This window comes from Trachypithecus francoisi, unplaced genomic scaffold (genome assembly GCF_009764315.1).
Source record: "Trachypithecus francoisi isolate TF-2019V2 unplaced genomic scaffold, Tfra_2.0 Lachesis_group7, whole genome shotgun sequence".
NCBI lineage: Eukaryota > Metazoa > Chordata > Mammalia > Primates > Cercopithecidae > Trachypithecus > Trachypithecus francoisi.
The window spans coordinates 97,784,729-97,836,563 of record NW_022681472.1 but is presented as its reverse complement, the minus strand read 5'-3'; the positions used below and the strand labels follow the sequence as shown (position 1 = coordinate 97,836,563).

Genomic DNA, 51,835 nt, shown 5'->3' with positions numbered 1-51,835 from the left:
GATGTGCTGGCCTGTGTGGACAGTGTTGAAGCCCCACTAAGCTTCCCAAACCTTATCTATATAAATGACCCCTAAACCTCTCCACTTGGGAATCTGTGTACCCAGGTGGCCTTTCTCAAGCATTGTGTGCAAATAAACTACATGTAACCGTATTCCATATTTCCTGATCTTTTTAAGGTTGACAGGAGCCATGAGCACCCTCACGTAGCCTCACTGTCACCCTAGACAAGCTGACTGCAGGCTTGGCTCAGAGGTCAGCTCTGCTGGACACAGGGAGGGACTCAGGACACCCATGGGCAGGCAGAGGCTGGGTCTGATGTGCAGCTGCAGGGCCAGTGGAAAAGGGCTGCCTCATGAGGAACTGTTTTCTCCCCACTTCCCTTCTGAGGTCCTGGGATGAGCCTTGAGCAGATGCCCCCATTCCACCAGCCTTCCCTCCTGGCCTCCCCTTCTCACACCCAGTTCTCTTCCTCCTGCCCAGGTCCCAGACGCCGAAGCTCTGCTGCCTGCAGAGGGCAGGAGAGGTGTCTGGGGCTTTGGGGGCCATAAGGATGGCCCAGATGCTGGCCCTTCCCTGGGTGGGAGAGCCACCTGCCCACCTTTCCCCAAGGCTACTGCCCAGGCTCTCCCTTGACTGGCAGCCTCCTCCCAGACACAAGTGGGCCAGGTGGTCCTCTCTCTTAAGGGGGTGGCCGAAACCCGGATCTTGCACATGTGGTGCTGTAGTTCCCCTGGGGTCCCTGAGGGAAGCCGGGGACTCTGTGGTCTCCATGGCAGGGAGCCCTGGGCTTGGACGCCATGCCATCCTTACAGCCATCTGAAGGGCAGGAAGGCCTGGCCAGGCTGGAGATGGTGAGAAATCTGGACTTGAGGGTAGTGGCGGCAGCTGCTGTCACCTCTTCATTGTAGATGGGGGCTGAGCTCAGCGGGCAGGGGCCGCTGAAGTCACACAGCTAGGGAGAGGGGAAGCTAGAACTGAGTCCAAATCTGTGGGACCAGGAGCTGGGTTCATCCTCCTGTGACCCTGACTCTTGGTGAGGAGACACCCTGAACTGGGCAGGGTGGCAACCATGACAGGCATGGGGAGGTGGCAGGTCCCCAGGCTCACTTGCTCCTTTGCACAGAGGGCCCTCTGGCCTGTGGACAGGGGCACCCTCCCAAGGCTCAGCCCTGCCACCTGCAACACACTTTGCCCAGGATAAGTAAGTCACACTGCCCATTTTTCAGGGCAATAAATTTTAATAAAGAGTTGTATTTTCCCCTGCGAGACCCAGAGTGAAGGCTGTCTCTTCAGCGATAGGGTTCACGGCAGCTCAGGCTCACTTCCATCATGAGCTGTCTCATGAGGACTCTCATAAACCTCTCTCTCTCTCTCTCTCTCTCTCTCTGCCCCCGCCGGTTCCAAAAATGAAGCCGCCAGCTCTCACCGTACCTTGCTGTTGAACTGAATGACAGACATTATTCAAACCCCCCACCCTAGGGCTCAAGATTAGGGGAGCAGGACAGAGTTCGGGGCAGCTTCTAAGAGGGAGGAGCCCCGGCTGGGAGGCCTTAGAGGATTCTAGTGTGACGGGGGGACTACTGGGTGTCTCTGAGGCCCCTGGTGGGTGCTGAATGCTCTGGCCTCCCCAGGGCTCAGCCCAGCCCTCGCTCTGCAGGACCCTGGGGCCAGGGTCTCCCTCTGGCAAGTGGTCCCAGGCCTTCTGACCACCACCTTTGCCAGTGGCCTCATCACAGTTTGTTCCTAAAACCAGAGTCTGCTCCTCACTGGCCCTAAAGCCTCAACCTCCAGCGCCCCTCCCGTGCCCCGTGACCCCTTCAGCCTACACACGAGCTTTCTGTTTGTGGTGGGGTCCCTGCCCCTCACAGAGGGGCACCAATGAGGGTCGTTTATGTAAGAGCAGGGCTGCATCCACAGCTTGCAAAGGACAGAAGTTGAAAAAAACTGCTTTATTGCAGCTCAACAATTAAGTAAATAAACAGCCTTTCTGTTTATGGAACTCAATCACGGTGTTTAATTAATTGAATTGTCCTCTCCAACACATCTGCAGGGGTCATCAGCATGCTATGGGCTCCTCTTTCATTCGTGTTCATATTCTGCTTCTTGGGTGATACCCTGAGTCACAACTAAGAGATGGGGGCAGCCCAGAGAAGGCTGAGGCGGGGTCTCTGCACTGCTGTTTTGGGACAGGCATGTGTCCCCTTACTCTCAAGGCTTCCTTGGAAGCTGACCGCACGCAGTGAGGCTGTGCCTTTCCTCAACTGTGCTTGGGGACCCTCCATGGGGCACCAGGGCCAGTGCTGCAGGTGCCTTGGAGCTGGCAGGTGCCCAGAATGGGGAAGGAGGCAGTAGTGGATGGGAGAGGCCTGACGGAGGGGATGCTCCTGGCCTGATCCTCGCGCTACCATTGGTGCAGAGCGAGAAACCAGGAAAGGCCTGGGTGCTCCCCTGTGCTCACTGGGTGGTGGGCAGAGACCCCCTTACTTGTGACTTGAGAGGGAGCCTCTGGCTTTCTGAGCATGTGGGTGTGTGCCCATTTCCACGAGGGGCTCCGTCTGCAGTCCGTGTGTGTGCTGCTCATGTGCTCGTGTGTGGGAGCATACATGCATACATGCACTGTGGCAATGCATACGTGCACATGCATGTGCCAGAAGCTGGAGGGACAGAGCTTCCCCTGCCCAGCCAGCCCTGCTGGCCAGGAGCCTGCAGCCACCTGCCTCAGTCTTCTCCAGGAATGACCCAGAACCATTTTCCTCCAGACCCTTGAGGCGACACAGACTACTCCCGCTCTGTGGAAAGGAAGCTTGAACCCTGGCAGCTCCTTTCTTTGTGCTGGTTGAGTCAACCCATCTGCCTGTCCATCCATCCACACATCCCCCTGTCCATCCATCCACCCATCCCCCTGTCCATCCATCCACCCATCCCCCTGTCCATCCATCCACCCATCCCCCTGTCCAATCATCCACCCATCCCCCTGTCCATCCATCCACCCATCCCCCTGTCCATCCATCCACCCATCCCCCTGTCCATCCATCCACCCATCCCCCTGTCCATCCATCCACCCATCCCCCGTCAGTCCATCCATCCACCCATCCCCCTGTCCATCCATCCACACATCCCCCTGTCCATCCATCCACCCATCCCCCTGTCCATCCATCCACCCATCCCCCTGTCCATCCATCCACACATCTCCCTGTCCATCCATCCACCCATCCCCCTGTCCATCCATCCACACATCCCCCTGTCCATCCATCCACCCATCCCCCTGTCCAACCATCCACACATCCCCCTGTCCACCATCCACACATCCCCCGTCAGTCCATCCACCCATCTGCCTGTGCGTTCAGCACCCATACGCCTGTCCATCCGGCACCCTGGCCCTTACTGGCTGGCCTGCTGTGACTCTCATCCACACCTGCAGCCCCACCAATCTGCTCCCCCTCTCAAGGACCCTGTCCTCCACCTCTAAAGTGGGGATGCTGGGCAAGGCGGGTATGAAGTCAGGGGGAGACTGGTTGAAAGCAAACCCCAGAAGCCCAGAGATTCCCCCTAGACGAGGCCCAGCCTGGGAGACCCTCACCTTTTATCTCTACTTGGCTCGGGCCCTTCCACAGTGGGTGCTCCATAGATACTCCCGGATGCGATCCCAACAGACCCACCCTGGCTGCTCGCCACCTGCCTTGGCTGGTTCCTGGGCTGGGTCCCCCACTGTTATGTGGCTGCCACGCTGCCCAGCCCCGGTTCGCAGCCCTTAAGTGCCTCCTCCCACGATGGGCAATGCCGAGCCCCTTCCGCCTTGTGCCATGATAAAGGGCTTACGGGGGTTTCTTATTGACTGAATTTTATTTGCTGACATTAAATGGGGCAGTGGGCTGGTGGGCCTGGCTTCCCGGTTCATAAATGGGATCAAAATGTCACTGTAATTCTGTTAAAACCTTTTAAAAGGATGGTTGTGCCAGTCAGATCTAGTTTGTAAATCTGCTCCAGCTGCTGTGGGTCTCCTGGGGCCAAGAGGCCCGCCCTGTCCTCCCTTTTCTCCGCTGGTGCTGGTCCTCCCTCCCCACATCTCCTGCTCCACCATGAGCGTCCGGCTGAGCCCGTGTTGAAGCTGCAGACATACATCCACAGGCCGTTTGAGTATTGAAAACCAAGCAGTGCTGAGTGGAAGAAGTCTGTCTGTCCATCCACCCATCCCCCTGTCCCTCCGTCCACCCATCCCCCATCTGTCCACCCATCTGCCTGTCCATCCATCCACCCATCCGCCTGTCCATCCAGCACCCATACGCCTGTCTGTCCATCCACCTATCCCCCTGGCAGTCCATAAACCCATCTGCCTGTCCGTCCATCCATCCATCTGCCTGTCTGTCTACCCATCCATCCCCCTGTCCAACCATCCACCTATCCCCCTGTCAGTCCATGCACCCATCTGCCTGTCCGTTCAGCACCCATATGCCTGTACATCTGGCACCCTGGCCCTTACTAGCTGGCCTGCTGTGACTGCTCCCTCCTGGACCTACTGGGCCAGGTCTCCCCACTTCACAGGAAGTGGGGCCGGGCCTCTCCCTGGTGACCTCAGTACCAGAATTCACACTGTGCTCCTTGTCAGTCTGCCCCTGACTTCATGCCCGCCTTGCCCGCATCCCCACTTTAGAGGTGGAGGACAGGGTCCCTGAGAGGGGCAGCAGATTGTTGGGGCTGCAGGTGTGAATGACCCTTGGAGCAGGCCAACTGAGATCCTGGCTCCTCCTGTAGTGTGTGGAGCCCTCCTCTCCTGCTGTCTGGATTTGGACTCTGCTGCCTGGGGTCCAGGCTTCGCGGGGCTCCTGCACCCTTCTTCAGGGCAGCCTGTGACAGAGGGTCTTCTCACCTCATTCCAGAGGGGGTCTGACGCCTGGAGGAGCGGGTCCTGTGTTCGCTCTCCTGGGCACCCATTGCGGAGGTGGGCAGTTCTGCTTCCTAACTCACACTCATGGTCCACCCACTGCCTCCTGAACGCCACGAGGGCCGCCGCAAGACTGATCCCCGGAAAGTCTCTGAGGTGGAGAAAAAGCTGTGGGGCTTCAGGGTGGGTTCGGGGTCTTTCAGTCACGAAGCCACTGCCCAGGGCCTTAGCCACATGGCCACTGGGGTCATGGCCATCACAGGACCCTTCCTGTGAAGGAACTCACCTCCCCAGACAGCCTGGACGTTTCCAGGGTCAGCGTTCTCTCCCGGCACCTCCTTGGTCCGCACGGATGTTTCCGGGGTCAGCGTTCTCTCCCTGTACCCCTTGATCCACAGGGATGTTTCCAGGGTCAGTGTTCTCTCCCAGCACCCCCTTGGTCCGCACGGACGTTTCCAGGGTCAGCGTTCTCTCCCGGCACCCCCTTGGTCCCCATGGACGTTTCCGGCATCAGCGTTCTCTCCTGGCACTCTCCTGGTCCCCACGGCCTCCAGGCTTCTCACTGTCTCCCTCCAGCTCACAGCAACCACCCACAAGGGCGCATGGGGGAAGGGTAGCAGGGGAGGCTCTGCCCCACGCACTGTTGCCCCCCACACCTGGAAAGGGCTCCCCAAAGGTGCCCATCCCAGGACATCCTCCCACTGTTGTTGGCACGTCAGGGGCTCTATGCTGCTCTGTGCTGACGCACAGCCCCAAGCACAAAGCCCTCCTTCCACTGAGGAGGGTCTGGGTACCTGGGAGGTGAGTCAGCCTGGGGTGGTGAGTAAGTGGCCTGCGTCATGCCTCGCTAGCTGCTGGCACCTGCAGAGGAGCTGCCGTAGGAGGGCAGGGAGGGAACAAGCCCAGCCCCTCTGAGCTGAGCTGGGACTTCTCTGCTGCACAGCCAGCTGGAGGAGTTGTGCTTGGCTGGGGCCCTGGTGAGCAGGGGATTTGATGTGTGTGTGTGTGTGTGTGTATGTGCGCCCCACAGGCCTCAGACAGAGGGAGCTGGGGCCCAGAGCCAGGAAGATGATGAGAAGCGTTTCAGGCTCTGCTGGGTGCTGGGCCACAGGTCTCCAGTTCTCCTGCAGCCTCCTTCCCCTCCACACTGTCCCTGCCTAATTGCCCCCCCATCCTCTGGAGCACCGGCAGCCCCAGCACCTCCTCCCAGTCAGTGCTGTCCATGACCCTGCAGCGGGGACAGGTAGTTATACCCCAGGAACAGAGAGGAGCAGGGCCTTGCCCAAGGTCACACAGCACGCACCTCTAGGATGCTGGGTCTCTGCTGCGGACAAAGTCAGACTCCCGGTGGGGCACAGTGGCTCACACCTGTAATCCCAGCACTTTGGGAGACCAAGGCAGGCAGATCACTTGCAGTCAGGAGTTCGAGACCAGCCTGGCCGACATGATGAAACCCTATCTCTACTAAAAATACAAAAATTAGCCAGGCATGGTGGTGGGTGCCTGTAATCCCAGCTACTTGGGAGGCTGAGGCAGGAGAATTGCTTGAATCCAGGAGGCAGAGGTTGCAGCGAGCCAAGATCACACCACGGCACCCCAGCCTGGGCAACAGAGTGAAACTCTATCTCAAAAAAAAAAAAAATCAGACTCTTCTGCCCAAAGTGGAGGAGCAGAGTCCTGTCCTGTCCCCCACTGCCTAGGTGGGGAGACGAAGGCTGATGCTTGCAGTCAGTCCTGGCCTCCCAACACATGGTTCCTGTGCCCGCTGGAGCCTAGAGCAGAGCTGCCTCCCTGCCCGCTATCCTCTGGCCTGTGGGGTACCAGGGATGTTGGGAGGGTGTCTTGGTCCATTTGTGCCCTAACGACAAATTTCTGGGGCTGGGTAATTTCTAAAGAGCAGAGATTTATTTCTCAAAGCTCTGGAGGCAGGAAGTCCAAGGTCTAGGCACCGAGTCTGATCGGGGGAGGGACTTCCTGCTGCGCCCTCCCATGGCAGAAGGCAGAGGGCAGGGCAGGGGCGCTGTGTGGAGCCTCGTTCAGGGCCTTGGGCCCACAGGAGAGCAGCCTCACGGACTCATCACCTCTCAGTCCTGGGTTTTGGAGGGGTCACATTTGTACCATAGCAGACGTGGAGAGGGCAAGGCCAGGTGGTGGGCTGTGGGGTGTCCCCACAACAGCCCCTTTCACAGGGAACTCGGGACACTCCAGCGACCCTTGGCTTCACTCTGGGTGATGTTGTGCCGGTGTGTCCCGCTCTCTGGCCCCTTGGCGGAGGGGTTGCTGGGCAGTGCCCTGGCCCTTGAATCTGGCTGGTGCCTACCCTACCTGAGAAATTTCATGCCTCCAAAGTCCACACCTGGCACAGTAGGTTGGAGCTCAGGGACCACCACAGGCCTCCAACTCCAGACGCCCTTGTGGAGTGGCCTCTACCTGGACTGCTCTTCCCGGTCAAAGAGTAGTCTGGAGCCCCGGACCCTGGGAGGAGCCGGCCTGGGGCTGCCACAGTTATCCGACAGCATCAGTGGATACAAATGCCCATCATGTCAGTGTCTCCTGGGACTGCCAGGGGCTGCCAGGAACTGGGCCCCGGGATGCCAGCCTCTGCACACACTCCCTCTCTGGCAGTCTGGCTGTGCCCTTCTGGCCCCACTGCCCTAGGCTTACTGCTCAGCACCTCGAGCCCCTGCGTCAGCAGCAGGGCCAGGGATTAACCCTGGGGGAGCAGCTGTGGCCCAGACTGCCCAGGGCTGGGCGGGAGCCCGGTAGGGGATGTGCCTGTGGGAAGGAGTTGACCTTCTAGCTGTGGGCCAGCCCCGGACAGCCAGTGGGCCAGTGGGAGGCAGAGGCCAGAGGGTGGGAGGCCATGGCGGCTCCCGGTGTCTGAGATCACTGGCTGCCCCTTAGGCAGAGGCCGGAGAGCCAGTTGGGGCTGTCGCCTCCTTGGTCACAGCCCCTCCCGGACAGCCTCTCAGCTGAAGGCAGGGCTGTGCTGCCGGGTGTGGACCCTGCGGATGGGTGACTGGCACAGACCCCCTTCCACACAGACCCCGGCTTGCTGTGTTTTCTCTCGGGGAGGAAACAGTGCCCTCTGCCGGACTCTTCAGGGATTGCAGGTGCCCCTGACCCAGAAAGTAGCTTCTTCCCGGATCAGCCCAGAAGCAGGGCAGCCAGAGGCCCGCCAGGCGTGGATCTGGGCAGTGACGGCGTGTGTGAGCCACAGGCACTGTGTGACCTATGGGATGGCAGCGGGGCCAGGATCAGAGGATCCCAGAGGGCCTCTGGAAGGCGGGGTGCAGTGGCCCTGCAGGAAGGTGAGATGCAAATTTCAGAGGAACGGAGGGACGTGGAGGAAGCAAGGGACCCCTGGCAGGGGCTGGGGTGGGGCCCGGGGCAGCAAGGGGCCAGCAGGGCTGGGGGAGCCGCATTTCCTTGGGGCTCCCGAAGGCCCCAGTTTCACTGGGACAGGGGCCTGGGTCCAACTCCTGGGGAGGTGGATTCTTGGGGAGAGCCCAGGAAATGCAGGGAAGGGCAGGCGTTAGAGGTCGCGCCACAGGACGGGCTAGGTGGACAGGGCCCCGGCGCTGGGCAGGGGCTCCCTGAGGCCTCATGGGGGACAGGGAGGAGGGCCTGTGCAGCCTGTTTTCTTCCTCCTCACCTTTCTGTCCTTGTTCCCAGGGACAGCTCAGAAAAGCTCGCCTCTCCTTCCATACCTCCAATGGCCCCCCTCGCATACCTTCTGCTGTCCCCTCCCATGGCCACCCCAGGTCCCTGTCATTGCCCAGAACGCCCCACCCTCAAATCTTCCCACCTTCCTCTGGCTCCCCACTTCCCCCAGGGAGACCACAGTGCCCAAGCACGGACCCCTCAGTGTCAACGGGAAGGTTGTTCTTTCCTGGGCTCGCACCAGGCTAATTCCTCTGGGGGGCTGGAGTGCCAGGCACAGGGCAGGCACTGTGTTTCCTACATGACGTGCAGGATGAATGGAGGCCATGGCTGCAGGGACAGATGCTGGGAGGGCACACCTGAGGGCCTGCAGCAAGTGTGGAACATGGACGTGTATGGCCAACAGAGGCCTGAAGCCCAGAGCTGGAGCCTAATAACTGATGCTTCTTTCTGGCAGCTTGGACAGGAGGACCAGACCCGGCCCTGGCTCCTACTCTACTCCAACCCCAGGCACGCACTGAGCCCTGGCCCCGTCCCCTGTGGACCGTGTGGAGGGTGAGACCACGGGATGGGTGTCCGCAGGTGTGTGCTTTGCTCTTAACCCAGAGAAGCCAAGAGCTGTCTTCCTGCCTCCTCCCCCTTGGTGACTCAGTGCCGTCCCTGGCCACACTCCTCTCCTCTCGCCCCCACCACAGCTCCACACTGACTGAGGGTGCAGGTCCTCTGGGTGACAGGCAGCGGTCCTGGGGGTGGACGGGGGAGCTGACTCATCGTAGTGGGAGGAGAAGTGTCACAGCTGAAGTCCCCCAAGTTTGGACCCCCCGCCTGCTCTGGGAGAGCACCCAGGGCTACACCTTCTCAGCCGTGGGGAGGTCCCCTGGGCACCAGAACAAAGACCCCTTTACTCCAGGCTCCACCCTCAGAGGCCATGGGTTCCTGGGCTTTGGTCTCTCTCAGTCACCAGCTAGTGCTAGTGGCCTCTTTACTACAGGGGTCAGGAGGCTGTCCTGAGACATGGCAACAGGGACTGGCAGGGTATTGGGAGGTCCCAGGGTGGGATGGCCCCAGAATGCCCTGCTGGCAGTGGCCCTCAGGGGATGCAAACTTCTGCCTTGCCCTGTATCCATTCAGACAGCCCCTGCCTCAAGGGGCCCAGTGGGGACACTGGCTGAACCTAGGACTGGGACCTTGCAGAGAAGAGGCACAGATCTTCCCTCTCCCACGAGTTACTGGAGCTGGCCCATGGTCCCGGATGGGGCAGGTTCCTGGTGTTGAAGGGGGAGGGGCCAAGATGCTGGATGGGGCGGGGCCATGGTGCTGGATGAGGTGGCCCCTCTCCCGGCAGCCTCAGCAGCAGCCTCCTCCTTCCAGTGCCCTCTAGGATGCTGTCCGACACTACACCATGGTGCTACCTCCTCCGGCATCACGATTCTGCCTCACCAGCACCACAGCCTTGCCTACAGGGCCATGGCCCCAGACAGTGGCCACTGCCTCACTGGCTGTGAGTGTGCGCGGGGCCTCCTTCATCACACTCGGAGAAGAGGGACCCTGGGCTTCACTGGATGAAACTGGCAAGGGGTGGGGGTGGGCAGACCACCAGAGAGCGGTGACCCTCACTGTACCTCATCCCTGTGGTGCCCCCCGACAAGCCTCTGAAGGGAGGCCCCATCCTTCCCATTTTCCGTGAGAAGCCTGAGTGAGCAAGGAGCGGAGGCGACCCTGACCCCAGAGCGAGATGGCTGTGTCTCCCCGCCCTCCCTGCATTCCCCTTTCGCTCACAGTTTCCTGGGGCATTTGCCCTGGGGCCACCAGAGGAGAGGGGTCCGGCCCTCAGACTGTCCAGAAACACCTGGAGGGGTGGGCCCCTGCCACCTGCCCCTTGCCCACACAGCGCAGGGCTGTTGCCTGACAGCTCCAGCAGTCCCGCGGCCCTGGACGAGCTCTGTCCAAGGTGCTGAAGGAGAAGCGAGGCCCCCTGGGCGGTTTTGCTGCTCACTGATGTCCCCGCAAGGGCCAGGAAGGGTCAGGAATGACTTGGGTCTGAGAGTGCCCCTGGGCCCTCCGGGGAGCTGTCGTGTGTGTGTGTGTGTGTGTCCCAGTCGACAACCAGTGAGGAACTGAGGCCTCTGCCAGGCTCTGTGTGAATAAGCTTAGAAGCAGACGCCTCCTCAGTGGAACCCTCAGATGACCCAGCCCAGCTGGCACCTCCACTGTAGCTCAGAGCCACCCTGAGCTGAGCCCCTTATGAGTTCCTGATTACAGAAACCAAGAGAGAGTACAAACCGTTCCTGCTGTCTGGCACTCCTCGGTTCTGGGAAATTTGTTGCACTGACTGGCATGGGATTGGGTAAGCTGCCCTCCACCTCCAGGGGCATTCACTCAGTGGTTTCATGCCCCAGAGCCCCCAGTGAGACCAACTGAAACTGGCTTCTAGCTACGAACAAAGCCTTGCCCAGCTCTTTCCCCTCACAGTCCTGCTTCTCTTGAGAGACTCCCTTAGCAAAGCTCTTGAACAAAAGGCCTCATTGTATGCTCTCCTTCCAGGGAGTCTGACCTGAGACAGTGGCTGTTCTCAGCAGGGCTGACCATCACTCTGCAGGATCCTGGGTGATGAGAGTGGCCTCCCTCTGGAGACTGCCTCTGAAATGGTTCTGAAAGATGATTCCTCGTGGGTCTCTCATGTTTCTGCACATGGCCAAGTTTGTTCTTCTCAGGGCTGGACCCAGCACTCCCCTCGCAGGAATGGAAGTGGGGTGGGGGTGGGGGTGGGGGATGAGTAGAATCAAGCCATCGAGCCGGATCCTGAGCAGAATAAACATGGTCAACAAGGTTGAAGACCCAGGCCCTCCACCCTTGTTCTGCCAGAGCAAGAGGTGGGCTTTTCTTGAGAGGAGGCTGGGAGAGCAAGTGTGGGGAGAGGTGGAGAAGGGGACTTGCCTACCAACTGGGATCACAGCTGGAATCAGGGGCCCTGGGTCCCTGCCCTCACCAGGCTGGGAGCACCGACGCCAGCAGTGGGTGGGAGTCCTGGGTGCTAGAGGCACTGGAAGGAGGCTACAGTTGGTGAAGCCCCTTTGGGGCACCCACCTAGACTCCTGTCTTCTTCTCTGTGAGGTGGCTGGCAGGCCCCTGCCCAGCTCTCCCTTCCCTGGTGTCCCAGTTCTCAGGGTGTTTGTGCCTCCCTGAGGGTGAGCCATCCCTGGACCCCTGCAGCTCTCAGCACTTCTTATCTCTAGCAAAGGCCACCTGCAAACAAACCAGAAACTCCTCAATGTCAGGGTGTGACGAATCACCTATGGACTTCCCCAATGCCCCCATCACCAAAGGAAGTCTCCAATAAAGCACTGTTGAACAAAAAAAGAAATCAACATGAGGGCTCCTTGCTAAGCAAACTAGGAGTGAGCAAGGAATCCGACTCACTAGCTGAGGGTGTGTCAGGGGAGCTTGACTCCCTGGGACCTCACACCTTAGAGTCATCCCATCTCTAATCCCAGGGATGTATTCCTTCCAGAGCCTTTTGACCCTTGCCTGGACAGAGAGGAAAGGGACAAAGTCTTCCAGGCTTGCACAGCTGCCCACTGGCCCATCACCTCCCCATCCACTCCTCAGGAGCCACTCAGGTTTTGTCCTGAGACAATGGTGTTATAAAGAAGGTCATGAGAATGACAGTGGTAATAATGGTGATAATCATGATAGTGGTGGTGAACTCATGAGGATGATGGTGATGATTGTGATGGTGATGCTGCTGCTGCTAATAATAATGGTGTTGATATCACTATCAGTGATAGTGATAGTAATGATGGTGATGATGACGGTGATAGTGATGATGATGGTGATAATGGTGATGATGATGATAGTGGTGGTAGTGTTGGTGGTGATGGTGATGATAGTAATGGTGATGGTTATGATGGTGAAGACAATGATATTATCCATCATAGTGTTAATGATGAGGTGGTGATGGTGATGATGATAATGATGATGATGATGGTTGTGATGGTGAAGACAACGATTATATTATTATCCATCATGGTGTTGATGATGATGATGGTGATGGTGATGGTGGTGATGATGATGGTGATAGCGATGATGAAGATTATGATGGTGATGGTGATGATGATGATGGTGATAGTGATAATGGTGAAGATAATGATGGTCATAGTGGTGATAATGATGGTGATGGTGGTGATGGTGATATCACTATCAATAATAATGATAGCAATGATTATGATAATGGTGATGCTGATGCTCATATGACGGTAATAGTTATGATGGTGAAGACAATGATGATATCATTATCTGAGATAGTGATGACGATGGTGAGAGTAATGACAGTAATAACCATCATGGTGATGTCAAAGGTGGTAGGTTGGGGGTGGTAATGAGGGCATTTGTGTCAGTGTTGGAATTGGTGGTGGTGGTGACATTTGGTTTTGGTGGAGGCAATGAGGGTGTTGGCCAGGTGGGTGTTATGGGTGATAATGATGGTAGTGACGATTGACTGTCAGGCTCTGAGGCCACAAGTGGACTGACAGCTCTTCCTAAAACTGGCTTAGCTGACTGTCCACAGATTTAGACCATGCCTTCTTCAAGCCCCTATCCCTGTTGTAGGCTGGCAGGGGACATTCCCTTTAGTCTCTGAAAGGCTGCCTTCCATGGAGGCTGTGGAATGGACTCAGGCCCCTCCCTATCAGCCCAGAAAGAGAGACCAGGGCTGGGGGCCGATATGACCCCTTGCCAAAGCAGTTTTCATCTCTTTGGCCTCTTGTAGGCATTTGTGGGAGAGAGAGTGTTGTTTTCTCCTGAGCCAGGATGGATTGAAGATGACAACCCCACTCCTGAATGTTCCACTTGTCCTCAGATTGTACCCTGGGCAGGTGACATGGCTTAATGTTCCCAGTGTTCATTGAAGAGACCTGAGGCCAGAGAGGGAAAGTGACCAGGTTGAGCTCAAAGCTGAGTCCCTGCTCCTGAGACCTCCCTTCCCCAGGGACCTCTCTGTCTGGGGCAAACCCACCTTGTGTGGTAGGCTCTTCCCTAATTGAGGAGTCACACTCCTGGATTCTGTGCCCAATTCTGTCCCCTCATCTCTGGGAGCCCCTCCCTGCCTCAGCAGGCTCACCTGTAAGGGGGAGGGGGTCCGATGCCTGTACAGTGCTTCTGCACGATGCCTTTTCTTGGTGGGTCTAGCCAAACCTGAAGAAAGGAGGGTGGGAGAGAAGGAGAGAGGGGGAGAAGGAGTCAGAAAAAAGTCTAATGAGTCATTGGTTCAGCTGGGAGGTGGCTTGAGCTTCCAAGCAGTTAGTCGCAGAGAACGAGATTCTGTGCCAGTCTCCAGAAGGACGGCATCTGCCCCTCCCATTGATGAATAAAGCCATGCAGTAATGTCCCTTGGCACTGTCCATAAGCATGCCACTCTGCTGACTAATTCTTTTTAATTAGAAACAAGAAGGGCAAAAAGCGTTGTCCTTGGGAAGCTTGACAAGTGTGGGTTTCAGAGGCTGAGCTGCTGCTGGCCACCACTGCTCCTGGACTCGGGTTCCCTTACCACCCTGGAAGTAGAGCTCAGCCAGGGCTAAGTCTCAGATTCAGGCTGGGTGGTTCTGGGTCCCCCTAACTTGGCAAGAGGCTCAGCAAAGCAGCCTGGGAATGGAGCAGCTGCTGTTCTCACCCCTGGTGAGGTAGATGGGTATGACACCTGCACCTGCCCTCCAGCATGCTCACTGAGTATCCCCCATGGGGGCTGGGCCAGGTGCTGGTCATTCGGGCATGAGCAGGGCATGGTCTATGCCTTCAAGGTGCTCCAGGGCTGGTGGCACAATTAGCATTCAGGGGTGCCCCAGGTCTGTTGGAGTCCAGGGCAGGAAATGTGTCTCAGAGTCAGAGGGCATCCTCCATGCAGGAACTTGGAGCTGGCCCTTGGTGGACACACGAGGAGCCTCAGGAACAGGCATGGTCTACAGCACCCTTGAAGTGTTCCTCATGGCTCCCATAACCTCCTGCCACTCTGCCTGTGCCATGTGCCTGTCCTGGGCTAGGGGAGGCTTGAGGGCTGTGGCGTTTTCTCAACAGGAGACCCAGCCCAGGGCCAGTGCAAACCCACACCCAGTGATAATCATTGTAATAACAGTCGAACAGTGACATGGAGCAAGTGCTTTGTGTGTCAGGTTCTGCTCGACCTAATCCTTGCTGTCCGCCTGCCAGGTGGGCGCTGTCACCACTGCGATGATTACTGCAGCACAGGCGGGTTCTTGATTGTTGCTCAGCAACTTCGCACTGAGAGGATTGAGAGTCAGATGTCAGAACAGAAAATGGGTATTTCAGCAAACACTTTGAAATTCATCAGACCTCTCAGCACTGGTAACCACAGAAAGAGAAACTTCTGTTTTTAGTGACAGCTTGTTTGAAGAAACAGAAACAGGGGCTAGAAGCAAGTTTCCTCCAAGGCCAAGCTTGAAAAGCCTTCACTGTGGCGGGGTCTTCCACACCCAGCTCTGGGTGCAGGAGCTACTCACCAGCTGGGGTTTCATCTGATCTTTGAAACGAAGTGGAATCTCCCAGAGGCTTGGTGACAGCACACCATCATTCTGATCGCTGGCTCAGCCAAGCCATCCCATGAGTCATGCTCTCCTGGGAGACCCTCCACATGGCTGGGTGAGGAGATGGGGCTGCAGGGACTCGCAGCCTAACCCACTGCCTCTGGAAGGCTAGGCAGCCAATACGTGGTTTTCAGGAGTTCCCTATTACAGGAAACAAGGTCTGAATTGCGATATCCTGTCCTTTCTGTGCCTTAGGAAAGTGGATTGAAAAACTTGCCCACAGACACATAGCCAGTAATGACCATGACCGGAATCTGAACCCAATACTGTCTCCCTCAAAACCTTACCCTCATTAGTAAAATCTATTGTCAGCCAGAAAGCAACCTGGAGTTGGGGTGCTCATATAATGAAGGTGGTGGCAGTGAGGGGGAAGTGGCAAGCACTGTGGTGTGGTGATGGTGACTGAGATGTAGATGATGGGAATAACAGTGAGTAGTGGTGACAGTGCGGGGTCATGGTTATGAGGTGGTGACAGTGGGGGGTCACGGTTATGAGGTGGTGACAGTGGGGGGTCATGGTTATGAGGTGTGAGAGTGGGGGGTCATGGTTATGAGATGGTGACAGTGGGGGGTCACGGTTATGAAGTGTGAGAGTGGGAGGTCATGGTTATCAGGTGTGAGAGTGGGAGGTCATGGTTATGAGGTGGTGACAGTGGGAGGTCATGGTTATGAGGTGGTGACAGTGGGAGGTCATGGTTATCAGGTGTGAGAGTGTGAGGTCATGGTTATGAGGTGGTGACAGTGGGAGGTCATGGTTATGAGGTGGTGACAGTGGGGGGTCATGGTTATCAGGTGTGAGAGTGGGAGATCATGGTTATGGGATGGTGACAGTGGGAGGTCATGGTTATGAGGTGGTGACAGTGGGAGGTCGTGGTTATGAGGTGGTGACAGTGAGAGGTCATGGTTATGAGGTAGTGAGAGTGGGGGGTCATGGTTATGAGGAGGTGACAGTGGGGGGTCATGGTTATCAGGTGTGAGAATGGGAGTTCATGGCTATGGGGTGGTGACAGTGGGAGGTCAGGGTTATGGGTTGATGGCGGTGGACACAGTGGTGATGGAAATCATTGGTGGTGCTGGCTGTGACAGTTGCATTGATGGAGAGTTGAAGTGGTGGTTTTGCTGGTGGTGGTAGGACTACCTGGGGTAGTGGTGGAGAAAATGAGGTTGGTAGAGGTGGAGATGATGACACAAAGTTTACAGGTAAGATGGTGGGTGTGGTGGGGATGTAACGGAGTTCCTGGGTGGAAATGTTGGTGACAAGAATGAAGGTGGGGTGGTGCTCACGGTTTGGGGTAGTATGGAGAGTGTGGTTATGATGGCTGCGGTGGAAGGGGCTGTGGTGGGGTGGTGGTGATGGGAGGCCATGGTGATGATGGTAGTTGGGATGGTGGTGATGGTGCTGATGGCAATTAAGATGATAATGGTGGTGATAGTGCCAGGAGGCCACATTGTTGATGGCAGTTGAGGGGATGATGGTGGTGGTAGTGGTGATAGTTGTGGTGGTGGGAGAGTTGGTGGTTTTGATGGTGGTGATGCAGGTGATGACTGGCAGTGGGGTGGGATGAAGTGGTTGTGATAATAATTATGGCAACTCGTAAATGGGACATTCAGGTCCGAGCCTGAGCCACTCGTGGGAGAGCGGTGGGCCTTGGTGAGCACGCCTCGGGGTGAGAAAGGCATGTAGGGGTCTGGCCCGTCCCTCCCGTGGCCAGTCGCAGCTCCTGGGAGATTCAGGGCTCCTGGAGCAGCTCCTGCTTATGAAAATCGGGCGACAGTGCACTCTCCAGTGGCTACGCACACACCTTAGCCTTCCGCCTCTGGCAAGGGCTCCTGAGACTGGACTGGGGGCCCTGGGCTCTCCGTGTCCCCATCCTGTGCTCTGGGGGACAGGCAATGCCTGGGCGCTGAGAAGCCGCTTGTCTGCCCCAATTGCCCATCTCACTTCCTTCTCTCTGTCAGTCTCTGGGTCTCTGTCCCGCACATGGAAAACCTGACTTCCCAAGGCCGAGCTTAGTGTCTGGGGGAGCCTGACCTCCACCGCGAGGGTTTCCAGATCTCCCAGGCCTGCACAGACCCTGGAATGGGGCATCTCAGATCTGAGGGAGACTGTGGGTGGCAGGCAGGCTCTGAGGAAAGCCTCAGTGCTCTAGGAAGGAGGAGCTCCCTGGGATGAGGGGCGGGGCTGTCAGGGTAGGGGAGGCCTGGGTGGAAACCATGACGCTCAGGTGCTTGTTCTCAGCTCCCCCAGGCAGGGAGGACAGGAGGAGGGCTGAGGCTTTAGTCCTGGAGGTTTTGGAAAGGAAAGGGGTGCATTCAGGTGGGGTTCAGTCTCCAGGAGTGGGTCTGGGGCCTGCAGAGGCTTCTGGGGGGTGTGGAGAGGCCCACATTTCTGGAGCTCAGTGGGGCATGCTTGTGGGGTGGGGTGCAGATCCAAGGGTGGAGCTGGAGGGGTGTGCACCCCTCTGACCCCGTGACTTCTCCCTGACCACCAGCTCTGGGGACAGGGTGTCTGTGGCAGTGAGACAACTGCCCCCATATTGGCCCTCACCTGCTCCCCCTGTCCTCTTGGGGTCCATAGTCTGTGGACACAGCCTCCATCTGGACGCCCTGAAAGGGCCTGGCCGCCCCTCTCCACTCCTCTTTCTGGCGTGAGGAGCACGGCCACTGTCCTTAGGGAGGGCCAAGGGCTGGAGCCAGAGAGGGACAGAAAGGGTTAGAGACTGACAGAGGGGGACAGAGCGGGACAGAGAGGCATGACAAAGACGAGGCAGGGGCAGGGAGATACAGGGGTGGGTGGGGGCGGTAGGTAGAGCGATGGAGAGAGGGACCACTGAAAGGGAGTCAGGGATGGCGGGAGACCGTGTGAGGCGGGGCACGGCCAGCAGGTGGCGTGCAGGCCTCAAAGGAGTCCGCTCAGCCCCGGACCCAGGACGGAGGGAAGGCTGGCAGGACCTGGCCCAGGAGAACAGCCTGAGCTGCCAGAGTCCGGGGAGCCTGAGGACAGCCTGGGGTCCCAGAGCCCTTCCTGCAGACACCTGCACATGGGTCCAGGCTTGCCAGCTGTGAGCAGAGCAGCCCCTGCCTGGCTCAGTGCCCTGACCCAGCCTGAACTCACAGCCCACCTTCCTCTGCTGCCCCTGAGGCACCCTGCTCTTCTCTTGGGCAGGCCACACCCTCAGGCGCTGCCCCTCCACTGGGATCTGATCCCCAGTCTGACTTGGCCCAGGAAGGAATAAATGCATTTTTAGAGGACTCTGTGACATTGGAGTTTCATAGCCCCTGGAGTGGGGAGCAGAGGGCAGGCTTGGTGCACCCCCTCCTCTGTGATCTCAGCAATTCCTGACCCTCCGGGGCCTCAGAGTTCACTGACTTGGGAGAGGGAAAAAAGGAGAGGAGAAGGCCCCTCCCCGTCCCCTTTCCGGGGACAGTGAGAGAAGCCCGGTGGCCATGGCAGGTGCTGACCCCAGCCTGACCTTCCCTGACCCACCCACCACCAGGCTGCTCAGAGGCTCAGCGCCAGCGTGCAGTGATCAGGCGGTGTCAGAGAGATGGATGTGCTTCTGCCAGCCACCTCTCCACCTCTGGGCTCCCCCAGCCCACCCAGGGCTCTGCAGCCCCCTCATCCTGCCATGCCCTCCCAGGACCCAGGTCTGCCACTGGATGCACCTTAGGACCAAGATGCAACAGAGGGACATGGGCTCACGTGGGAGCAAGACGCACCGGCCCTGGTCCTGCCCACGCAGACCGCCCAGGCTTCTCACCAGTTGAGCCTCCCCAGCTGGCTGCCCCATGGTCAGCTCAGAGGGGCTCCTGAGGACCCCGACCTGGCTCTTGGGAGCAGCAGATGGCAGCAGGCTGAGGACTGGTGGCCTCAGGGCCAGGAGCGCCTGGGTACAAATCACAGCTCAGTCATTCACTATGGCCCGGCTTGCCAGGCACACCCCTTGCCATCTCTGTGCCTCAATTTCCTCATCTGTAAAGTGAGGTGACACCGATCGCCCTCCCAGCTATTCTGAGACTCAGCAAGATGGCCGGTGTACAGCAGGGCCCTCCTTTTCTCACCACAGGACCTCTGCTGCCACCTGCTTTTCCAGAAACACACAGCACAGTGGGCTCCCCACCCCCACCCTGGGATCAGGAAGGAGACTCTGGTAGGAGGGACCAGTGGCATAATGGCTGGGGTCCAGCACAAAGTGAAAACAGAGGCCCTTTGTCCAAAAATGAATCAAAATTGCACAGTGCTAAACCCAGCACAGTCCTTCTGAGCTCAGGGACCAGCGTGACCACCCAAGCCGCCAGCCCTGTGTCCCAACACACTCCCCACTGCTGAGCCTCACGAGTGAGCTGGGGGTGCCCCAGGCAGATGTGGGCACCCATGGTGTCTGGGGACGTGGTGCTGGGACCTCCCGAAAAGGAGGCTCTGCCCTCTGGGTCTCAGCATCTCCCTCATCTCCCAGGGTAGGCAAGACCATGCAGAGAAGCTGACTCAGCTCCCAGAACCTGCTGGTGCTCAGTAGGCAATGACTGTCCCCTCTGTGCGCCCCAAGCCATGTCCACCACAGAGCCGGCTCGCTCCGCCTCGGGAAGGGTCCCTGGGAATTTGTGGGAGCCTGAAGGGCCACTGGGCAGGGCCAGGACCTCTTGGGAGAGGGGTGTCTCCCCCCGCCCTCTGCTGCCTGCACCCCTCCTGTGCAGCCATGCCCTCGCGGGGCCCAGTGCCCGGGAGCAGGGATGGTGATGTTAAATCCCGGGAGCCTAGCAGCTTGCAGTGTCATACCGGAGCCAAGGCAGGGCTGCGTGACTCTTGGCCCCTGACCTCCCAGCCGGGGGCTCAGGTCATCCACTCCTAGTAGGGCTGGGGCTGGGCAGGGGTCCCTTCAGGCCAGCACCTCAGAGAGCGGGCGGGCGGGCGGGTGGTGCAGAGTCTGCATGCGTGAGGAGCTCCTGGCGGCGTCACAGCTGCGCTATTCTCAGTCTCTCTCCTTTTATGGCTCCGGAAGTGAGCTGGGGATGCTGGCAGCCTGGCTGGCACTGGGGAGAGATTTAAATGGAGATGCAGAGAACAGCAGGAAAGCGCAGCCATCAGGGTGGGGGCAGCGTGCCGTCTTGGACGCCACCCCCTCCCTGGCACGGGCATCCTGAACCCCCAGCTCTGGGGGTGTCTGGCTTGGCCAGCTGGCAGTGAATCCTTCGTCCTGATTTTGGGGCAGCCACCCTCGGGGTTCCTGCAGCACAATCTGGGCCAGGTGGGCGTCCAGGGAGGTGTGGGTGGGCACACAGCCTGGCTGGGGACCCAGTGTAGGGGAGCGCCAGGCTCCAATCCCCCCAGGCCGGACTCCAGTGGCTCCTGGCAAGTCCTCCTCATGTCCCTCCCCGGCTCCATGCTGGCAAAACCCAACACAAGGGACCCCCAGCTCCTCCTTGGCTCCCCACACCACCCTCTTCACAAAGGCCCTTCCTCACCTACCCACTGGTGGCCTCACACACCTCGGGGGTCAGAGCATCTCCAATGGAGCCAGAACCATGTTCCATGTGCCCAGGGCAAGCTCAGGGCACATGCCAGTAGGTGTACAAGAGAAGGGTACCCTGGCCCACCCACTCACACACACACTCTCATACACTTACACACATGCACACACACACTCATACACTTACACACATGCACACACACACTCATACACTTACACACATGCACACACACTCTCATACACTTACACACATGCACACACACACACACAGACACGCAGGAAGACTCCATTTGTACTCAGGGGCTCCCATGGTAGCACACACACGGGAGGCCAAGGCACGCAGAAGACTCAATCGACGTGGCATGAGGAGGTCAGGAAGGCTTCCTGGAGGTGGCGGTGTTGGGCTCAGGTTCAGACAACACTTACAGCAAAGCTACTCTTCATGCTTAGGTGTTAACACTCAGACATTTGTCAGTTGAACAGGGGGTGGCGGGCAGTGGCGTGGACGGGGCATTCTGGGTGGAGGGAGGCTGGTGATCCAGGGCCCATGGGCTCCTCCTCACCCTCTGCCACACCACCCAAGCTGAGAAGGACCTCAGCCTCCACTCAGTCCAGTCTGTCCCCTGTGGACAAGGATGTGGGGCCAAAGAGGCTGAGTGACTTACATGAGGTCACACAGTGCCTCATGGAGATGCACAATGAGCGGTGCCTTGTTCTTCGTCCTGTGCTCAGACCAGGCTGGAGGAACCTGCTGTGAAGCACCTCCTGGACCCAGCCCCGCCTGCTGTTCCCGCCAGCACACCTGTCTCCCGTGTGCACCCAGGATCTGCTCCCGCAGTGCCCAGATGGCCCTCCTCCCATGTGCCAGTGTGGGCAGTGCCAGTCAGAGGGGCCAGTCTGACCCCCCAGCAAGAGCGCCCGGAAGGAAAGAGCTGTGGGTGTTCTTTGCAGAGCTCTGAGCGGGGCGACTTGCTGGTGCTGATGGATGGCAAAGCCTGGGGGGGGCAAGGTGATGCCCACCCCTTATTTTATGGGGTGCTCTGCACCTCCTTGTACTCCACCCCCTCCCAGAGTCATGCCTCTGCCTGGCTTAGTACCTGCCAAGCCTGTCTCGGGAACTTTTGTTGACGGAATCACCCACCGACTGGGCAGGGCAGAGCTGGAGCTTCCTCGGAGCACTTCCTCGGCGAGGAAACCGAGGCCAGAGAGGGCATGGGGGCTTAGGGGACCCACCTACAGTCACACAGGAAGTGAACGTGCTCATGGGACACGTCTGGGAGGCTGGAGTCTCTCCAAGACCCCAGAGACCCCAGACACACTTCCTGTCCTGGCTCTGGCCTTCCTTGCTGTGTGGCTCAGGCTAATCCCCGGCCCTCTCTGGACCTCGATTTCCCCTTCCGTGCATGGCTGGGGTGGCGGTGGTGAGGAGCGCACGTCCCTTCTCTGCCAATGGTCAGTGGAGGCCTGGGCTCTCGTGACCCCACCGGCCCCAAGGGGACGCCTGTGCAGCTGGGCCAGGCTGACTGGAAAAATACAGAACTTTCCTTGGAGGCTGGACCGGGAGGCGCTGAGGCAGGAGGCAGGAAGGAGGAAGGAGGAGGGAGGAGGGTCTGGTGTGTGGGGGCCCGGAACGAACAGGCTGCCTGTTCCAGGGACAAGGACGCAGCAGCACAGCGCCTGCCAACAGGAGAAGAGGAAGGAAGGAGCGGGGTGGGGGAGTGGGGTTGGGGGGGATCAGAAAGAAAATGTTCCCGTAGCCCCAGGGGGCTGGGGAGGTTGCAGAAGGAGAGGGGCTAGGAGGCCCCTGGGCCCACCCATCCTGCACCCATCTCCAACTGGCCCCCAGGCCATCAGCTTCCATCTTCTGCGCCAGTGCCAGAGCCAGCCCACTCCTCGGGTCCCCTCCCATCCCTCAGGGTCTTTCCCGGCCCTTGGTGCCACCTTGGGAACACCAAGCGCGGTTCCCATCCCTGATAGGGGTCTCCCAAGACCCCTGCCCATTCCACCCTGGTCCCCTCCAGGGCTCTTGCAGAGGCTGTCTGGCTGCAGCAGCTGGGAGTTAGGCAGGTGGGTTGATGGATGAGGACCTCACCTCTGTCACTTGCCCACTCAGCAGCCTGGGGTAGGTCCTCCCACCCCTAAGGACCCCTGTGGAAGCTGAGGCGAGAGCATCTACCTGGGTGGCCAAGCAGGAGCAGCTGCGCCCCGGCCTCTCCTCTGCCCCTCTACTTTCCACCTCAGTCCTTTCTGCCTCCTTGGTCTTTTCCCCAGCTCTGCCCTAACCTGCTGTGTACCACCCCCCGCCCATGCTTTGGAGGTGGACTGGGACCCTTACCCCCAGCTCTGCTGTCTGCCTACCCTGGCCCGTCCCCACTGCAGGTGGCCCTCAGGATGAAGACAGCAGGGCACAGGTGTCCTCCCAGCTGCCTGGACCCAGATCTCCCAGCTGGACCCAGATCTCCCGCAATTAGTCACCAGGTCTGTGCTGCCACCTCAGGAGTGACACCAGGGGCGGGCGCTGGCCAGATCTCGGAGGACAGAGGAGGTGGGCAGGGCGAGGAAGTCCCCAGAACCTTTCCTGAGGAGCTGAGGGCGGGACCCCCCTGACCACTTCTCAGGCTCCAGAGTGGCACTGATGAGAGGCTCCAGCAGGAACAGCTAGGAGAAACCTCACCAGACGGGGTGACAAGAGGCCAGGGACGAGGCTCCTGGAGCCCCGGAGCTCCAGCCAGCCCTCAAGGCCTTGGTATTGCCACCCACTTTATGGATGGAAAACTGAGGCTCCAGTGTTTCCTGACTAGAAAGGAATGGAACAGGAACCATTCTAGCCCCAGACCCTTGCCAGTGCCTGCTCTGGGCCAGGCCCTGCTTACGCTCAGGTGTTCACCTGTGGGCACCACCTGTAGAGTGGTGCAGGGACTCAGCCAGGCCAGGCAGCTGGGACAGACTTGCCCTGTGCCTGTGAGGAGGAGGCAACATGAGAAGAGGACACGTGGACCCGGGAGCCCAGCGAGGTTGGAGGTCAGCAGCTCCTGTAGCCTGTGGAGCCCTGGGCTGGACAGCAAGGGACACCCGGTGTGAGCAGGTGGCTGAGAGACTGGCCCCCAGGTCTGGCCATGCAGCCTGGCCCAGCAGTGGGCACCCAGAGGGCATAGGACAGCCTGTTTCTTCTCCTCCAGTCCCACCGGGCAGTGGGTGGTGACAGATAAGGCCACAAGGCTGGTGAGTGGTCACATGTGGGGGGCGGGTGCCCGAACCAACCCCTAGGACTGCCGCATTCCTTCCCTGCTGCCAGCTCCTCACTCCACACAGCCCACACGGAAGGACAGCAGGAGCCCTGCAATGTGTGCAAAGGGTGGGGTGGGCAGGTGTGTGCGGCCAGCAGTGGGTAGGTGAGGAAGGGCCTTTATGAAGACGGTGGTGTTGGGGGCTAAGGCAGAGTTGGGGGCAATCTGGGTTCTTTCCAAAGAGGACAGAGCCTGGAGGCAGGGGAGATGGGGGAGCTGTGTGCCTCTGCGTGTGCTCATGTGTGTGCGCATGTGTGTGAGTGGGGGTGGGCGTGAGCTCTGGCCTGAAGGGGCCTGTGTTTGCCTCTCCCTGCTGAGCTGCACTAACTCCCGGCACCCGAGCTCAGCAGGGCCAACCTGGGGGAGCAGCAGGATGCCCAAGGTCAGCATCTGCCCTGTGAACGCTCCTGGTAATCCAGAAATGCCCTGCCGGAGTGGGTCAGCCGGGGCTGAGACAGTCTGAGGCCGCAGGGAGAGAGCCGACTCCCTTAGCTCTGATCAGGCAGGAGCAGAGGCGGCTGGGCACCCCAGAAGGAGAAGGGAGGCCAGGGCACAGGGTGGCCCCTGCCTTTCAGAGCAGGTACCCCCACACCTCTGGGGACCTAGGTGGCAGGGGCTCAGGAACCAGCACTAAGAGGTCCTTTGAGGCTGTTGTGAGCCTGGTGGAGATCTCAACCGTGAAGAGAACCTGGGGATCACGGGCTACCTCACACTGCCCTGCAGGACCCTTTCTCTCAGGCAGGTGGGGCCTCAGAGCTGTCAGACCCGCCCAGCAGCAGACCAGGCTGGCTTTGAGAGTGTGGGTCCCCCAGGGGCTCCTGACCTCCTTGTGCAGGTTTAGCCTCCATCCCCTTCCCCTGTTGCTTCCCCCACCTGCACCTCTGAGCCATGCGGCTCCAGTGGCTGTCAGGGACTGGCAGGGAGTGCGGGTGGGCGGGAGAGAGGGGCAGGGCAGGCCCCTGTTGGGAGAGGCCCCCGCTCCAGGTGGATGGGAGCCAGCCCGGCCTCCTTTCCTCAGGCTGCAGTGCGGGGGTTTGGTGAGGGCTTCTGGGGCGATAATTGGGCAGCGATTAAGTGTTCCCGGCAGCTGCAGCTGTTGCCTGTCACCTGTCAGCTCAGGCCAGCATTCACAGCCTCTGCAGACCCTGCTGGAGAGGGTTGGGGAGGGGGGGATGGGGCTCTGCGTGGCATCCCCGACGCTGCCTGCCCTCGTGCCATCCAGGGCAGGCTCTGTGCTCTCCCACCGGTCTCAGCTTGGCCACTTCTGGCTTGTTGTTCAGCAGGTGACAGGGGTGGTGACGGGCCATGGGGCATTGAGGGGAGGACACCAGGATTCCTCACCAAGGGCCTGGCTCCTGCCCAGCCCTGCCTTGCTCACCGGGCCACCTTGGGCACTCACCCCTCTCCAGGCCTGGCTCCCTCCACACGGGTGAGGGAACTGAGGCAGTGGCACCACCTGCAACCTTGGCTCAGTCCTGCCTCCTTGTCAGCTTGCTGATGCCTCAGGTGGGGGTGTCAGCTGGAGGCCACTGCTGGCCAGAGGCCTAAGAGCTGTGCCCTGGCGGGGACGTCAGGGGCCTCACGGGCTTGTAAACCCTGGCGGGGCTGGCCTCCGATCAATGAAGTGCTGGTTCTCACAGGGACACACATACACGGTCAGTGCCCAGCACCCAGACAACACCTACAGGCTCAGACTGGCCCCAACCCAGACATGTGGACCTCGGTGACCGCCAGCTGCACTCACCCGAGGCTGCTGGCATCTGCCCGTCCCGCATGTGCCCACCCAGCTCCTCTCCCAGGGATTCCACAGTGGAGCAGTGGGAAGGTCCCTGTGCTGGAGGCTTCTCTGCCTGGCTCCCCGCTCCCAGCTCCGTGGTGCCCCTCCGCCCTCCCTTCTCTGTCCGCCCACTTACCTTTAATTAGAAATGCCAGGAGAGCCATTTTTGGGGAGTTTTTGACAGAAAGACATTCCCCCCAGGGGCGGAAGGAAGGAGGAGACAGACTGGCTCTGAGGCAGGGAGAGGTCTCCCTGGGAGAGCCAGTGGGGGGGCCTCAGAGGGTGGGCAGGGAGTGGGGATTCCAGCAAGTGGGTACCTGTGTGCCCTTGAGTGCCTGAATAAGACAGGGAGTATTAATAAGACAGGGGGAACTGAGGGCTGTGAGTGGGGGGTATGAGTGTGTGTGTGGGGGCTGTGAGTGAGGGCATGAGTGTGTGGGAGCTGTGAGTGAGGGCATGAGTGTGTGGGGTGGGGTTAGAGTGGGGGTATGAGTGTGTATGTGGGGGTGTGAGTGGGGATATGAGTGTGCAGCATATATGTGGCTGAGAGAGGGACAGGGCAGCTGGCAGCGGGGACAAGGTGTCCTGATTGTCAGCTATGATGTGCTCATGGCCCTCTGGCTGTGGGGAACGGTGTGTGTCACCCATGCCTGGGTAACATCAGAGGACCTGAGACCCATGCCTATCCAGCCAGCACTGGAGTAACTCAGGAAGGGCGTCCCTACCCCTGCCAGGTTGCCAGGGAGGCAGAAGGGGCCTCCCTCCCGAGGGAGTCTCGGCTTCCGGAGCCCCGCTCCTTATATGGAGCTTGGCTTCCCTCTGCCTCTCCTGATACACTGTGCTGCCAGCACCGCCCTCCTCCCTCCTCCCTGCTCTTGTCTCCCCCTCCCCCTCTCCTTTTCCTCCGTCCTCCTCCCTCCCTGTCTCCCTCTCTCCTCCCCTCTTCCATCTTCTTAGAAGTCTTGGAGCCTCTGGCCAGGTTCTTGATATAGCCAGGGGCTTCAGGGCCCAGTTCTCTTCACTGGAGGCTAATATTCCCTCCATGTCCTCCAAATCCCAGCCCCCCCAGGTAGCAGCTTCCAGATTTCCCTGGGAACACCGAAAAGTATTGGGCCTCACCAGAGACCTGGGTGTGGGGGCACAGGGCAACCCTGTCCAGTCACAGCCACACGGGTACGTGTCACCATGCACACCAACGCCAGGGTCAGGCAGAGAGAGCCTCGGCCTGGCTGTGTGTCCCTCACACAGAGCCCAAGACGTGGACTCGGGACCACCTGGGCAGGGGTGGTAGGAGTTCAAAGCCGCATCTAGGAGCTCACATGTGTGCGTGTAGAGTTGCTGAGTCCCTGGGCACAGGAGGCTGATCGGGAGGGTCCTTCCCGGGCTGAGCTGCACATCCTGCACAGCTGGGTGGACAGGGTCAGGGGTAGTGAGGACCCAGGAGAGCAGTGGCCAGCGCCAGCCCCCTCCAGCCCCGCAAAGAGGGAGGCGAGTGGAGAGGAGGAAGCCCACCTTGGGACCCTGGGAGGCAGGAGATGACAGCCCGCCCAGCACCCAGGAGGGGGCGTGGGAGGGGCTCCCAGTGCCAGGCTTCAGCCCCTCCGGTCCCCGCAGGCTGAATGAGCTCCGCCGCCCGGGGTGGGAGGTGCGGAGCGGAGGGATTAGTCATCCCAGCCCCTCCATGTGTGCAAGGGGTGGGACCTCCAGTACCTTCGCCGCCCAGGAGCCGAGTGGGCGCGGGGCGGGGCCTGCAGGGGCGCGGGCGGGGCGCTGGCGGGGAGCCTGCGGCTGGGCCAATGAGAAACGGGGCTCGGCGAGCCGGCCGCCCACGGGCCGCGCTGGCGGCATAAAGAGCCGGCGGCCGGGACTCAGCGCAGAGCTGGGGCGCCGCGTCCTCCCTCCGCAGCAGCAGAGCTGGACCTGCCTCTCCGGGCGCACTCCGCCAGCCCCGCCGCCGGCCCGCAGCGACAGACAGGCGCTCCCCGCAGCTCCGCACGGGACCCAGGCCGCCGGGCACCGCCGCCGGACCCCAGCGCCCTCCCTTCGTCCGCCCCGAGGAGTTTGTCGCCTGCCCGAGCACCTGCGCACAGATGGAGCTGGACCACCGGACCAGCGGCGGGCTCCACGCCTATCCCGGGCCGCGGGGCGGGCCCGCGGCCAAGCCCAACGTGATCCTGCAGATCGGGAAGTGCCGGGCGGAGATGCTAGAGCACGTGCGGCGGACGCACCGGCACCTGCTGACCGAGGTGTCCAAGCAGGTGGAGCGCGAGCTGAAGGGACTGCACCGGTCGGTGGGGAAGCTGGAGAGCAACCTGGACGGCTACGTGCCCACGAGCGACTCGCAGCGCTGGAAGAAGTCCATCAAGGCCTGCCTGTGCCGCTGCCAGGAGACCATCGCCAACCTGGAGCGCTGGGTCAAGCGTGAGATGCACGTGTGGCGCGAGGTGTTCTACCGCCTGGAGCGCTGGGCCGACCGCCTGGAGTCTACGGGTGGCAAGTACCCGGTGGGCAGCGAGCCGGCCCGCCACACCGTCTCCGTGGGCGTGGGGGGTCCTGAGAGCTACTGCCACGAGGCGGACGGCTACGACTACACCGTCAGCCCCTACGCCATCACCCCGCCCCCGGCCGCTGGCGAGCTGCCCGGACAGGAGCCCGCCGAGGCCCAGCAGTACCAGCCATGGGTCCCTGGTGAGGACGGGCAGCCCAGCCCTGGCGTGGACACACAGATCTTCGAGGACCCTCGAGAATTCCTGAGCCACCTGGAGGAGTACTTGCGGCAGGTGGGCGGCTCTGAGGAGTACTGGCTGTCCCAGATCCAGAACCACATGAATGGGCCGGCCAAGAAGTGGTGGGAGTTCAAGCAGGGCTCCGTAAAGAACTGGGTGGAGTTCAAGAAAGAGTTCCTGCAGTACAGCGAGGGCACGCTGTCCCGAGAGGCCATCCAGCGTGAGCTGGACCTGCCGCAGAAGCAGGGCGAGCCGCTGGACCAGTTCCTGTGGCGCAAGCGGGACCTGTACCAGACGCTCTACGTGGACGCGGATGAGGAGGAGATCATCCAGTACGTGGTGGGCACCCTGCAGCCCAAGCTCAAGCGTTTCCTGCGCCACCCGCTGCCCAAGACCCTGGAGCAGCTCATCCAGAGGGGCATGGAGGTGCAGGATGACCTGGAGCAGGCGGCGGAGCCTGCCGTCCCCCACGTCCCTGCGGAGGATGAGGCCGAGGCCCTCACGCCTGCCCCCAACAGCGAGTCCGTGGCCAGTGACCGGACCCAGCCCGAGTAGAGGGCATCCCAGAGCCCCCAGCCTGCCCACCACATCCAGCCTGTGGCTTTGCCCACCAATACTTTTGAGCTGGGGCTGACTCCTGCAGGGGAAGCCCTGGTCCAGCTGGGTGCCCCCTCGGGCTCTGGGAGGACTCTCACACACTCGTGTCATCCAGATGTGGGCACCACAGCCCAGCAGCAAAGAGCCCTCCCCCCTGCAGGGCTCCGCCCATCGCCCTCCCTCTGTCTGTCTTCCCCGGCCTGGACCCCACCCTCCACACTCTCAGGCCATCACAGAACACCCCAGCTTCCTCATTCTGCTACAATGCCCAGGCCCTCTGGACATCCAGAAAACCAAGTGTCCGGATAGCAGGGGCCAGCGGCCACCAAGCTCATGGGACACCCCAGAGCAGAAGCTAGGGCAGAGCCAATGCTAAGGGAGCCTCGACTTCCGGCGCTGCCGCCCTCTCCCAGCATCTGCAGAGCCAGCTGACGCCCTCCCTGCCTCCCAGGGCAGCTGGCCAGCCTCGGGCAGCACGGCCCCCTCCCCCTCCTCCCAGGGGAGAGCAGAAGTCGCAGACGCAGCAGCAGCAGACCTGATGTCCCAGTGCTTCCTGGCCCCTCAGGTGAGCCCCTGCCCCAAGGCAACACCCACTGTGGGGCATCTGAGAGCTAGTGGGACCCGGAGGCTGTTTTTGAGGAGAGCCCACTGAGGCTCGGGCCCCCAGCAAGTTAGCCGAAGGGATGGGGTGGGGGTGGCATCATGGAAGGGGGCATCAGGGAGAGTGGGCCAGGTGGGAGGCAGGGGCAGTTTGCTGAGCCAGCTCTCACATGGACCCGTGCTTTCTCTCCCCAGCTCCAGTGATTCACGCCCGCCTGGAGAAGAATCAGAGCTCAGCTCGTGACTCACCCATGGCAGGCGGAGGGTCCCAGAGGGGCTGAGTCCTCAAATCCGGCTGAGGCAGCAGCTGGTACCATCGGAGCCAGGAGAGTGACAACAGGTGACAGGGCGCCACCCTCCCACCCAGACCCCACCATCAGCTGTCCCAGCCAAATGAGCTCCTCCCCAGACCCCAGACACCCTGGGGCCCAGGCCACTCCCCAGTGCTCAGGCAAGCTGGGAGGCTCTGACAGGGTCGGGGGTCCTCTGCCCTGGAAGACCAGCACCATCCACCAGCCCCAGACCCTCCCTGTGGAGCCCTGGCTACTGTCCTGCACGGTCCCTCATTGCACACTCTCCTCCTCTTTCAGGTCTCAAGGTTCCCACAAAGTCTTTGCTGCTGTGCTGGGCACCACCCACCCCTCACCTTGCAGGCTGCCTGCATGGGAGGCGAAGTCCCGGGACAGCCCAGAGGGGTGCTACAGAGAGGAGTCAGCTGCAGCAGAGGGCAGGAGCCCCAGCTTAGCCCTAAGCGCCAGCGTGAGGGCCAGGGCCTGTCACGAAGCCCGCCCCGCTGGCCACCAGCTGCCTGCCCCCAGAGCCACTGCAGCAGGAGTCGGGTCCTGCCTCCCTCCCAGCAGGGAAACCCCGCCCGCTGCCAGGCCATCCTCTCTGCCAGAGGCTTTCAGGAGCCCCAAGGCTGGGGCCACAGCTCCTACTCCTGCCCAGCAGCCCTGAGCCCAGCTGCAGGAAGGAGATCCCAGAAGCCTTTGCTCCTGGGGCTCCTCCAGGCATTCTGCTCTGCCCTGACACCAGAACCCTGGTGCTGGTGGGCCACTAGTGTCTGCAGCCTGAGCAGGCGCTGGCTCAGGGTTCATCTTTCTGCCTTGTCCACTGGGGGACCAGCCCTACAGACCACTCTGACAAATCTTCAGCCCATACCCTGCCAGCCCCACAGATTTTATTTTTGCACATAAGCCATAACCGATCCTCACAGGCTGGCACAGGCTTTGGGGAAGCCCTGGAGCCTGTGAAGACCCTGGAAACCTCATGAGGCTGTGGCCGACCCCTGCCCCTTACCCCCACACAGACCAGGCCTTAAATGTCCGTCCAGGCCCTGTGTACCTTACCCCAAAGACAGACTCTTTTTGTAAGATTTTGTTAATAAAACACTGAAACTTCTTGGAGTGTTCATGTTGCTTCTTCTGTGTGCTTGGGCTGGGCAGGAGTGGAGCTACAGACACAGGTCCTCCGGCCCAGAGGGTGACCCTGGAGACCCCATGGGTGTAGTGCGAGGTCTCCAGGGGCTCGGGGAGTACCAACAGGGCAGCCTCCATTAGGGTCCTGGATCCTCAGGGGAAAACACCCTCAGGGCCCCACACTGCAGCCACGCCGCAGCCCACTAGGCCTAGCTCAGCCCTGCCTCCAGGCCTGGGGTGGCCACCAGTGAGGGTGACTGCTGACTGGGGGAGCCCTATTCATGCTGAGCTGAGGCCTGCCCCTCTGTAAGTCCTACTGGCATGTGGGGTGTACAGCTGAGTGCATGGGGGGACTACAGCTAGGGCTTGGCCCACACAGCTATCTCAGGCTCTGGGGCCCTGGGGACCTAGTCAGTGCAGACCCCAGCTGGGAGGGGACCCTGGCCATTCCTGGTTCCCAGATCATGAACTTGGTCTCTCTGAGCCTCAGTTTCCTCATCTGCAAAACAGGGCATGCTATCCTCACAGCATCTGTGCTGAAGAACTTGGAAACAAGGGTAACTTGATGCCCTGCAGGACGTCAGCCTCTGCTGCCTTTGGGGGGACACTGGATTCCGAGGGGCTGTGGGAGGTCAGCCTCCCCTGCCTTTGTAGGGACACTGGATTCCGCGAGGGGCTGCAGGAAGTCAATCTCTGCTGCCTTTGTGGGGACACTGGATTCCGAGGGGCTGTGGAAGGTCAGCCTCTGCTGCCTTTGTAGGGGACACTGGATTCCAAGGGGAAGGAAGAGATGGCCTGGAGTAGGGATCAGCCCCTACCCATCAGTGTTCAATGAGAAGCAGGACTAACAGGAGACAGCGAATTCATTGCAAGGAATTGTTGTACTCAACGTAGGGGCTGCTGGGCCAGTCCAAAATCTACAGGGCAGGCCAGAACCTTGGGGAACAGGCGGAGGCAGGCACCTGTGGGTGGAATGTCTTCTCCATCAGGGAAGCCTCAGCTCTGCTCTTACGGCCTTTCAAGGGACTGAACCAGGCCACCCAGGTTCCCAAGGATGCTCTTCCTGAAAGCACCTATGACAGACCTTCAGGGCAACACCTCTGTGAAGATTTGATTGAGTGACTGAGAACAGTACCCCGGCCAGGATGACCCTCACAACCTTCACGGTCATCTGCTGCTGGAAGCTTCCCTCCCCTCTGGTGGGGTTGCCCTGCTCCTGGGGATCCTGGGCCAAGCTGTGGGGGCAGCTGGTGGGTGGTGCCCGCTCAGCCCCACTGGGGGGCGGGGTGCATTGCCCCCGCGGGGTCCTGCCGCTGAGCTCACGGCTGGCTCCTGCAGCAGTGAGGGGCCTGGGGAGAGCAGGAAACAAGAGGAGACTAAGCAGAGAGAGCCACCTGCTGCCAGGAAATGTCGTCACCCGTGGCGCAGGGCGCTGAGCAGGGCTCTCCACGGTGAAAGGGCCGCCTCCGCCCCGTTCTTCCCTTGCATTTCTTTTAAATAACAAAGCTGCTGGAAGAGCGGGAGAGGAAATTGGCAGGAACAGGAAGCTGGGCACCACGGTGCTGCCTGAAAGCAGTCATTTGTCTTGGAAGTACTACTTCTCACATGAAAAGCTGGAAGCTGTTGATACTTTTCCCTTTTAGTAAAAAGTTACTCCCTGTAATTGTGGAACAGGCTATCAGAACCCTTCAGTTAATTGGAGGTTCAGCTGTGTCACTCTGTTCCCAAGAAAAGAGGCCGGAGGCTGGAGCAGGTGGGTGATTGGGAGCGGAGGGGCCCAGACCCTGTGCAGATGACTCTCAGCCTGAAGACCAGGTCCTGGAACAGGGTGTTCCCTGCCATCAGCCCCTCTCTACCCTCACTGCTCCTGCCCATCCAGGTATCATAGACCACTCAGTCTCACCCCTTCACTGTAGCGTGGGGAAACTGAGGCACAGAGAAGGTCTGTGCTTGCCTCAGTTTGGGGAGAAGAATTGAGTCTGGGGGTAGGAGCACCCAGGAAGCCCCTAGATGTTCTTCCCGCAGACCCAGTTTGGTGGGAGGCCTCTGAGCCAGGGAGCCCATGTCAGGTCTCCATAGGGCAGATGCCCTTCCATAAAATCCCGCCGGCCTCAAGGAGCTGGTGCAAGGGGGAGAGCGCAGACACCTGGGCCCCTCTGCTGCCCTTCAAGGCTCAACCGAGATTAAGTCTCCCAGTACCAGCAGGGTCACTGCTGAGGGCTGGTGGTGCCACTGGGGGTTGCAGGGAAAGCGACGGGCTTGGGAGAGTGTGTGAGTCAGTGTAAGGCAAGGGTGCTGTAACAGAGGCCCTGCAAATGTGGAAGGCAGTCTCCGCTTGGGGAAGCATGCAGCTGGCGGCTGGGCGGCACCTGTTCATTCCAGACCTTCTTTGTTTCTTGACACTCCAGGCTGCTACCCAGAAGGGACAAGAAGCAGTGAGAGGCACGCCACGATTGTCAAGCTGAACCCAGGAACACCATGGCCACCCATGGTACCTTTGCCCCTGACCAGTGCCAAAAGCCTGGATGCGTATAGGAAGGAGGGAGGAAGGATCTAGGTGGGCAACCAGTGGAGAGAAGCCACACTGTTTCTTCTCTTGAAAATTGTTTAGGGTGGTGTGTGTGAAGAGTTTGACCTCGACCAAAAATGGCGTGGCCTCTGCCCTGGGCTCCTGGGAGGTCATCACTAGGCCCCGAACGTCCGACCTGGTAAGAATGTCCTTGTCCACCTGGGGCCTTGGGCCACACCTATGGTCTCATGTGACTTCAGTAGAGGCTTTGGGCTGTGTGGCATCAGCTCTGGCTCCAGAAGGGATGGAGACGGCTCAGCCATGTGGGCGCCAACCAGGGCCATGTGACAGACCCCAAGGCAGGAGCTACCCTGAATGTCGATGCTCCGTGTGCCTTGACCCACATCACTAAGGGAGGGGCAGGGCCTAACCTTGTCCACGACCCCAGTGGAGGACAACCGAGAGCTCTGTGTCTGGACCCTCCTGGGCTCTGTCCCAGGCACCTCTTTCCATTCTGGTTTTATTTTTTATAGTTTTTGAGACAGGGTCTCTCTCTGTCACTCAGGCTGCAGTACAGGGCCACAGTCACAGCTCACTGCAGCCTCAACCTCCCAGTTCATGCCATCCACCCACATCAGCCTTGCAAGTAGCTGGGACCACAGGTGTGCACCACCACAACTGGCTAACTTCTCCCCTCCCCTCCCCTCCCCTCCCCTCCCCTCCTCTTCTCTTCTCTTTCTGAGATGGTGTCTCGCTATGTTTCCCAATGTAGTCTTGAACTCCTGGGCTCAAGTGATCCTCCTGCCAGGCTGATTTTAATTTACATCTTTTCCCTGTAGGAATCCATAGTCACGGGTATAATGGCTTTCAGGGGCACTGGGACCCTCCTAGAGAATCACCACATCTGAGACGGCTGTCAGGAGCCTGGGTTTCTATAGTTGGTGTCAGAAGTGAGGGTGGCACAGTCGTGTGGACTGTTCCCGACCTCGCAGGTGGCAGGACTCTTTTCTAGTTGGCAAGGGTCTTTTAACTCCAGGAAGAATTCAAGTTAGTATAGAAACTTAAAAAAGAATCAGACCTGAAATACTATTATTTTTGTCAAGAAATAACATGTTTTATATTTTACAGCATTTTAACACTGAAGAGAATTTGGCCAATTAGAAGCCATGGAGCACTCCTCAAGATGCCAACGGCAAGTGTCCAGCTGATCTCATGCTCTTTGGCCCTCTGTCTCCATCTCTCTCGGTGGAGCTGGGGGAGGAACAGGCAGGGGCAGGTGAGACAGGTCAGAGCTGCATGACTCCTGTGGCTGTTGGGTGAGGAAGGAGTGAAGAGCATGGACAAGGGGTGAAAGGCCCTTCATAAGGAGGAAGAGGAAGTTCAATGGAGAGAAGTGCCAGGCATCCAGAAGCCAAGAGCCCTTCCCGTTCTGCCTTGGCTCCGGTGGGGCTGAGGTCCCAGGGTCGAGGGGGGAATCAGGAGGCTCATGCCAGGTGACATTAGAGGGCATGTTGGGGCTCAATGCAGCCTAGTCCTGGGCTCCCCACCCCAGCCCTGCTCCCACCCAGCCCTTCTCCATAAAGTCTGTGAGGTCCAGAGGGCCATGCTGTCCTCCAGAGGACAGACACACTCCAGGGCCTGCCCCAGCGGCCCTGCTCCCAGTCCAGGTCCCTCCCACAAGGGCACCTGAGTCTTGGGGTGGCCATCTCTCGGTGGAGGGGTGGCTGAGGGTGGTTCTTTGTGGGGATGCAGGCGGGGTGTTCACAGCCCCTCCCTGTAGAGCCACCCCCAGGTGGTGGGGTTGGGAGGGGGAGGTGACAGGGAGGGCAGGTGCTGACTCTGCTATTTCAGTGCTGTTGGAGTTCTGAGCACCTGTGTCTACACACTCCCTTCCCAAAAGAATCCTGTCCAAAGACTGGACTTTGGACTTTTGAGTTGATGCAGGAATGTATTAGGACTTTGGGATTATTGGGAAGGAATGAGTGCATTTTGTATGTGAGAAGAACAGGAGTTTTGGGGGTCCTAGGTGGAATGCTATGGTTTAAAGGTCCCACCAAAACTCATTTTGGAATTTAATAATTGCCTTGTGGCAGTGTTGAGAGGTGGGACCTGTGAGACTAGGTCATGAGGGCTCTGCTCTCATGGATGGATTAATGTTGCTATCTCAGGAGTGGTGAGTTATCATGGGAGTGGCTTTGTTACAAAAGTGAGCTGTCTCGTGTGCACTCTCTTGCCCTCCTGCTTTCTGCCATGGAAGATCACAGCAAGCAGGGCCACACCAGATGCTGGCACCATGCTGCTGGACTTCTCAGCCTCCAGAATCATGAGCCAAAGAAACTTTTCTTTATAAATTATCTTGTGTGTGGTATTGTTACAGCAGCAGAGAACAGACTAAGACACATGTATATGAACCAGCTGAGGTTCCCACAGGAACAGGCTCCCCCATGACAGGGCACCCCTTACAACAAGGCTCCCTTATGCTGGGGCCCCCATCCACAGCCCCATGTTTCAGATACAAAAACTGAGGCTTGAGAGGTGCATGGGATCTTCCCATGATTGCCATGGAACCAGCCGGACTCCCACTCCCCATGCCTGGTGCCGAGGAGAGGCTTGAAATGATGACTTTGAAAGGATATTGTTGAACCCTCCTGTGTCCAACTCCAAGCCCTCCGCTTATTCTACCTTCTGGGCCACCTCCTTTCAGACAAGGTTCCTTGTCTAAAGGTTTCTTCCTGGTTTTGGGCGATGGGAAGGGAGCCACTGAATTTGCCACGGCTCTGTTCTGCTGAGGGTCAGAGAGCAGTTTGTTCGTTTGTTCCTTTGCCTGCCCTAGGGTGAAGGTAGGGCTCCTATCCAGAAGCAATCTGCTTCCCAGTCTCACGGATGCCTAGCCCTGGCTACCCATGGAGCCTCCCATTGGCCATACATGGTCCCTGCTTCCAGTCAGTCACTGTTTCCTGGCCCTGGCAACCCAGTGACCCTGACCCCTAATTACAGACACAGACAGGATGGAAAAGCTTCCTCCCAGCACTCCTCCCAGACATAGTCCAGGGCCTGCCCCAGCGGCCCTGCTCGCAGTCCAGGTCCCTCCCACAAGGGCACCTGAGTCTTGGGGTGGCCATCTCTTGGTGGAGGGGTGGCTGAGGGTGGCTCACACATCTGGGGGGATCCCATCTGGCACTCTACTTTTGTAGGTAGCAGGTGACACACAATAGCCCATTTCTTCCAGGAATGAGGCCAGCATCCCACCCAGCCCCGGCTCTGGGGGTGCCTAGATGCAGCAGCCACAGGACAGGTTCCCTGGCCCTCCCTCAACCACCACCTCTCTCTGGGATGGGCCTCAGGGCTGCAGTGGCATCCCTGGTATGGGTGGGGAAACTGAGGCCCAGGAGAGGCATAAAATTACCAGCATGAACAAGATAGCCTCCTCGGTCTGTCTGTGTGTGCCTGGGCTGAGCTGTGGGGCCTTGGTGGGCAGCGGGCAGTGAGCTGTCCTTTCTCAGACCCGTCCTTGAGGGTCCTTGTGTCTCCATTCTGTGTGGCCCTAAGTGGGCATCACTATGCCCCGCCCAGGTTGGCAGTCTCTCTTTTACCCACTACAATCCTGGCCCAAATGACCACAAATGACCCAGTACTGACCCTGGCCACCTCATGGGGACCCTAGTGAGAGCAACTTGGTCCGAGGATGGGGCAGAAGCCAGACCACGCGTGCTGCAGAGTGCTTGTCCCAGAAGCTGTGCTGGGAACTTGTGTTGGAACACCAGGGTTGGCTCTGCCCAGGACCTTGTGCCCTCACCCTCCAGCCTTGCTCTTCTCTCCGGGTCACAGCCCACCCTCCATTGGATGCTGACACTGACATCCTGGGCACTTCAACTGAGAAAGTCCAAAGCAGCCCTCCTGGGGGTACTGGTCCTGCCCATGCCCATCTCCTAAGGGTCTGCCCACCCCACAAGGCCGCTGGGCCAAGCTCCTCTATTTCTGTAATTGCCATGGGAGCAGCTAGTGTGTGCCAGCCTCGCACTGATCCCTACCCTGACTGCACTTCCTCCCCTCCCTGCCTCTTCTCAAGTCACCATGGGGCTAAGTTAATATTCAGTGTTCAGTGTTCACTTATTGCCACCAGCTGGGCACAGTGGCTTACACCTGCAATCCCAGCACTTAGGGAGGCTGAGGTGGGAGATGGCTTGAAGCCAGGAGTTTGAGACCACCCTGGGCAACATAGTGAGACCCTGTCTCTACAAAAAATAAATATATATAAAAAGGTCAGGTGTGGTGGCTCACGCCTGCAATCCCAGCACTGTTTGAGACTGAGGCTGATACTGGAGGATTGCTTGAGCCTAGGAGTTTGAGACCAGCCTGGGCAACATGGCGAGACCCCATCTCTACAAAAATACAAAATAAAATTAGCAGGTATGGTGGCATGCGCCTGTAGTCCCAGCTACACGACTTGGGAGGCTGAGGCAGGAGAATCACCCGAGCCTGGGAAGTTGAGCCTGCAATAAGCCCTGTTCTCGTCATTGCACTCCAGCCTGAGCAACAGGAATGAGACTGTCTAAAAAAAAAAAAAAAAAAAATTACACCAGGGTGAAATACTTTCCATGGCAGGGAACTATGATCATGCTCCTTTCTGACAGAGTACCTCTATTCTCCGGAATTTCAGGTCGTCCCTTTCTCTCATCCTCCTCACCGTCCTCAGTGCAGGGCTCCACCCTACGCAGCATTCCACGAGGGCACCTTTGTGTCTGTTTTCTGTTTGCTTGTTTCCTGGAAACCTCCCTCCTGGAATAAAAAACATCTTTAAAAGCTAAAATTGATGACTGAGGAACTCCTGGGCCCACGCCCCTCTGGGGCCGGCCACCACCTCTGGGTAAAGCCCGCATTTCCAACTGTTAGGCTGCCCCGCTCTGCCCTCCCCTGCCTCACCGCTGGGGCGAGGAGCTCCCTCCCAGGCTGCTGCTGTCCCCACTTTCCCCCAGCCCTGCCTCTCCCTCTGCCCCCTTCCCACTCCCCCTGCTCCCTTCCCACTCCCCCTGCCCCCTCTGGTCCCTCCAGAATCCCTTAAAAGCAAAGCTCCCGGGGAGGATTGGGCAGGTTCCCCGGGTCCCCCACCCTCATCCCTTGCCCCCAGCCTAGCCAGCCTGGCGCCCACCCTGGCCTGGCCTCAACTGCTGTTTCCCACTGCCACCTCTGTCCTCCCTCTGACTACCTTCTTCCTCGAGCCCTGGGCTTCAGGCACAGGCCCTGCCTCAGTGACCTCTGAGCTCAGCCTCCTTCTCAGTTCAGCCCTGGACAGAACCGGGGCTGGTGGGTATCCCCTCCCCCAGTGCCTGGTCCTGTCCCCTCCCCCACTGTCTGGTCCTGAGTCCCTTCCCATGTCCATGGCTGGGTCCCACTGACACCTGGCTCTGACCCTGAGGGGAAGTGCTGGGCTATAAGGAGCCACATTGGGAGCTGGGGCTCAGCCAGAAAGAGCAGGGTCTGTCCGGCCGCTGTCCTTTCTCTGAGCCACCACCCAGTACACAGCGTTGACGTGGGGCCAGTTACAGGTGCTGCAGGATGCTCCACGGCTGCCCCCAGAGACAGCAGCTACTCAGCCCAGGGTGTCTACCAGGGGTGGGGGAGTCCTGCAGACGGTTCCCAACTATTCCTCCAGCTTGGAGGGAGGGCCAGGCCTGAGGCCCTCAAGGTGATCTCTGGCACCACCTTTGGCTACCTCTGGATGGCCCCCTGGAACCCACAAAGCTGCTCCACCCCTTCTTCTGGGAATGGCCACGGCCTGTGAGCTCCCGCTCATCCTCCGAAGCCGTGCCCTTATCTCTCCTCTCTGCACCCCACTCCTGGTATCGCTGCTGTGTCTTGGGCATCCCTGACTCTTCCCTTCTGCCTTGGCGCTGGTGAGGGGTGCTGCTGCAGGCTGCCCCTGCCCAGGGAGCCGGGTCCTGGGCTCCTGCAAGTTCGTCTGGCGTCTTCCCTGCCAAGAGTCTGGGCTGGGAAGGAGGCTATTTTTAGCTTCTCTTATCCCCCGTAATTATCTTGCCTGTTTTGCCACGGTGCCTGGTGCAATCCTGCTGGAAAATGTCAGTATGTCTCTCCACACTCAGGGGACCTGGGGACGATGGGACCTACGCCCTGGGAGTGGGCGTGGTGGATGAGGGTGTTGGTCCAGGAGCCTCCTCCGTTCACATGCTCTCCCCGGACATGGGGCCCGGCCTCCTCCTCATTCCTGGGTGAAACGAAAGGCTTGTGGCCCACTCAGACCCCTCCATCTCCTGGAGCCCTCTCCACGGTACGAAGGAAGCCTGGGCACCCCGACCTCTCCTTGAAGCCTGCAGCCTGCGAGGAGCCCCTGACTGGGGTTTGCTCCTTTCCGCACCTGCAGGTGAATCTGTTGCTGTCCAGGGCCTCCCTGTCAAGCACAGATGAGGCGTGGGTGGGGGGTTCTAAGTCCTTTCTGGTGTGGAGGGAGGCACCTGTGGGAAGTGGCCCTGGGGTGAGGCAGGCTTCGCAGCCAGAGGCGGGAAGAAGGGTCTGCCCGAGGTTGCCCCGCAGCGACAGCTGGCAGAGCAGAGGCTGGCACCTGCTCAAGATTCTGGGGCTGCCAAACCACATGCCCCCCTCGAGTCTGCCTGGGGAGCTGTCCGGTACCCAGGGACTCCCCTGCTTCCATGCCTCCTTTGGTCCCCTTGGCTTGGCCTTAAAGCCCATCACCAGCGGCCCCTCCCCGCACCCTGGCAGCCTGGAATCACTCTTCCTGCAGCGCCTGAGGCCCCAAGGAGGGACCGTGACAGGCTCCCCAGTGGCTTTTCTCAGCACAGCTTCCTCTGACCAGTGTCTCCCCCTGCAGCGCAATCCTCCACCCTCTGCAGGTAGAGCCTGAGCTGCTTCCTCCAGGAAGCCCTCTGATGCTTGCTCCCATCCAGGTGAGTCCCAAGGAAGTCAGCCCTGGACACATGACTTGCTTCACAGCTGGGCATGGATCCTCAGTCTCCCCGAGACTACAGGCACAGGAGGCTGAGGCCCCACCCTGACATGCCCACACCCACCCCCAGCCACCCCAGGACAGACTCGGTCTCCTGCTGTGCCTGTCTCCTCTGTGGCAGAGCCCTTTGCCCTCCTCCACCTGGCAAAGCTCCCTCATCTCCTCTGTGGTAGTCACAATGCTCCTCCAGAGTGTCAGGATTCGCACGTTAGGCTCCCAGGCGCAGGGAACTCGAGCTACTCCTCAGGGGACCTTGACATGTGGAGTGGCCCAGGGTGGCCCAGGGTGACCGAAGGATCCGTGAGGAGGGAGGCGAGTCAGAGAGGGTGTGGGCATGGAGCAGGCGGGGTGCTGCTAGGCGACCACGACTGGACCTGCTGCGGCTGCAAGAGGACGCTCCCCTCAAACCTCCCAGGGGAACGCAGGTTGCAGATGTCTCGATTTTAGCCCAGTGAGCCCCAGGGCTGGGCTCCTGACCCACAGAACCGTGAGGCGAGAAAGGCTGTCTGAGCCCCTGAGTTTGTGGTTGCTTGCTCGGTGGCAGTAGGGGACCAGCACAGCCTCCACGCTGCCTGCTCCGTGCCAGACTCACCTGTCCAGCATCCCTGCACGGTGCAGATTCCCGGGCCCGCCTGGCTGCGCTCCTTCCCCTGACTGTGTGGCCTCTCGGAGCCTCAGCCTCCTCATTGGTGAAACGGGAAGATGAGAGTGCCTCCCCTGGGGCTGATGTGGGGCTGGCCCGTGGGTCAGATAAGGTCTCATGCCATCAGCCCCTCCCGTGGGACGGTCATGGAGAGGGGCAGGTGAGTGCTAGGTGGGCAGGGCTGCCTGTCTGCTCCCCCTCTAGAGCTGAGACCTAGGGGACTAGCCGGGGACTCCCTGTTGGAGTCTGGCAGCCCTGCCCAGGACCCTGTGTACCGGCCTTGGGGGCTGCCTCCTTGGCCTCTGTGTCTCAGGCCCTGTGCAGTGGCTGGCACCCGCCAGTGCTGTTTACATGAGTGGTGATGGGGGCTGTGCCTGCTGGGGCCTCCTCAGCCTGGGCCGGGGCCATCCCTCCGTGGCCCTTTCCCTGACTGCTCATTTTGTGAGGTTGTTGTTCTTTATTTGGTGTCTCTGCATTTCCATTCTTCTCCCCTCCCCCACCATCCGGGCGTTGCTATGGGAACCGGGCTGAGGTCCTTGCAGCATGCTTGATAGATGGGTCTCAGGCCTGGGCAGGGGAGCAGGTTTGTTGGCGGGGAGAGGGGGTGTTTGTGAAGGGTCCTTGAAGTCTTGTGGTTGGAATCACAGGGTCCAGAGGAGGGAGAGATGTCAGACACCCATCCCTGCCCTGCATCCAGTGTCCCCACTCAGGGCACAGCCCTGTCACTACCATCCCTCTGCTGTCACTGCTGTGGGCCCCAACTCCTGTTATCCTTGGCCAGGTTGCCTCCATCACAATGGCCTGGGCTCTGTCCCTGCTGCCTCCCCTGGAGGGAGCTGGCCACACAGCCTCCCCATACCGGGCCTCTGCCTCCCCACAGTGAAACGGGGTAGTCGGAGCTACCGCCCATGGTGTGGTCAGATTCACACGGTCACACCAGGGACTGGCTCCCTGCAGATGCTGGATGCAGGTCCCTGCAGAGCCCTCGGCTTCCCCTCCTCTTACCTCAGTTTCCCCATCTCTGCAATGGCAGCACTTGGGCCATTCTCAAGTCACCAAAGCCACCTGCAGGTAAGCAAGGGGGAGAGAGGGTGGGGGCAGGGACTGAGTGGAGTTGGCGCTAGGCCACAGCCGCAGCCGGGAGCAGCGTATCCTCACGCTGACAGCAGCCCCTGCCTGCCACCGGCCTCCTGCCCACCCAGGAGCTCCGTGCCTGGAGTCCCAGTGAGCTGTGTGGGTGGCGAGGAGAGCCTCTGGCTGGGCTTCCGAGGCTGCTGCACTCCTCCCTCCTCAGCCCCCACACTGCCCGCCGCTGCCTGGCCGTGGGTGTGGAGCTTAGGAATGCGGTTAAGGGGCAGGCGGGGCAGGCTGCAGGTGGGAGGGCTCTGAGGGCCGGAGGTGTGGTCTGCAGAGAGGGGCTCTAAAGAGGGGCCTCACCCCACCAGGCGGGCTCCAGGGACATGCTTCCCCCTCAGACCCCACTCCAGCCCTGACAGCATCCTGATGGCACCCAGCCAGAGGCTAGAATGCTTCCTGCATGGGGAAATGTTGGGTTAAATATTGGCATATATTGGGTGGATATATTGGGTTAAATAAAATATATGATTCAAATTAGTTTCACCTCTTTCTCTTCATTTTTTATCATGGCCACCTCAGGCTGGCAGCGGTGCTGTCCGAGCCGCAGGAGGGAGGGGCAGGGACACCAGCCAGCCGGGCTGAGCTTTCTTCCTGGGTGCAGGGCTGGGTTCGGGTCTAGGTGAACCCCAGATGAGGGTGGGGGCTGCATTTGCTGATCTTGATCTCTCTGGGGAGGGCCAAGCACAGGGTGTCCCTAGTGCGCTGAGGAGCCCAGGCATCCCCCGGCCAGCTTCCTCCCCTCTTGAGCAGGTGGCCCAGTGACCCGGAGGCCCGGCACTCTGGAGCAGGTCCTGCTAGGCCGCCCAAGCCCCAGGACAGCTGGGAGGCCTGTGAGGCCCAAGGCAGCCTGTGGCAGAAAGGCAGAGGAGGTGCCCTTCCATCCAGGTCACTTGGGGGAGCCAGCGGCAGCGTCGGCCACCCCCTCTTCCAGCAACCGGGCTTCCGGAGCCCAGGGCCAACTCTATGCTTATCCTATCAAAAATAGTGACTGAGCCTCGGGGCTGGCAAGGAGCTGAGTGAGGAGCTGCCTCTGCGGCTGCCCCGTACCCGTGGCCTCGAGGCCTTGGGTTAAATGTATGATTCAAATTAGTTTCACTTCTTTCTCTTCATTTTTTATCATGGCCACCTCAGGCTGGCAGCGGTGCTGTCCCAGCCCGCAGGAAGGAGGGGCGGGACGCCAGCCAGCCGGGCTGAGCTTTCTTCCTGGGTGCAGGGCTGGGTTCGGGTCCGGGTGAACCCCAGAGGAGGGCGGGGGCTGCATTTGTGATCTTGATCTCGCTGGGAAGGGCCAGGATGAGCCGTGTGGATGAGGAGAGCCCCTGGCTGGGCTTCCAAGGCTGCCGCACTCCTCTCTTCTCAGCCCCCACACTGCCCGCCGCCTGGCCATGGGTGTGGAGCTTCGGAATGGGGGTAAGGGGCAGGCAGAGCAGGCTGGGTGTGGGAGGGTGGGCACCCCAGCCCCCAGCTCCTGCTGCAGGCGTGTCCTGAGACCACCTGTCCTTCCCTCCCCAAGTTCTCCTGCCTGCAGCCTGAGCCACCTCCTGTGGGTGGCTCCTCCTGCTCTGGCCATGGCTTTCTCCCGGGTCCATCTCCCCAGCAGCCCTGGCAGGCGGCTGCCCTGCCCCCTGGAGCTTGAATTAAAGATCCCGAGGCCTGCTCGGCCTGAGTCCTTCCAGGAGGAAGGCGGAATCTGCATTCCTATCTATCCAGCCAAACGCCAGCTGGAGCTGATAAGTTAGGCCCAACTCTCGCCAGACCCTGGGGGCCTGCCCTCTGCCTCAGGCATCCTCTCCCTACACAGGAGGCCACACAGCCCCATGCTTTGGGCCTCTGTTGACCTGGACACCTTGATGGACAGTCCAGAGCTGGCCGTCAGGGAAAATGGTCCTGGGGTCCTCTCCCCACGGTGGCTGGGGCCCTTTTTATTCTACTGAACCCCAATCTTTCTCAGGGTGAGGCCAAAGGACCAGGAGGGGCTTGGCCCCAGCTGCTTGCAGCCCCCTGCTCTGGAGGATGACCCTTCAGCTCAGAGAGCGTCCCGCTGCACCTGAGCATGGGAGGGCAACGCGGGGGCTCTCTGGGCCAGGCCTCATTAGTGGACCCTCGTCCATGGTGTCCAGTGGTGCCTGGGTCCTGGACACTGGACACTGGCTCTATTGGATGCTGGTGCCCAGGGGCCCATAGGGGACTTCCTGCTTCAGATGCCTTGGGGCCTGCCCAGTGACAGTGCATAGTCCCCAAGCCTGCTTCTGCCCCCAGATGTACTGTTCACAGCGCCCCGCCGGGGGCTGCCATGCCTGCCATGTCCCAGGCATCCCAGTGGCCAAGGCCGGTCTCCATGCCAGGCAGAGCTGAAGGGCCAAAGAGCTTGGGCAGACCAGAGAGGGCATTGGCACCCTGGCCACCCCCTGTCAAAGGGCCCCTGTCTTCCATTGACTCAGAGATCTCTCCTCATCCCCTGTGGTGGAAAACCTATCGTGACCGCACCTGTTGGACCAGAGACCCCAGAGTGCCTGCTCACCTTCCACCCTAGCAGCCTTCTCCCCACCTAGGCTCATGGGCTGCCTCGAGCTCCCCTAGGGCAGGGGCTGCCAGGGTGGGGTCCTCAGCCCACCCGCCCTCTCCTCTCACAGACCCTGCAGCGCCTGCCTCGATCCTGTTAGCCCTGCCCTCCATAGCGCTCTGGTGTTGCTCCTTTGGGCACAGAGGGGCCTTGGGTACCAGAGATGACCCTGCTTCTTGCCGCGCCTTCACTCCCCTTCAGTGCTGGGGTCAGAGTCACCACCCCAGCACCCTGCACGCTCCCATCCCTGGTCCTAGACAGTCCATCTCCTGGAGCCCCCACTCTGGAATTTCTCCTCCATCCTAGTACTCCAGTCTGCAATTCCATTTCCAGGCACCTTAAGGTCACTTGCTCCCCTCCCAGGACAGCCTTCGGCCATGCCTTCACCTCCCTTCCACCTTTACATTCCCCAGGAGGGGTCAGGGGAGGGGTCCCTGCCCTTGGGAGCTTGTGGGTCAGCCAGAAGAACAGGACCAGTAATGATAACAGGAAAAACCCACAGTGCTTACTTAGGATAAGCCGAGGGGTCCTGAGTGATCACCCATTGAATGCCCCCACCCTTAAGGCCACCGTCACCCTCATGTCCCAGCTGGTGAGTGCAACCCGGTCCTGGTGCCAGCAGCCCCCATGGAAGCCCCTGTCAGCGGCTCCTGGGTGCCGGGGTCCTGGAGCGCCCAGGCAGGCTCCGCAGAGAACTGAGGGCCAGCCAGGCGAGTCCACAGCCCGAGCACGAGCCTGGCACCCCCAGGCATCGGTGCTACCTTCTTATGGGAGGCTGGGGATGCACAGGGCCGAGGACACCTGCCCTGCAGTGTGTTGAGAGGAGGGCCGAGGGGCTGGCCAAGGGTGCCTGGGGTGGGGATGCAGGAGGCCAGGGGAAGATGAGCAGGCTGCAGCCTTTGACCAGGGAGCTGAGGACCAGAGGGGGTGGGATGCAGGGGATGGGGGTTGAAGCCACTTGCTGGCCCAAAGCCCAGTGGGAAGCCCTGCTCTAGCCCCTCCCAGCCCACTTGCCTCCTCAGAGCCCTCCTGCCTCCTGCCCACCCTTCAGGACGTGAGAAGTCAGCTTGCCTCTTGCCCCACTGCCCAGGGAAGAGATGTGAGAGGAAAAACTTTTTTAAAAAGTAAAATCCTGATCCATTTAAATATGAAGTGGACACTTCTCAATGAGGTTTTTTAACCCATTAATTCACGAAGTAGCCAGTAGGGAATTAAAACCAGCTCACAATTTTAAAAGTCACCATAAAAAAAAAAAATCTGTAGGCCCATATGGTTTCACCGGATAATTCTACCCAATGTTTAAAGAATTAGCACCAATTTTACACAATCTGTTCCAGAAAAAAGAAAAGGAAGGAAACTCACCCCATTTCATGTTATGATGCTAATCTCACCCAAAGTCAAAACCAAAGACAGCACAAAAAAAAAGAAAGAAAATGAAAGAAAGCTGCAGACTGACAACCCTCATGAGTATAGGAGCAAAAATCCTTAACAAAATACTAGCAGATAGAATGCAATATCAGGTAAAAGTAATCAAATACTGTGACCAAGTGGGGCTCACTCAGGATGCAAGGTTGGCGCGATTTGAAACTCGGGCAACAAAACCCACCATATGAACAGGCTGTATAATAACGTTAAAGCAATTGATGCCCCACTTTTTTTTTTTTTTTTTTTTGAGACGGAGTCTAGCTCTGTCCCCCAGGCTGGAGTGCAGTGGCCGGATCTCAGCTCACTGCAAGCTCCGCCTCCCGGGTTCCCGCCATTCTCCTGCCTCAGCCTCCCGAGGAGCTGGGACCACAGGCGCCGCCACCTCGCCCGGCTAGTTTTTTGTATTTTTTTAGTAGAGACAGGGTTTCACCATGTTAGCCAGGATGGTCTCGATCTCCTGACCTCGTGATCCGCCCGTCTCGGCCTCCCAAAGTGCTGGGATGACAGGCTTGAGCCACCGCGCCCGGCCGCCCCGACATTTTTTGATTAAAATTCTTAGAAAGAAATAGAAATAGAGGAGAAATTCTCAACTTGACAAAAGAGCATCTACAAACAAAAAACAAAACAAAAACACACAAACAAAGAAAACTTACAGCAAACATCATGCTGCTGATGAAAGACTGCGCATTCTCCTCCTGAGATCAGGAACTCTTATTGATCACAGTAATGCAAGTTCTAGCCACTAAAATAAAGCAAGAATAATAAATCATAGGCATACAGATTGAGAAGGAAGATTTAAAACTGTCTGTGTCGGCGGGGCGTGGTGGTTCACGCCTGTAATCCCAGCACTTTGGGAGGCCGAGGCAGGCGGATCACCTGAGGTCAGGAGTTCAAGACCAGCCTGGCCAACATGGTGAAACCCCGTCTCTACAAAAAATACAAAAAAATTAAGCAGACATGGTGGCATGTGCCTGTAGTCCCAGCTACTTGGGAGGCTGAGGCAGGAGAATCGCTTGAACCTGGGAGTGGAGGTTGCAGTGAGCTGAGATTGCGCGACAGCACTCCAGCCTGGGCAACAGAGTGAGACTTCATCTCAAAAACAAACAACAAACAAACAAACAAAAAAACCCAAAAAACTGTCTGTGTCTGCAGATGACACAATTATCTGTGCAGAAAATCATAAAGAATCTACATAAAACTCCTACAGTTAACGGGCAGGTTCAGCAAGGTTGCAGGATACAAAATCAACGTATACAAATAAATTGTACTGCTAAATGCTAGAAGGGGAAAACAGAAATGAAAATACAATACCAGTTATAATTGCTGAAATAAAAATGAAACGCTTGGGTGCAAACCTAGTGAAACATGGCCATGACAAAAGCATTGTGAGAGAAATCACAGAAGATGAGGCGAATGGAGAGAAATACCATATTCATGGATTGGAGGACTTCACATACTGTAGAGGTCAGTGGTCCCCAAAGTGATATTCAGGTTTAAAGAAATTCCTATCAAAATCTCAGCAAGATATTCTTTCTTTCTTTTTTTTTGTAGATACAGACAAGGTGATTCTAAAATTTGTACGGAAAGGCAAGGGAACTAGAGTAGCTAAAACAATTTTGGAAAAGAGGAATAAAGTGGAAGGAACATGTCTACCCAATTTCAAGACTTATTAAATAGCTACAGCCGTGATGACTGTATGGTATTGGTGGAAAGGAGGACACAGAAATGGAATAGTGTAGAAAACCCAGAAATGACTCATACTGCACAGCCCCATCCAGTCCTGCCTGCCCAGGAAGGCGGAAAAAAGGTGAATCCCAAGCACAACTGCAGACCAAACCTCCCCCTCCCCTCCCCCGTGGCCCCCATGAATCCCACGACACTGCACTGTGCAGGCAGCCTCTCCTGGGGGTCCCCACACCTGACTGGATTCTCTGGGAGAACAGGGTGGGCCAGGAGCCCAGCAAGCTTCACCAGCACCGCCTCGATGGGCCCTGGTCCTGGCAGTTGCTGACTTGGGTGGGACTGTGGTTTGCCATTCTTGCCTTTCTTCCCTTGGATGTGCTCAGACCCGTGTTCCAATTCCTCCACTGGTGAACGTGGGCAATGGTTGCCCCTCTCTGAAACACTGTCTCCTTTCTACTGTCTCCACTGTGCAAAAGGGTTACTTTAGCCCTGGGGACTCCGGGAGGCTGCCCATGCCTATCCCCTCTCCACTCAAGGAAGGGCTTGGAAAGGTGCTTCCTGAAAACCTCTGTGGCTTTGGGGAGATGTTTTTCATGATCATTACTATTGAGGGGGAATCTGGGGTTTTATGTTACCCACACCTTTCCTCCCTCCCCTGCCTATACACATGCTATAGAGGTAGTGAGCTCCCCAGCCTTGGAGGTAACAAAGAGGCCACATGGCCCTGGGCCACAGATGCTGTGGAAGACACTCTTATCCTGGGAACAGGGGACTGGCCTGAGGTTTGGGTAAGACCAGGCAGCTTCTCTCTAAATGAGCTGGTCCTTTCACAGGTGCCTGGCTGATAGGTGGGTACAATCCCAGCCACAGAGAGGCAGCTAAGGGAAGAAATGAAGGAATTGTCATGTGACTGTCAACTTCTAGGGAGGCCAAGCGCACGCAGAGGCCACTATGAGAGGAAATACCTCCTTCCTCCCCACCACGGCTCCCATCATGCTCCTTCCTGCGCCTGGCAACTTGCAGCGTGTGCCAAGGCGGTCCTTGGCTCCGTGTGTCAAAGAAAAAGGAAAGTCATTAAAATAATAGCATCCGCCTCTGAAAGAGCCTGCCAGCTGCCTTCCCAACACCCACGCCCCTTCTCCCTCATCGCAGAGATCAGATTTTGTCTGAGGTGACTGCGCACCTCTCCCAGAGCACCTCATAGACTCTTGCCATGTGGCCGGTGAGAAATGGGAAGCCATGGGACAAAGCTTACAGGAAAGCAGTTGGTTTCAGCTGACAAAGACCCTTCACCCTCTCTGCTTCCTGGAGCGGAGATGTGATGGTTGGAGGTGAAGCAGCCATCTTGGAGGCAAGAAGAAGAAGAAGAAGAAGAAAATCTTCTTAAGACTGAAAGTGGCAGGGTCTTTGGTGGGGCATGGAGCTTCCAACGCAGTCCTAAAATACCCATTCTTTCTGGTTACATGAGAAAATGCCCACGTATTTAAGTCAGTACAGTCAGGTTGAGGTCAACTTTGGCTGACTGGAGCAGACACCATTGGTAACCCTTGCTACACCCTCTGGGCTCCCCTCTGACTCCCGCAGCCGTGGCCGCCAGCTCCTGTGCGTGCTCACGACTTTCCACTCAAGCTCCCTCTTCTCTCTTCTTTGCTTCAGGGCCACCTCCAAAGAATGGGGCCGGACCAGCAGATGCAGGTGTGCAGTGCAGAGGAATGAGTGTCCCTGGAGGTCCCTCAGCTCATGGGGGGCAGAAGTGAGTAGGTAAATAGATCAGCATCCTTGTCTCCAGGGCAACACACCCCTCTGATGCCCCCAGGAGTGACCAGCTCAACAAGGGACCCTGTCTGGCTCTTTGCCCTTAACTGATGGGGAACCGGCTGAAGGATTCCACGTCTTGTGGCCAAGCAGATATCCCAGAAGGGTGGCGGTGGAAACCCAGGCCTAGCCCCCAACCCCTGCCCGGAACCAGGAACCATGAGCGGCACGGCATAACTGGGGCAATGGGCATAGGGAGGGAAACGGGCCAGATTGGCAGGACTGCCAGAGCCACCGTACATGCCTGGGCTCTGTGGCGCTGGCAGCGACTCCCTGAGGGAGGAGGGGAGCAGTCTTGGTGGGTCTGCCCTAGCAGGGCCGTCAGGCTGTTGGGAGAGCAGCTCCCAGGGCAAGTCCACCCGTGGTCCCTTCCGACGCAGCCAACCTGCGTGCTGTGCATTTCTGAGCCCAGGAGGAGGCCCCAGTGTGGAAACAAGAAGACTCAGAGGACAGGACAGGCACACAACGGAGGGGCTCAGACTCATAGGACAGGCCCACCACAGAGGGGCTCAGACTCAGAGGACGGGCCCACCGCTGAGGGGCTCAGACTTGGGAGACAGGACAGACCCACCCTGGATGGGCTCAGCCTCGGAGGACTGGCCTATTGCAGAGGGGCTCAGCGGGCCTGTGTCCTGCTCCCCTCCTGGTGACACAGACCCATAGCCAGGATATCCCCTTGAAGAGGGCACCAAGCAAGGGGCATCGCCAGAAGGAGCCGTGACCCTCAGGATAGAAGTGACCTGGAGCATGCACACAAACCATGCAAGTCATACGCCACACACAGCATGGACCCGCCACACACACACACACACACACACACACTCCAGAGAGCCTGACAGACACACACACACGCCCCACGCTACAGATGCCTCTGAGAGCCGAGCTAGGCCACCCTCCCCACTTCCCCCAGGAGCAGAGTGTCTGCCCTCCTGTACCAGCGGTGCCAGCACCGCCCAGTGGGTCTCTCCATCGAGGCAGTGAGGAGTTCCACTCTGCAGCCCCACTCCCTCCCACTCCATAGTACCCCACTCTCTCCCATTCCACAGACCCCACTCCATCCCGCTCTGCAGCCTCCCACACCATTCCAGTCCGCAGCCTCCCACTCCCTCCCACTCCCTCCCACTCCGCAGCCCCCACTCCCTCCCACTCTGCAGACCCCCACTCCCTCCCACTCTGTAGACCCCCACTCCCTCCCACTCTGTAGACCCCCACTCCCTCCCACTCTGTAAACCCCCACTCCCTCCAGCACCGCAGCCCCCCACTCCCTCCACTCCGCAGCCCCCACTCCCTCCCTCTCCGCAGCCCCCACTCCCGCTCTGCAGCCCCACTCCCTCCTGCACCGCAGTCCCCCCCCTCCCTCCTGCTCTGTAGACTCCCACTCCCTCCCGCACCACAGCCCCCCAGTCCCTCCCGCTCCTTAGCTCCTCACTCCCTCCCGCTCCTCAGCCCCCCACTCCCTCCTGCTCCTCAGCCCCCCACTTCCTCCCGCTCCTCAGCCCCCCACTACCTCCCGCTCCTCAGCTCCCCACTCCCTCCCGCACCGAAGCCCCCACTCCCTCCTGCTCCTCAGCCCCCCACTTCCTCCCGCTCCTCAGCCCCCAACTACCTCCCGCTCCTCAGCTCCCCACTCCCTTCTGCTCCTCAGCCCCCCACTCCCTCCCGCACCGAAGCCCCCACTCCCTCCCGCTCCTCAGCCCCCCACTCCCTCCCGCACTGCAGGTGAGGAGGCCGCTCAGTTGGCGGGGTTGTACAGGCTCAGCAGCCCCAAGGGCAGGGCTGGGTGGGAGCTTCTGCCTCTCTTCCCAGACTCCTGACCTTCCCGAACTTCCCACCCTTCCCGCCAGCCTTTCCTCCCCCAGGGGCATTCCATCCCCTTCCTTCCCTTCCTGTGGCTCCTTTCTGCCCCTTAGGGAAGCTGTCCAGAGCGGGGAGGGGTCTCGGAGGCCTTCTACACGCTGCCCCTCCTTGGCTGACCCCAGGAGTAGTCCTGCCCTAGGGGGAGCTGCTAAGTCCTGCCCAGCACCTGCTGTATGCAGCCACACAGGTGTCCCACAGGACACCTCACTC

The 51,835-nt window shown here is 59.3% G+C and overlaps 1 protein-coding gene and 1 long non-coding RNA gene across 2 annotated transcripts; one reads left to right on the top strand and one right to left on the bottom strand.

Moving 5' to 3' along the window:
- Positions 1–1,219: 1,219 nt before the first annotated feature.
- On the bottom strand, positions 1,220–5,161 carry LOC117079565. Its single transcript, XR_004435498.1, has 2 exons — positions 4,869–5,161; positions 1,220–1,444 (listed from the first exon to the last, which is right to left on the bottom strand). It is a non-coding gene; the product is annotated as an uncharacterized LOC117079565 (long non-coding RNA).
- A 21,039-nt stretch (positions 5,162–26,200) lies between these two features.
- ARC (activity regulated cytoskeleton associated protein) lies at positions 26,201–30,997 on the top strand. Its single transcript, XM_033203129.1, has 3 exons — positions 26,201–29,561; positions 29,792–29,936; positions 30,187–30,997. Exon 1 carries the CDS (start codon positions 27,764–27,766, stop codon positions 28,952–28,954), a length of 1,191 nt encoding a protein of 396 aa, XP_033059020.1. The 5' UTR covers positions 26,201–27,763; the 3' UTR covers positions 28,955–29,561; positions 29,792–29,936; positions 30,187–30,997.
- Positions 30,998–51,835: the final 20,838 nt, after the last annotated feature.

What these genes read in the sequence shown, in the direction of transcription:
- ARC (XM_033203129.1), top strand. Translation starts at nt 27,764, where the DNA reads ATGGAGCTGGACCACCGGACCAGCGGCGGGCTCCACGCCTATCCCGGG.